Source organism: Zingiber officinale, chromosome 1A (genome assembly GCF_018446385.1).
Source record: "Zingiber officinale cultivar Zhangliang chromosome 1A, Zo_v1.1, whole genome shotgun sequence".
In the NCBI taxonomy this organism is placed as follows: Eukaryota; Viridiplantae; Streptophyta; class Magnoliopsida; order Zingiberales; family Zingiberaceae; genus Zingiber; species Zingiber officinale.
The window spans coordinates 34,466,997-34,539,085 of NC_055987.1; the positions used below are offsets into that span (position 1 = coordinate 34,466,997).

Sequence of the window (72,089 nt, forward strand, 5' to 3'; positions counted from 1 at the left end):
ACTAGTGAATTGCCCAACGAAAGTACTCATGGAGTACGGGCCTTCGAGTAGGAGTCGTCACAGGCTTCGAACGAAGTAAAAAACATTTGTGTCTATTTTACTTTTCCGCTGCGTTTATACTCTAAAATTTCTAATCGATATTCACCCCCCCCCCCTCTATCGAATCTAACGGTCCTACACCTAGAACCCCAATTTTTTATGTGATCAAAGGGGGAGAAGGAAAAGTATAAGTCTAGGGGGAGGTAGACTAAAATTTTCTATCGTTTTTGCACTTTATTGCAAAATTAGTTAGTTTATTTTTATGTCTATTTGCCCTAACATAACTTGGGTTGCTCACATCAAAAAGGGGGAGATTGTTGGAACCGTACCCCAAGGTTGTTTTGGTGTGATCAACAAGTTAAGTTAGGTCCTGTGTATTTTTAACCTTATGTCTAAGTGTGTAGGAGCTTAGGAGCACAGGTAGTCAAGCGGAAGAAGCACCTAGAGAGAAGGACGGCACGTGGTGTGTCCGAGGGATGAGGCGCTACGGAAGAGTACACCAGCGGATGAGAAGGGAACGTGCGGTGGTTTTGAGGGACGAGAAGCCGGAGCAGAAGAATGACCGGGGAGCAAGAGACGCAGCTAGCGAGAAATGTTAGGACCAAAAGTAGCTAGAGGGGGGGTGAATAGCTCGTCGCGTTCGCTCGGTGCTAGGCGTTGCTCGGCGTTGCTTGGCGTTGATTGTTTCTTCAAGAATATGCAGCGGAAAATACAGAAACAAATACACCCACGCTAACACTAGGATTTTACTTGGTATCCACCTCCAAAGGAGGTGACTAATCCAAGGATCCACACCACGCACGCACCCTCCACTATGAAACACTCCTTTTCGGTAACTACCGAGGGCGGAGAAGCCCTACAAGACTCTCGGTACAAGAAGAAGGAAAGGGAAACAAAATACAAGCACAAAGCTTACAATGAATGCAGAAAACCCTAACCCTAGCTTCTCTTCTTGCCTTTGATCCGCCTCTTGACTCGGAGAGCTTCCAAGAACCTTCAAGAACTGGCGATCACGAGCTTTGAGAGTGCTGTGGAGGAGCTGGCGAAGATCTGAGATGAAACCGTGAAGAGATGCCGAAGGAAATGAACGCCTGCGGCCTTTATCGACGCCAACGGTCGGATCCCGATCGATTCGAATGTTCCCAATCGATCGGGGAGGCTTTGGATCGATCCACGGATCGATCCAGCGCTTATCGAAGGCGCTCGGATCGATCCACGGATCGATCCAACGCTTATCGCGCGAGAAGCCCCAATCGATCCATCGATCGATTGAAAATCCGATCGATCCACGGATCGATCCGGAGGCTCTCTCGCTTAGGAAGCTCGGATCGATCCACCGATCGATCCAGCCCTGATCGATCCATCGATCGATCCAACACTTGGTTTTTGCCCAAAACCAAGTTCCAAGCCTCTTAAACCAACATCCGGTCAACCTTGACTGTTGGTACATCATGCCTAGCATCCGGTCACCCTTGACCTGCTAGGACTTCCTACCAAGTGTCCGGTCAATTCCTTTGACCCACTTAGACTTTTCTATTCATGCCAAGTATCCGGTCACCCTCGACCTACTTGGACTTCCCAACACCGATGTCCGATCATCCTCGATCCATCCGGATTTTCTGCCTCGCTTCACTCACTGGACTTTCACCTAGCTTCACTCACTAGGGTTTTCCATCTGCCTAGCTTCACTCACTAGGGCTTTCACCTGGCTTCACTCACCAGGACTTTCACCTAGCTTCACTCACTAGGGTTTTCCTTCTACCTGGCTTCACTCACCAGGACTTTCACCTAGCTTCACTCACTAGGATTTTCACCTAGTTTCACTCACCAGGACTTTCACCTAGTTTCACTCACTAGGATTTTCCTTCTGCCTGGCTTCACTTACCAGGACTTTCACCTAGTTTCACTCACTAGGGTTTTCCTTCTGCCTGGCTTCACTCACCAGGACTTCCCTGTCAAGTATCCGGTCAACCTTGACCTACTTGACTCTTCTTCAATCAATTTCTTATTGTCAAACATCTAAACTCAAACCAAGACTCAGCTTGGTCACCCAGGTCAACCTTGACCTGAGGGATGTTGCACCAACAAGAAAGTCGGCACGGGGTGCGACCGAGGGATAAAGACTGTGGATGAGCTGTAACGACCCAATTTTCCCTATTTCAAGTTCTAAAAGTCCTTATTAATACTTAGAAATGCTATAGAAATATTCTAGAGATTTTTAGAGTATTTTTACGTAATTTTTGGAGGTCGTTTGATATTTTTACAAAACGAAAGAAGTTTTGACAAAAAATATCCAAGCCGAGGTTTGAACCGGAAACCTCGGGTTAAGCAGAGATTCGCTTAACCAACAGACCAGCCGAACTTTTCTTAAATAAACCTATATCGAAATATAGTGAAGTTATAATGAGAACCCAAAGTTAGACCTAGTTATAAAAGGATTAGGTTTTTTTTTCTTTTTCCCGAAAACCTTTCTCTCCTCCCTCCTCACGCGGTGTCGGTGCGATTTCTTCTCTCTCGAGAGAAGACGAAGCGGACCTAGGGCATGCCTCCGGCGCTGGCGAAGGGCTTTTTCCGGCCGGTCTTCACCCATACGTGACCACCTCGACGAGGGGAGCTCGGAAACACAAGGAAGCCGCCGAGATTTGAAGATCCGAGCTAACCGAAACCCTAGAGCTTTCCCTTCGGTTGTAAGTCCAAGAAAACCTTGTAAGTACTACTCACCTGCGGTAGGAGTAGTTCGGATTTCTTGTTAGCTTCTTGTTTCTTTCGGAGCTTGTTGAGAACGCTAGATTGGCTTCGGGACTTGGTTGCTCCTGTTGTTTTCGGATTTTTGTTGTAGGGATTGTTGTGTAAGGTTTTCTGCCGTAAGATTTAAGAAAGAACATGAGAAGGTTAAGTATGTGAGCATATTGTCCCTTTTGGTTTTTCTTGCCGTGCCACTGAACAGAGGAATTTGTCTTCTTTTGGTTTTCGGACTTTTACGTAGAGAATTGTGATTGTTAAGATAGATTTAAGATGTTGTTTTTTTCTTTCTTGCAATTCTGCTGAAGCAAGTTCATTTATCTAGTTTGGTATGAGATCTGTGGAGGTAAGGATAGGAACCTGTGAGAGAATTATGTGTGTGCATATGATGATCGATTGACTGGATGTTTTAGCTAATTTAGTTAGATTTCAGCAAGTTAGCTAATTTAGTTAGATTTCAGCAAGTTAGCAAATTTCAATTATAGTTTTCTTTACTATGAAATGGGCACGAACAGCCCTCCTAGAGCTTACTGTTTGGACCTTCCTGTGCTAACTCAATATGGCCGATCAGTCCTAATTTCCAGCATTTCAGTTCTGAGTTCCTTGTTTTCCTTGGTTAGCATGAACAGCCTTGTTATAACAATTCGGAGTTAGCTTATTTTGCTACCTTATCTAGCATTCCAGTGTTTGGTTTCTTTGCATTTCAGTTGCTTAGTTTCCTTTGCATTTCAACATGCAATTCAGTTTCAGAATTTCACAGCTTTGTTTTAAGCAAGAAAGTTTCTTAAATAAGCATGAGTAGTTCCTTATCCAAGAACAGCCCTTTATTTAGTTAGAATGGATTTAGCATTTTCCTTGCTACTCAAAAAGGCAAGAACAACCTTTATTTAAAGCATGTAGTGTTAGTTTCTTGGTTTTCTTGAACATAAATAGTTGTTAAGCTTATCTTGTAGTTTGATTAGCTTTGCTTTATTTTATAGCATGCTTAGAGAGTTCAGATTTGCTTTCCTTTGATTTATGTTTATTGTAGCATGCTTAGAGAGTGCAGATTTGCTTTCCTTTAATTTATGTTTATTGTAGATGCTTAAAGAAGTCAGATTTACTTTCCTTTGCTTTATTCTGTTGATACATGCTTAAAAAATCCTGTTGCTCTATAAAAACTCTAGGATCTGCTTGTAGGTGGAAAAGATAAGAGTTTTATTAAACTTTTTTTTTTGGATTATGAGAAGTTATGAGTAGAGAAAAGACCAAGGTCTAGTTAGAAAGGATAACAAGTAATTTAAAGTAAGAGGCTAGTACCCGACTTCCAAGGTTGTCGTTAAACAAATCCAGGTGACCAATTCCAAGGTCTTGGCCCTGGTAAGACCAAGGTCTTTACCCTCATAGGACTGGAGGCTCGCTACCTCAGTCTCTATTAGAGAGCACGCATTTGGTACTCAACCTGGGCCCAAGAAAGAGAAGAAGAAAGTTAAATATTAATTTCAAGTATAAGGCTTTAAGTAAATGAAACAAGTATCACCTATGTTTAGAACTAGCAAAATTTAGCTCTTATAATTCTAAGCATACAGTATTGGTTTTCATTTGCTTTCCTTATGAGTTTGTTGAGCATGATTAGCTTTATTTCCAGCATGCAGATTTATTCTTGTATATCATGAGTATGCAGTTTATTTTTAGTGCTTTGCTATTAGATGAGCATGTGTAGCTTTTCTTTTTAGCATTTCAGTTTTAGCATCCTTTGTATCTTATGCACTTTCCAGATTTTGTGAGATAGTTTAGTACTTATTAAGCATTTCGCTTATAGATTTATTTTTCTCCTGCTGCAGATAAAGGAAAAGCTTAAGTATAAAGAGGAAGGCGACAAGGAGGATGCGTGATGGATGTGTGTGATGTTGAACTATGGAAGCCTCGGGACTTGACCAAGAAGTTGTTTAGAATCTTTCTTTAATGTTATTAGAGAAGTTGAGACTGTTAAAGAGTTGTTTCCTTTTTCTTATGTTTCTAATTGAGTCTATTCCGCATTGTTAGTTTGGATGTTTCCACTGTTGGAGCTTTATTCATTTGTTATTGCTAGAATAGTTTTTTTAAAGTTGTTGTGTCTTATTACTGCGTGGTTGTGAAATATATATACCAGCCGCATGTGGCTGATGGTTTATTTAGCATGTATTGATGATTATTGTCACCGGTACAGGGGAGACTCTGCCAAAATTTTTTGGTAGGAACTTCTCTGGGGCCGTGATAAATTAAGTGTTGCTAATAATAGCATACGTAACACTAGTAAGTAGAGTAATAGATAAGTAACAGTCGCCCTTAGAGAGTAGTAGTATAGATAAGAAGGGTGGTCGCTACAATTGGTATCAGAGCAGTTCCCATTCTCCAGCATCACACACACATCAGCATCAACCTTGCCGTCTTCAAGTAAGAAAGTATTTAAGTTTTTCCTTTTATGCTTTTTTTATTATTTGTAGTAGAGAGTAATAGCTTATATATATGCGCTTTAGTAAGATAGAAGTTTGTTTTTCTTTATTCATGCATATGTTTGTTTAGAAAGGATAGAGAAGATATCAAGCCTTTTTCCTTGCATAATTAGATGGCAAAAAGAGGGCACCCCCGTACTGAGGAACCAGCTTAGGAGAACGAAGTGCCCAGAGCAACTGAGCCCAATCTCTTTGAAGTTGTTGCTCAACTCCAGAAATAAGTAGCAGAGCAGCAACAAGTGATTGCCAATTTGATGGCAAATCAGCAACTAGTTCCTCCCACTCCTCCAACAGTAACTGTGGAGACTCCAGTGGTAACTGAGGTTCCAGCAGCTACCCTGGGAGTCGTCACAGCACCTCAGAGACAAGAAGCTTACCTCATACAGTGGCTGAAACTGAAACCAGAGAGTTTCTCAGGCACTACTGAGCCCTGGAATGCCCAGGCTTGGTTCAAAACACTAGAGAGCACAATGGAGCTTCTTGACTGGCCAGAAGTCGAGAAGGTCAAGTGCGCCTCTTTCTGCCTGTCAGGAGATGCTCGTATGTGGTGGGAGAGGATAAAGACCAAGAGAGCAGCCAATCAGATGAGCTGGGCTGATTTCCAGTCAGAGTTTTATAAAGAGTACTTCCACCTACAGATCACCAACAAGCACTATGAGGAATTTATAGAGTTCAAACAAGGTGACCTAACAATAGAAGAAGCAGTCAAGAAGTTCAACAGACTAGCTCGTCTCTGCCCAGAGCTAGTAAGTACAGAGAAGGAGCGAGTCAGACTGATGCTCAGAATGCTGAGACCACAGATAGCACTGAATGTGAGTAGTGGAGCTCACCGGCCCCAGACTGGTGAAGAGTTGATCAGTAGGGCATTAATTGCTGAGCACTACCTGAACAACATCAAAACACAATGAACGCAACACAAGCCAGTGAAGATAGAGAACAAGACAGTGGGGAGCCAGAAATCTCAGTCAAGTAAACAGAACTAGAAAGGCAAGGGTAGTAAAAGAAAGCAGTAGAACTCAAGAAGTAACCAGAAGGGAGGATCAGCAAATAAGCAGACCAAGTTCCCTCCTTGTCCCAAATGTGGGAAAACACATCCAGGAGCCTGTCTTTTGGGTAAGACTAGATGTTATTCCTGTGGTCAGGAAGGACACATGGCTAAAGAATGTCCTAACAAGCTTAAAGCACCTCAGCCACAACCAGTGCAATATGGAGGCAAGCTTGCATAGTTGCACTACATGGAAGCAGCATTAGAGGGACCTCAGCTCAGTCAAGGAAGGTTGGAAGCCCCACCAGTTCTAGCCAGTGCCAGAGTATTCTCCCTCACTAAAGAGGAAGCTGCTAGTGCCTCCACGGTCGTAACAGGTCAAGTGGTTATTTTTCAGCATTTAGCTACTGCACTATTTGATACTGGGGCGACCCATTCTTTCGTATCAGTACCCTTTGCCAGTAAATTACAGGTGCCTACAGAGAGTATAAACTCCAAGTTCTTAACGACCCTACCTTCTGGGGAAGTCATGGCGTCCAATCAGTGGCTTCGAGCTGTACCGGTCAGAATTGCAAACCGAGAACTATATGTTAGCCTGGTAGTCCTTGCCATGCAAGATTTCGATATCATTTTGGGTATGGATTTCCTCAGCAAGTATAGTGCTTCAATAGACTGCCGCAGAAGGAAAGTAATCTTCAGTCCAGAGAGTGAACCACCTTTTGAATTCACGGGAATGCCAAGGAAGAAGACCCAGAAACTTCTCTCTTCTCTAGCAGCTCACCAGATGTTAGCTAAAGGGTGTGCTGGTTTTCTTGCATACATAGTAAATGCAGAAGAACAGAAAGGACTCAAGCAGGAGGATGTTCGGGTAGTATGCGAGTATCCAAAAGTATTTTCAAAAGAGCTACCTGGACTGCCTCCCAACAGAGAAGTGGAGTTTGAGATTGAATTGTTTCTTGGTACCGGTCCAATTTCAAAAGCTTCGTATCGCATGTCTCCAGTAGAGCTGAAAGAGTTGCAAGAGCAACTTCATGAGCTACTTGACAAAGGCTTCATCCGCCCTAGTCACTCACCTTGGGGAGCTCCTGTGTTGTTTGTCAAGAAGAAGGATGGATCTATGCGGATGTGCATAGATTATAGAGCTCTGAATCAAGTGACAATCAAGAACAAGTACTCCCTTCCTAGGATCGACGACTTATTTGATCAGTTGAGAGGGGCAACAGTATTCTCAAAGATAGACCTGCGCTCTGGGTACCATCAGCTGAAAGTGAAAGAAAGGGATATACCCAGAACGGCATTCAGGACCATATACGGACACTACGAGTTTGTAGTCATGCCTTTTGGTGTGACTAATGCACCAGCGGTCTTCATGGACTTAATGAACAGAGTGTTCAGAGAATACCTTGACAAATTTGTCATCGTATTCATCGACGACATTCTAGTCTATTCCAGAACCTCAGAGGAGCATGACACGCACTTGAGAATAGTGTTGCAGACCCTTCAGCAAAAGCAGCTGTATGCTAAATTCTCAAAGTGCGAGTTCTGGTTAGATCAGGTGGCATTTCTAGGTCACATCGTTTCTAAAGAAGGTATCCGAGTGGATCCTGCTAAGATAGAAGCAGTCAACGATTGGCATAGGCCCAAGAACGCCAGGGAGATCAGAAGCTTCCTTGGTTTAGCTGGGTACTACAGGAAATTCGTGGAGGACTTTACCAGAATAGCCTCTCCACTTACAGCCCTGACCAGAAAGAACAAAAAGTTTGAGTGGTCAGACAAATGTGAGCAGAGTTTCCAAGAGCTGAAGAAGATACTGACCAGTGCTCCCATTCTGACTGTTCCAGCTAGTGACAAGAGTTTTGACATCTACAGTGATGCCTCCAAGATGGGTCTAGGAGCTGTTCTTATGCAAGAAGGAAAAGTTATAGTTTATGCTTCCAGACAACTCAAAGATTATGAGAAGAACTACCCCACTCATGATCTTGAGCTGGTAGCTGTGGTCTTTGCACTGAAACTCTGGCGACATTATTTGTATGGCGTTCAGTGCATAATCTTCACAGACCATCATAGTCATAAGTGTTAGTTAGAGCCCTAGAGCCAATCATTTGATGATTGTGTTATGGACTTATTGTATCATATTCTTATATAAATAAAGGTATTTGTTTTTTATTATTATACTTACTTGTATTGGTGCCAAATAAACTAAGTATAATAGTGTCCTTGAGTAGAAGGTTCTCACCTATATCAATCGGTTAGTTGAACCGATAGTGAGATGATATAGGGAACACTACTCTTAATCATTCCTAGTCGAGTATTAACATTCAGGGACAATGTTAATACAATAAGACTAGCATGTAGGTCAACTCGATGACTTGATCTCACAAGTCATGGATATAGAGATATCAAGTTGACACATGGGTATGCATTGGAGAACGTATACTGAATGACCCGCCATGAGAAAGTATCATGGATCGTTATATGAGTGTCATATACTTTCTCATGTGGCTATTAGTATGACTACTAGTCCTTAGACCTGAAGTCACCATGGATCCCTACATAAGGAGTTATGTACTTTAGTTTCGTCAAACGTCACCCGTAACTGGGTGGACTATAAAGGCGATTACTGGGTATGTAACAAATTATGCAGAGGGATGTGAGTGATGTAGATGGGATCTATCTCTCCTATATGACGGGAGCAACATCGATATTCTTGATAGAGTGAGACCACGAAGTGCATGGCCATGTCCAAATGAGTCAATATGAGATATTGAGCTCATTTGATTTAGTGAGTCTACTTGGAGTTCAAGATTTAGATTGATTAGAGGATAACACGGTCTATACCTCACATTGATCAATCTAGATGTCTAGGATAGAAGGACACTTGTCATATATTGTGAGGAGTCACAATTAGTAGTCACAAGGTGATGTTGGATCTCAACATTCTTGTAACTTGGGTAGTAATGATGTGTTGCTAGATACCGCTCATTACTTATGCTCCTAAGTGGGTTTAGGGGCATTGCCAACGTTACAAGAACCTATAGGGTCACACACTAAGGGCAATTAGATGGAGATTAGGTTCATATGATGAACTAAGAGGATTAGATTCATTTGATGAATCAAATTGGATTAAGAGTAATCCTAATTGGGCTAATTGAGTTGGACTCAAGTTAATTCATGTGTTCAATGAGTCTAATTTAGATTATGACTCATTGTATCAATTTAATTAAATGAATTAGATTCATTATATTAAATTGGCTTGAATTAAATGGTTGGATTAGATCAACCATGAGAGAGATTAAGTCAAGTTTGACTTGACTTGAGAGGAAGATGAAGAGTCAAGTTTGACTTGACTTTATGCCACCTCATTGGTGAGTTGGCATTGAGTGGCCAATGATGATGTGTCACATCATCAAGGCTAGCACATGTGTGTGCCACCTCATGGAGGTTACAAATTCCCTTTTATGGCTACATTAAATGAGAAAGGGGGTTACACTTCTCCATGGGTGGCCGGCCACTTTAGTGTGGATGAAAAATTGATTTTTCATTCAAGTCATTTGGTAACTCCATCATCTTCTTCCTCTCCTTCTCCTCTCCCTCTCCTCCTTCTTGGCCGAACATCCTAGGTGCTAACACACCTTTGTTTGGTCTTCTCCATCTAGTGTGTTCGTGTGGATACACATAGAGAGTTGTCTACCTTGACAGCTAGAGATCCGGCATCTCTTTGGACGAGCGGGATATGAAAAGGGCACGCATCGAAGGTATAAAAGGTTTCCCCTTTGTAGATCTACTGTAGATTGAAGTTTAGAAACTCATACTCGTATTTTATTTTATTTTTCCTTTGCATGGATCCGGTGGTTGGGGCTTTCGGGGTTTCCGCGACGCGAAAACGCGGTTTTCGCGGCCCGAAAAACCTAACATTAAGTACTTCTTCACCTATAAGGACTTAAACATGAGACAGCGTAGGTGGCTAAAGTTGGTTAAAGACTATGACTGTGAAATCCTCTACCACCCAGGCAAAGCTAACAGAGTGGCAGATGCACTAAGCAGAAAATCCAGTGCATCCATGATGTCTTTGTCATCATTAGCCCTACCACTACAGAAGGAACTATTAGATTTCGGAGTCAAAATTGTTGAAGGGCAGCTCTCTGCATTGACCTTAGATTCTACCTTGCTTGAGGATATACAGGGAAAGAAAAGTGAGGATCCAGATATCCAGAAGATCAAGCAAGGGATACAGAAAGAAGAAAATTCGGAGTTTCAAGTATCAGACAGTGGAATTTTTTATCAGGGAAGCCACCTTTGTGTCCCCAATGATGAAGAGCTGAGAAAGAAAATTTTATGCCTGACATGTCAGAGAGTCAAAGCAGAGCACTAGAGACCAGGAGGAGTTCTACAGCCTCTTCTTATACCAGAGTGGAAGTGGGAAGACATATCCATGGACTTCATAACAGGTCTCCCAAGACCTACAAATGGATATGATGCAATATGGATAATAGTGGACAGATTGACCAAGTTTGTCCATTTCCTAGCCATCAAGGTGTCCTATTCTATAGAGCAATTGGCACAACTATACGTCAAGGAAGTGATCAGACTTCATGGAGTTCATAAATCTATTGTTTCTGATAGAGATGGGTGTTTCACCTCTCACTTTTGGGAGTGTGTTCAGAATGCACTAGGCACCAAACTCAAGTTCAGCACAGCCTTCCATCCTCAGACTAACGGACAGACAGAGCGAGTAAATCAGATCTTAGAAGATATGCTCAAGGCTTGTGCACTAGATTTCAAGGGAAGTTGGTGCAAGTATCTGTGCTTAGCTGAATTTGCCTACAACAACAGCTATCAGGCTACCATCAAGATGGCACCATACGAGGCGTTGTATGGCAGGAAGTGCAGATCACCTATTTGCTGGCAGGAAGCAGGTGAGAGAAAAGAAATGGAAGTAGAGCTGGACATTCAGACAGAGATGATAGATGAGACCACTCAAGCTATCCAGAAAATTAGACAGAGAATTGAGACTGCCCAGAGTAGACAAAAGAGTTATGTTGACACACGCCGTAGGCCACTTGAATTCCAAGTAGGGGATTCAGTCTTTCTCAAGGTTGCTCCGATGAAGGGAGTGATGAGATTTGGCAAGAAGGGTAAATTAAGTCCTCGTTATGTAAGACCTTACCTGGTCACAGAAAGGATTGGGAAAGTAGCTTACAAGCTGGACTTACCACAAAACATGTCAGTAATACATAATGTATTTCATATCTCCATGCTAAAGAAGTGTCTCCATGACCCTAGCCAAGTGATTGAGCCTCAGTCAGTGCAGATCCAGGAGGATCTTAGCTATGAGAGCAGACCTACACAGATAGTGGACAGAGAAGTTAAGAGACTAAGAAATAAAGAAGTACCATTAGTGAAGGTCATCTGACAGAACCAGAAGCACGAGGAAGTCACTTGGGAGCATGAGGACAGTATGAGACAGAAATATCCAGAATTATTTTAAGTTCGAGGACGAACTTTTTATAAGGTATGGGGGATTGTAAAGACCCAATTTTTCCTATTTCAAGTTCTAAAAGTCCTTATTAATACTTAGAAATGCAATAGAAATATTCTAGAGATTTTTAGAGTATTTTTACGTAATTTTTGGAGGTCGTTTGATATTTTTACAAAACGAAAGAAGTTTTGACAAAAAATGTCCAAGCCAAGGTTTCAACCGGAAACCTCGGGTTAAGCAGAGATTCGCTTAACCAACAGACCAGCCGAACTTTTCTTAATTATACCTATATCGAAATATAGTTAAGTTATAATGAGAACCCAAAGTTACACCTAGTTATAAAAGGATTAGGTTTTTTTTTTTCCCGAAAACCTTTCTCTCCTCCCTCTTCACGCAGCGTCGGTGCGATTTCTTCTCTCTCGGGCGAAGACAAAGCGGACCTAGGGCACACCTCCGATGCCGGCGAAGGGCTTTTTCCGGTCGGTCTTCACCCGTACGTGACCACCTCGACAAGGGGAGCTCGAAAACACAAGGAAGCTGCCGAGATTTGAAGATCTGAGCTAACCGAAACCCTAGAGCTTTCCCTTCGGTTGTAAGTCCAAGAAAGCCTTGTAAGTACTACTCACCTGCGGTAGGAGTAGTTCAGATTTCTTGTTAGCTTCTTGTTTCTTTCGGAGCTTGTTGAGAACCCTAGATTGGTTTCGGGACTTGGTTGCTCCTGTTGATTTCGGATTTTTGCTGTAGGGATTGTTGTGTAAGGTTTTCTGCCGTAAGATTTAAGAAGGAACATAAGAAGGTTAAGTATGTGAGCATATTGTCCCTTTTGGTTTTTCTTGTCCTGCCACTGAACAAAGGAATCTGTCTTCTTTTGGTTTTCAGACTTTTGCGTAGAGAATTGTGATTGTTAAGATAGATTTAAGATGCTGTTTTTTTCTTTATTGCAATTCTGCTGAAGCAAGTTCATTTATCTAGTTTGGTATGAGATCTGTGGAGGTAAGGATAGGAACCTGTGAGAGAATTATGTGTGTGCATATAATGATCGATTGACTGGATGTTTTAGCTAATTTAGTTAGATTTCAGCAAGTTAGCTAATTTAGTTAGATTTCAACAAGTTAGCAAATTTCAATTATAGTTTTCTTTACTATGAAATGGGCACGAACAGCCCTCGTTGAGCTTACTGTTTGGACCTTCCTGTGCTAACTCAATATGGCCGATCAGTCCTAATTTCCAGCATTTCAGTTCTGAGTTCCTTGTTTTCCTTGGTTAGCATGAACAGCCTTGTTATAACAATTCGGAGTTAGCTTATTTTGCTACCTTATCTAGCATTCCAGTGTTTGGTTTCTTTGCATTTCAGTTGCTTAGTTTCCTTTGCATTTCAACATGCAATTCAATTTCAGAATTTCACAGCTTTGTTTTAAGCAGGAAAGTTTCTTAAATAAGCATGAGTAGTTCCTTATCCAAGAACAGCCCTTTATTTAGTTAGAATGGATTTAGCATTTTCCTTGCTACTCAAAAAAGCAAGAACAGCCTTTATTTAAAGCATGTAGTCTTAGTTTCTTGGTTTTCTTGAACATGAACAGCTATTAAGCTTATCTTGAAGTTTGATTGGCTTTGCTTTTTTTTATAGCATGCTTAGAGAGTTCAAATTTGCTTTCCTTTGATTTATGTTTATTGTAGCATGCTTAGAGTGTGCAGATTTGCTTTCCTTTAATTTATGTTTATTGTAGCATGCTTAAAGAAGTCAGATTTGCTTTCCTTTGCTTTATTCTGTTGATACATGTTTAAAGAATCCTGTTGCTCTATAAAAACTCTAGGATCTGCTTGTAGGTGGAAAAGATAAGAGTTCTCTTAAACTTTTTTTTTGGGGATTATGAGAAGTTATGAGTAGAGAAAAGACCAAGGTCTAGTTAGAAAAGATAACAAATAATTTAAAGTAAGAGGCTAGTACCCGACTTCCAAGGTTGTCGTTAAACAAATCCAGGTGATTAATTCCAAGGTCTTGGCCCTGGTAAGACCTAGGTCTTTACCCTCATAGGACTGGAGGCTCGCTACCTCAGTCTCTATTAGAGAGCGCGCATTTGGTACTCAACCTGGGCCCAAGAAAGAGAAGAAGAAATTAAACATTAATTTCAAGTATAAGGCTTTAAGTAAATGAAACAAGTATCACCTATGTTTAGAACTAGCAAAGTTTAGCTCTTATCATTCTAAGCATACAGTATTGGTTTTCATTTGCTTTCCTTATGAGTTTATTGAGGATGATTAGTTTTATTTCCAGCATGCAGATTTATTCTTGTATATCATGAGTATGCAGTTTATTTTTAGTGCTTTGCTATTAGATGAGCATGTGTAGCTTTTCTTTTTAGCATTTCAGTTTTAGCATCCTTTGTATCTTATGCACTTTCCAGTTTTTGTGAGATAGTTTAGTACGTACTAAGCATTTCGCTTATAGATTTATTTTCCTCCTACTGCAGATAAAAGAAAAGCTTAAGTATAAAGAGGAAGGCGACAAGGAGGATACGTGATGGATGTGTGTGATGTTGAACTATGGAAGCCTCGGGACTTGACTAAGAAGTTATTTAGAGTCTTTCTTTAATGTTATTAGAGAAGTTGAGACTGTTAAAGAGTTGTTTCCTTTTTCTTATGTTGCTAATTGAGTTTATTCCGCATTGTTAGTTTGGTTGTTTCCACTGTTGGAGCTTTATTCATTTGCTATTGCTAGAATAGTTTTTTTTAAGTTGTTGTGTCTTATTACTGCGTGGTTGTGAAATATATATACCAGCCGCATGTGGCTGATGGTTTATTTTGCATATATTGATGATTATTGTCACCGGTACAGGGGAGACTCAGCCGAAATTTTTCGGTAGGAACTTCTCTGGGCCATGATAAATTAAGTGTTGCTAATAATAGCATACGTAACACTAGTAAGTAGAGTAATAGATAAGTAATGGTCGCCCTTAGAGTAGTAGTATAGATAAGAAGGATGGTCGTTACATGAGCACGCTGGCGCACAAGAAGGAAGCACACAACGATTTCGAGGGACGAGAAGCCGGAGCGGAAGAATGCTCGGGAAGCAAGAGACGCAGCTAGCGAGAAAGTCGGCATGGGGTGCGGCCGAGGGATGAAGACTGCGGATGAGTACACTGGTGAACGATAAGGAATCACACGATGATTCCGAGGGACTAGAAGCCGGAGCGGAAGCCTGCTCGAGAAGATCGGATGTTAGGTTCGGGTGAGCCTTATTCCAAATGATAGAGATCACCCAAGTGAACGGAACCGCAGTGGAAGACCCAGACCGAGGCGAGTGGACCCGGAGCAGAGGGCCCGGACCAGAACGTCAACATGGTTGACTTAGGGGTCCGAGCGCCCGGACCGTCCGGGCGCCCGGAACCATTCCAGGCCCTCGGAGTTGGACTTTATCCAGATCACGGTCAAACTGTAATTCGTGCGTAGGGAATAAAATTTTATCCCCCCTAGGGCGCCTGGAATCCTTCGGGGCGCCCCGACCAAGGCTATAAATACAGCCATGGTCCAGTAGCTTTCAATTAACTCAAGAATTGTAATTCCAACACTTGCGTGGTTCTTTTAGAGTTTAGCTTCTTTCTTTTTGCGGTTTCATTGTTGTAATAGGCTTCTCCACCTGAAGGAGATACTAGTGTGACATCTTCCTTGGATTAGCAACCTCCCCGGTTGTAACCAAGTAAATCTCTATGTGTCTCTTCTTTTCTGTTTTAATTTAATGTTGTTATATTTTGTAAGTGTTAGTTTAAGAAAAGTCGAGAAGGGTTTCTTGTTATTATTTTTGCAAGCTATTCAACCCCTCCTTCTAGCTGGCCGCCGCAGACCAACAAGTGTTATCAGAGCCAAGGCGCTTCAGGAGGACTAACCATCGAACGAAGCAACAAAATAATGGTTGGACCAAGTATCTATCCGCCGAAATTCGAAGGGGAATTCGCTAGCTGGAAAAAGTGAATGCAGGTATTTTTTTTTAAATCAATTTTGATTTAATGTTAATTATGGAATTCGATTTTACATCACCGGAAGGAAATGAGAAATACCATTGGACGAAAAAGGAGCAGGCCGACTACGTGACAAACGACAAAGCAGAGTACCATCTACTAAGTGTTCTCCCGCCACAAGAAGTCAACCGAATCGGCAACTACGACTCCACAAAGGAACTTTGGGAGAAGTTCCTTGAGCTGCATGAAGGAACACCCAAAGGCAAGCTCGTAAAATGAGATTTACTCCGCAACCAGCTCACTAACCTGTGATTGGTGAAGATAAGATAGTTGTGTCAGAGTGTAAACTAAAAGTCTAGCTTTTTGCATAAACATTTATTTTAAAATAAGAATCACATTGGTCAAATGTCTACATTTATGTTAAGTGTAGTTGTCCATTTAATTTATTTTGTTTATAACATGGTGTGTGGTGTCACACAAAAGATCATGTTATCAGTTCCTTATAAATTATAAATAGTAGCTCACAACCAAGATAGAATGGGATTAATCATTGGAGTGCTTGTAGTGTAATTTGGTATTAGTTTATCTTGACTATAAAATTACACTATTACACTCTGAGTGTATTGAGCAGGACCATTTGAGGTAATTTCTTTTTATACTGACTATATAAAAGAACAAAACCTCTGTTATTATGAAAGTGCGTACTCTTAATCATGATATAATAACTAACACGTATACTTAATATTTATTTCTTTAATTTATCAAAGGGTGAGATTTAGTTCGTTAAATCAATAGGCCCGATAAATTGGGAAATGATATTAATTATATGGTGTGTTGTTGATTATAGAATGAAACTGTGTCCTAGTAATCTAGGTTAGTGATGTCCCCTTGAAGAGCTCATAAGGATTGTCATGTAAACCCTGTAAGTGGACTTAGTCCGACATGATAATAAGGTTGAGTGGTACACTCTTTGAGCTAGATATTAATTAAGTGAGTTGTCAGTAACTCATTTAATTAGTGGGCATTCAATATCTTAAACACAGGGAGACTAACACACTCATGATAAGAAGGAGCCCATATTATAATATAGAATTGGTGCGGTAGTGCAATAATAACTCTTTAGTGGTATGAGTTATTATTGATGAACTTAAGTTGGGTGTTCGGGGCGAACACCGGAAGCTCAAGCTCATCGGGAGACCAAAACCAATTCCTCCTCTCAGTCCCTGTTGTTGCCTCTTATTTATAAAGTCTTATATCCACTTAAAGCCAAGCTTCTTACCCATCTTGTTGTGGTCGGCCAAGGCAAGCTTGGAGCCCAAGCTAGGGCCAACAAAGCCAAAGGATGGAGCCATGTTGTGGTCGGCCAAACTTAGAGCCCAAGCTAAATGGTCGGCCACATAAAATATAAAAGGTTATTTTCTAGTTTAAAATCTTTCCTTTTGTGGAAGTCATGGTTTTAAAGAGAGTTTTAAAATATTAAAATCTTTTCTTTTATAGCTTTCTACAAAGGATTAAGAGAGAGGTTTGATATTTTTCCTTATTTGTAGTTAAAAGAAAATTTTTAATTTTTGATAAAACTTTCCCTTTTTGTAACCATCCACATGTTTTTAAAAGAGAGATTTTAATTTATAAAATTTTCCTTTTGTAACCAACAAGGGATTTAAAAGAGGAATTTTTTATTAAAAATTTCTTACTGGAAATAAATAAGGAAGTTTTAATTTTATGTATAAAACTTTCCTTGTTTGGAGCACATGTGTAGGGTCGGTCATGACAAGCATTAAAAGGAAGTTTTAATTTTTTTTATTTTAAAACTTTCCATTTTAGTCATTGGCAAGGAAAATAAAGAAGTTTTAATTATGTTTAAAACTTTCCTTTTTTCCCAAGACCAAGGATTATAAAAGAGATGGAGGGGGTGTCTCATGAGATAACAGATCTTCTACTTCTCTCTTCCAATCCTTTAGTGACCGACCCTTATCCTTTTCTCTTCTCCTTTTGTTTTCTCTCTTGGAGGTCGACGGCATCAAGCATTGTTTTCTCTTGGTGGTCGGTTGCTTGAAGGAGAAGAAGGAGAGAAGGAAGCTCTCTTGTCTAGCATCCCTTGGAGGTTAGTTGGTGGCCAAATATTGGAAGCAAAGGAAGAAGTTTGGGTGGATTTCAACTTGTAAGATCGTCGCCCACACGACGTCCAAGAGAAGAAGAGAAATACAGCAGAAGATCAAGAGGTCTATAAGCTGCAAAAGGTATAACTAGTTATTAGTTTCCGCATCATAACTAGTTCATCTTTTGTATATATCTTGAAAAACCAAACACAAGAGGTTATCGATTTTAGGTTATCATTTTGTTAGCGATTTTATTTTTCGATTTCATGTTTCAATATTGTGTTTCTATTGAGGTCTCTGTAGTTAAACCTAGTTCATTGTAAGAAGTTAAATATCCGATTTCTTTGAAAGTGTTTATTTAGGATGTGCAAATAGATTAACTCTGTAGTTGCAGGCTCCAACTATTACGTCCTATTGTGATTGTGTGTGATTAGACCCTCGGACACGTCGAGGACATTTTATATGTGTGCATGATTGTATTTATTAAATACAGCGGAGCTGTATTAGTTTTAGAATTTTACATTTTGTTCGATCTAGACTTTATGTACATTCATTTGGGGAATATAGGATCGATATATGTAAAATTTTATTTTGGTCGCGGATCGTATCCTTGCGAGGCGTGGTGCTATTTGAGGACCAGAGACGCAGCAGAAAAGGAAGCTCGATGGACGCAACGACATGAGCCCTAGGGCTAACGGCTAGTTTTGACGACTGCTAGGGCTGGCAGCACACGGAGGACAGTGATGGAAGAGGTCATAATAGTTAGAAAATTATTTTTCCATATTTATTACTTTTATTTGCTATGATGTGTGTGTGCATGTTAAAATCTGCATCTTAAATAACTAAGTGGGAGAGGGATTTATAAATAAATTTCACAGTCTCCATTACTGGTTTGTAAGTGATGCAACAAAACTTGCGCGTTGGCTCTGAGTGTCTTCTTCCACATCTGATAAGTTTGTTTGTGGATCACTAGATCAAACTTCCTTTATGGATGATTATAAGAAATTATTTAGGAGCGTGTGATCTTCCCCATCTGAAGGGGCACAATCCTATTTAATGGACTAAGTATCAAGTAATGGTATACACTTAGATGCATTTAATAATATCCTCCCCATTGGAGTCACTGCTATTATTTGTGTGACCAAAGGAATACCAACTACTAATTTTATTTGTCATAAAGTTAGGTTGACATGAATAAAATTAATGGGTAAAACCTCATCTTACAAATGTTTGAATTTGTATACGTCCACACTATCGTGGCATATAAAATTCTCGGTGTTTTGAAGTGTTGGTGAATTTAAATGATATTGTTTGAGGAATCAATATTATTCTAAATTCTTAAGTTTTGACCAAAACTTATTTTGTGATTCTTAGGATGACTTTCAACCCACTTGCTATTATTCTGAAAGAGAACAAACTTACTGGTCCCAATTATATAGATTGGAAAAGAAACTAAAGGCTATAAGTTTGTACTGTTAGAGGTCTGCCCTAATAAGCCTAATAGTGATTCTAGTGAAGAGGAGATTGAGTATCATAAGAAATGGGTCAAGGCAGATGAGATGGCGTAGTATTACATTTTGGCTTCTATGTCAAATGTGCTGCAACATCAGCATCAGTCCATGCCTACTGCTTATAACATGATGTACAATCTCAAGGAACTCTTCGGACACCAGAATCGGACTGCTAGGCAAGAGGCTATGTGAAACTTAATGACAGCCACTATATCAAAGGGGACACCCGTAAGGGATTATATCCTCAAAATGATGGCTTACTTGAATGAGATACAAATCCTTGGATCTGAAATCGATGGGGAAACCCAGGTCGATATTATTCTCCAAACGCTACCCAAAAGTTTTGAGTAGTTCTGCCTGAACTACAATATGAATAAAAGGATTTATTCATTGACGGAACTACTGACAGAACTTCAAGCAGCACAAGGGTTATTTCTTCATAGTTCTCAAATCCACTTTGTTGAAAATGTTTCTACTTCTAAGTCGAAAGGCAAGAAGAAGAAGAAGAAGAAACAAGCTGGCTCGGCAAAGAAAGTGAATCGATCTCTAGGTACTGGACTAAAAGCAGGAGTGAAGAAGCCGAAGGGCAAGTGCTTCATTTGCAAGCAGTCTGGACATTGGAAGGCAGACTGTCCTCGTAGGAAAGAGAACAATAAAGGTATATCTTATTCTCTAGTATTTGAAAAATGTTTAGCGGTGTTATCTACCAGTACCTAGTATGTAGATACAGGAGCCTCTGATCATGTTTGCAATACATTGCAGGGGTTCCAGGAAACCCGACAACTATATGAAAGAGAGATAACCGTCTACATGGGCAATGCTACGAAAGTGGTGGTTGTTGTAGTGGGAGATGTTTACTTATCATTTGATAGGAATAGAACTTTGATTTTAAGAAATTGTCTTTATGTACCAAGTTTTAGAAAAAATTTAATTTCAATTTCTAAACTATTTTTGGATAGATATACTGTTTCTTTTGATGACAAAGTGGTTATCAAGAAAAATAAGATAGTTATCTATTCTGGTACATTAGTTGGTAATTTATATACTCTAAATCCAATAACTCCCACAAAGCAACAAATGGAAATTAATAACACATCCTCTAATTCTAATAAGAAAAAAGAACCTTCGAAAATGAACCAAACATATCTTTGGCATCTAAGACTTTGTCATATTAAACTTGAGTAGGATTCAAAGGCTAATAGCCAATGGACTCTTAGGTTCATTAGTGTTGGAAAACTTTCCAACTTGCGAATCTTGCTTGGAAGGAAAAATGACCAAGAGCCTTTTAAGGCCAAGGGGTATAGAGTAAAAGATATGTTAGAATTGGTTCATTCTGATTTGTGTGGACCTATGACTATCCAAGCGAGAGGTGGTTTCAAATATTTTGTCTCTTTTATAAATGAATATTCGAGATATAGGGGGGCATTTACTTGATGCATCGTAAGTCTGAGTGCTTTAATAAATTCAAAAAGTACAAGGTTAATGTGGAGAAATGTCATGATAAAAGTATCAAGATATTATGGTCCGATCATGGTGGCGAGTACCTCTCAGGAGAGTTTAGGAATTACTTATCAGAGGTTGGGATTCAATCCCAATTATCTGCACCTGGTACACCCCAACAGAATGGTGTGGCAGAACGAAGGAATAGGACTCTTATGGAAATGGTTAGATCGATGATGAGTTATTCAAAATTACTAAATTTATTCTGGGGATATGCTTTAGAAATAGCAGTGTACATTCTGAAATTGGTACCATCTAAATCAGTACCCTCTACTCCCATGGAATTGTGGAATGGGCGTAAGCCTAGTTTGAGTCATGTTCAAATGTGGGGAGTCCAGCACATGTGCTGAAGGGAGATGTTGATAAGTTGGAATCTCATACAGAAGTTCGCCTGTTTATAGGTTATCCTAAAGGAACGAAAGGTGGTTTGTTTTATAGTCCTAAAAGTCAGAAGATCATTGTTAGCACTAATGCCCGATTTTTAGAAGAGGACTATGTAATGAACCACAAACCCATGAGTGAAGTTGTTCTAGAAGAAATGAGAGAGGACACATCTACTTTAGTACAAACAGTGCAAGATGAAATATCACTAGAAACTACAACGTCTATCACAAATGATACACAACTACAGACAGTATCTCGTCGTAGTGGGAGGGTTATTAGGCAACCTGAAAGATTCATGTTTTTGGGATAGTCTTCGGACTTGATCCCAGGAAAACATGAACCTGATCCCCAAACATATGATGAAGCACTCCAAGATAAAGATGCAGCATCTTGGTAAAGAGCAATGAATTCAAAAATAGAATCTGTGTATTCTAACAAAGTCTAGGAGCAAGTAGAACCATCAAATGGTGTAAAAGCTATTGGATGTAAATGGATCTACAAAAGAAAAAGAGGGGCAAATGGGAAGGTGGAAATCTTCAAAGCAAGGCTTGTTGCGAAGTGGTATACTCAGAAAGAGAGAATCGATTATGAGGAAACTTTTTCTCCAGTAGCTATACTTAAGTCTATCCGGATACTCTTATCTATTACTGCTCATATGGATTATGAGGTTTGGCAAATGAATGTCAAAACAGCTTTCCTTAATGAAAGTCTTGAAAAAAACATCCATATGAAGCAACCAGAGGGGTTTATTGCAAAGGGCAAAGAGCATCTTATATGTAAGTTCAATCGGTCTATTTATGGACTGAAGTAAGCTTCAAGATCTTGGAACATCCGGTTTAATGAAGTAATCCAATCTTATGGATTTATTCAGTGCCCGAATGAGTCTTGTGTATATAAGAAGTGTGATGGAAACGTGATGGTATTTCTTGTACTATACGTAGATGACATTTTGATAGTTTGCAACAATGTCAAAGTGTTGTCAGAAGTAAGGGTATGGTTATCCAAGCAATTCAATATGAAGGACTTGGGAGAATGCGGACATATTCTAGGGATCAAAGTAATAAAGGATCGCAAGAAAAGAATGTTGTGCTTATCTCAAGCTTCATATATTGATACTATCCTAGCTCGTTTTAGCATACAAAACTCCAAGAGATGTCTTCTAAGACATCAAAATAGATAGAGGAAATAAAGACAGTTCCTTATGCTTCAGCTGTAGGAAGCCTAATGTATGCAATGTTATGCACGAGATCGGATATCTGTTTTGTCGTGGGCATAGTTAGCAGATATCAAAGTAATCAAGGATAAGGGCATTGGACTGTCGTAAAGCATATATTAAAATACCTGAGAAGGACTGGAGATTATATGCTGGTTTACCAAGCAGATAATTTACTCCCTGTGGGTTACACGGATTCTAACTTCCAATCAGATAGGGATAATAGTAAGTCTACCTCAGGTTATGTGTTTACTTTAGGAGGTGGAGTCATAGCATGGAGGAGTGTTAAGCAGAAATGCGTTTCAGACTCAACCATGGAAGCTGAGTATATGACAGCCTCTGAGGAAGCCAAAGAAGATATATGGCTCAGGAACTTTTTGATGAACTTAGATGTGATTCCTGGTTTGCCCAAAATCATCATAATTTAGCGGTGCAGTAGCAAACTCGAAGGAACCACGAGCCCATAAGGCGAGTAAACACATTGAGCGCAAGTACCACCTGATACAAGACATTATAAAGCGAGGAGAAGTTGTTGTCGCGAAGATTACATCAGCAGATAACCTGGCAGATCCTTTCACTAAGGTCTTTCCAGCGAAAGCTTTTGATCGGCATGTTGAGGGGATGAGAATCAGATGTATGATAGTGTTTATGGCAGCATAGTCTTTTAGTATAAGTGGAAAATTGTTAAAGTGTATACTAAAAGTCTAGCTTTTTGTATAAACATTTATTTTGAAATAAGAATCACATTGGTCAAATGTCTATATTTATGTTAAGTGTAGTTGTCCATTTAATTTATATTGTAGATAACATGGTGTGTGGTGTCACACAAAAGATCATGTTATCAATTTCTTATAAATTATAAATAGTAGCTCACAACCAAGATGGAATGGGACAAACCATTGGAGTGGTTGTAGTGTAATTTAATATTAGTTTATCTTGACTACAAAATTACACTAGTACACTATAAGTGTATTGAGCAGGATCATTTGAGGTAGTTTCTTTTTATACTGACTATATAAAAGAACAATACCTCGGTTATTATGGAAGTGCGCACTCTTAATCATGATATAAAAACAAGCACGTATACTTAATATTTATTTCTTTAATTTATCAAAAGGTGAGATTTAGTTCGTTAAATCAATACGCCCGAAAAATTGGGAAGTGATATTTTATATGGTGTGTTGTTGATTATAGAATGAAACTGTGTCCTAGTAATTTAGGTTAATGATGTCCCCTTGAGGAGCTCATAAGGATTGTCATGTAAACCCTGCAAGTGGACTTAGTCCGACATGACAATAAGGTTGAGTGGTACACTCTTTGAGCTAGATATTAATTAAGTAAGTTGTCGATAACTCATTTAATTAGTGGACATTCAATATCTTAAACACAAGGAGACTAACACACTCATGATAAGAAGGAGCCCATATTATAATATAGGATTGATGCGGTAGTGCAATAATAACTCTTTAGTGGTATGAGTTATTATTGATGAACTTAAGTTGGGTGTTCGAGGTGAACATGGGAAGCTCAAGCTCATCGGGAGACCAAAACCAATTCCTCCTCTCAGTCCCTGTTGTAGCCTCTTATTTATAAAGTCTTATGTCCACTTAAAGCCAAGCTTCTTACCCATCTTGTTGTGGTCGGCCAAGGCAAGCTTGGAGACCAAGCTAGGGCCGATAAAGCCAAAGGATAGAGCCATGTTGTGGTTGGCCAAGCTTAGAGCCCAAGCTAAATGGCCGGCCACATAAAATATAAAAGGTTATTTTATATTTTAAAATCTTTCCTTTTGTAGAAGTCATGGTTTTAAAGAGAGTTTTTAAATTTTAAAATCTTTCTTTTTATAGTTTTCTACAAAGGATTAAGAGAGAAGTTTGCTATCTTTCCTTATTTGTAGTTAAAAGAAAGATTTTTATAGCCCAAGATTTTAATTTATAAAATTTTCCTTTTGTAACCAACAAGGAATTTAAAAGAGGAATTTTTTATTAAAAATTTTTTACTGGAAACAAATAAGGAAGTTTTAATTTTATGTATAAAACTTTCCTTATTTGGAGCACATGTGTAGGGACAGCCATGACAAGCATTAAAAGGAAGTTTTAATTTTTTTTTATTTTAAAACTTTCTTTTTTAGTCATTGACAAGGAAAATAAGGAAGTTTTAATTATGTTTAAAACTTTCCTTTTTTGCCAAGACCAAGGATTATAAAAGAGATAGAGGGGGTGCCTCATGAGATAACAGATCTTATATTCCTCTCTTCCAATACTTTGGTGGCCGACCCTTATCCTTTTCTCTTCTCCTTTTGTTTTCTCTCTTGGAGGTCGGAGCATCAAGCATTGTTTTCTCTTGGTGGCCGATTGCTTGAAGGAGAAGAAGGAGAGAAGGAAGCTCTATTGTCTAGCATCCCTTGGAGGTTAGTTGGTGGTCGAATATTGGAAACAAAGGAAGAAGCTTGGGTGGATTTCATCTTGGAAGATTGTCGCCCACACAACGTCCAAGAGAAGAAGAGAAATACAGCAGAAGATCAAGATGTCTATAAACTACAAAAGGTATAACTAGTTATTAGTTTCCGCATCATAACTAGTTCATCTTTTGTATAGATTTTGAAAAACCAAATACAAGAGGTTATCATTTTTAGGTTATCGTTTTGTTATTGATTTTATTTTTCAATTTCATGTTTCGATATTGTGTTTCTATTGAGGTCTCTGTAGTTAAACCTAGTTTACTGTAAGAAGTTCAATATCTGATTTCTTTGAAAGGCTTTGTCTAGGAAGTGGTGGATGATCCCATATCCAAGAAGGCCTAGTGCTTCACCATGTTTAACTTGGAAGCCAATATTTGAAATAGATATTTAATTGACTTCTGTAATATGGTTTAACTTTGGAAGATCACATCGGTTAAACTTGGAGTAAAACTGTTAAGTATCGTTTCTAATCAAAGTTTAACTTCTAAAGGACAATTTGGATTAATAATGTTAAGCATCGTTTGCAATCCAAATTTAACTTCAGTAGAGCACATGGGTAGCTAGGATAGTTCTATGCTTGTACAAAATTTTTGTACAGGGGAACTAGAATGGTATTCCGAGTAGCAACCAACAAGTTGCGCATCTGCACTCAAGAATAAAGGAAATCATCACCGGACTCTCGAATCTCGTCTCGAAGAAACGGTAAGTAACTGAGATTCGCTAAGGTACGCCCTCAATTCATTTCCTAGAAATACAAAATGGGCATCACTAGTAGATGTCAGTGCATGAATCAAGATGTTCAGGTACGAAGGAGCCCAAGCACAACATCGCTCTCAAAGTATCGAGAGACGAACCTGAGTCGGAGTCTTCTCTCGACGACGAGGAAATGGTAATGATGGTAAGACGATTCAAGAATCTTTGTAAGTCTAGAAAAACTAACCATCCGCAGGGTAGAAAGAAAAAGACCATCCACTGCTACCACTGCGACGAAGAAGGGCACGTCAAGGACAACTGCCCTAAGCTAAAGAACAAGGACAAAGATAAAAGTAAGAAGCCTGTCCAAAAGCGCAAGGTCCTAAAGGCGACGTGGGATGATACGTCGTCCGAATCGGAAGTCGAAGCCTTCTCCGGACTTGCACTAATGGCAAGTCATCAAGACGACGACTACGAGTCAAGCTCTTCCGAAATGAGCATCGAGAGCATCGATGAAAGGGGAGCCACGTCGAAAGATAGCAACAATTTAGGGGGAGAAACGGACAATGAGATCGACAAGGTAAGTCAGGTACGATCTCTTCCTCCAAACAAACTATTTAAGTTTATTAAACTGTTAACTAAGAATTGCTGTAAATTAGAAAAAGAAATTAAGAATTTAAAACTAATATTAGCTAAATCTTGCCCAATAGAAGAATTCGACAGAATTAATTTAGAAAATGAAAAATTAAAAATAGAAAATGATAATTTAAAAATATAAGTAAATAACTTTAAAAATCATGCATGCTCATCTAATGCCAATGTTAGAAAATTTAACAATTTAAATTGATATTTTAGGTATCATAAGGGACAAATTAGGAACATTTCAAAAAAATATGTCCCTAAGAAATTCTTAATTAATTCAGTTGGCTGGAACCTATATTGGGTTCCTAAGTCTGGCTTAATCTAAATTTTAATCGGATTTAGCACTTTCAGTAAGAAAATTAAACAGTGTGTTTCTTTATGAGGCTTGGTCTAAGGAAGTGATTGTTGCTCCAATAACCAAAAAGGTCTAGTGCCTCGCCACGACCTGGAAACCAAAATATTGAAATAAAATGTTTAATTAACTTTCTGATAAAGTATTAATGTTGAAATTTAATAATGCTTTAAAAAGTCTTTTAAACATTTTTTTTACTTATAATTTTTTTCGTAAAACTTTTACTTAGAAAAAATAAGTTAAAAAGTTCTTCTGAAATTAGAAATTTCGACTGATCGATCGAGGGCTCCTCAATCGATCAGCTGATCGATTCCATAGTGTTCTGTACGCGGGGATTTCATCCAATCGATCGGCTGACCGATTGAGGACTGCTCAATCGATCGGCTGATCGATTGGGTTTCTGATTTCTGCAGAAATCAGACCCGACTTCATACAGAACTTCCAGAAATCACTAAAACATAATATCACTCACATTTTACTATCTATTAACAAGACAATTAGCAGTCTAAGCATGGCAAAACCTTTAGGTTCACAAATCATGAGACTTAGCATCCTAAAAGTGCAGAAAAAGTAACTAAGAGCTGAAATTCTTTGTCTTTAGGTGGGCTACTCCCCAAGAGTCTTTATTCCAAGTTCCTTGCACACACATCTTTATCGCATCGCCCTCTAGCCTCCGCTAATCCATCTTCCCTTTACATTTATCTGCAGCATAAGGAAAAAGGGAAACTATAAGCTTGGGAGCTTAGTAAGAAACCATCTACCTCACAAAAACATGCATACGAAGAAATCATGCTCTTTAAAAGATGTTATGTTGATATACATAATGAGAATCATACTAAAAGTGCTAGGAGCATGGTATGTGGACATGTAAATCATAGCAATCACATACTGAACATAAACTAATTACTGTACCATCAAGGAAGCTAAACCGATACATGAGCTAAGCAAAGACTTGTATCAGCTTACTGCTGTCACTGAACTGTATTCATATATCTGATTTGTAAAGGTTTGAAAACTATTTCCATAATAGATAAAAATACTAAACATGCTGCTGATAGGCCCGGCAACTGTACTTGCTGTGTGCGCATCCCTAACTAGGCCCGAGGTAGCAAGTCCCGAATCTAGTAGGGTTACTAGGTTATCTAAACCTAGGGACGAGTATGGGAGCCCAACCCATGGACAACTGAAGTCCAGTACAGTGTCACTGATAAAGTAAAATACTGATTCATAGCTAATATATTTTATCTTGCTTTTACTATGTTATCTAAACATAGAGCTAGGTTATCTGAACCTAGAGGCGACTATAGGAGCCCAACCATTGGACCCTAGTCCCATATAACTGAAGCAAGACCATGTATGTTAATAAAATACATCTTTGGCATTTAACTGTACTATTAAAAATGCCTACTGTGGTATACGACTATACTAGTCATTTTATCGAGCACCTGGTGTGCTCTAATTCTGCATACGACTATTCTAAGATCATAAAAGCGATCTAGAATCATAAAAGCATGCGAATAGCTACTTATGCTGCAGGTGAGGGGTTACTTACATCCTGCGCTAAATATTCTTACAACCCGATCGCTAGATTTCTGGAGAAGATGATCGTGTCGACGATCTTCTTACGTCTATGCTTTCTTCTCGCGGAGGGGGACGTCCTCGTGTCGGAGTTATCGTCAGAAGGTGTTCCTACGCTCCTAGGAATGAAACCCTAGGTCTCCTTGGCCTTGGGCATGAAGAGAGGGTGCGGGAGAAGAGATGGCGTCGGGTGAGGGTGAGGGGAAAAGAGTGTTGTCGTTTGGAAAAATAATAACTCCTCTCTAAATTCCCTATTTATATTAAGTGCTTAACACCATCCAACTAAATCTTAAATAACATTGTTCTCCTCTTCTTTCAGCACACCCCTGCCGGGGCCCCTTGGTTACTAGAGTCATCTATAAGGCGTAGAGTCTAATAGGTCTCGAGTTCGATTCCTGCTTAGGCTATTTTACATTTTTATTTAATTTTGCTACTTCCGCTATCCTAAAAATTCCAGAAAAATATTCTAAAATTTCATAAAATAATATAATATTTCTAAAATTAATTAGAGAATTTTCGGGCGTTACAATCCCCCATACATTTTAAAAAGTTCGTCCTCGAACTTAGAATAACTCTGGGTACTTCTGTCTCATACTAGCTTCTGTCTCCCAAGTTGCCTCTTCTGTTGTGTGATTTTGTCAAATGAATTTTACTAATGGTATCTCCTTGTTCTGTAATTTCTTAACTGCTCGGTCTATTATCTGAATAGGTCGACTGTCATAGCTGAGGTCTTCGTGGACTTGTACCAACTGGGGCTCAATCACCTGGGTGGCATCTGGGATATGCTTCTTCAGCATAGAGACATGAAATACGTTATGGATAGCTGACATCTCCTGGGGTAGCTCTAGCTCATATGCTACCTTGCCAACTCTTCTAATGATAAGGTATGGTCCCACATATCTGGGACTTAATTTGTCCTTCTTCCCAAAACGCATTACTCCCTTCATGGGAGCCACTCGGAGGAATACTGTGTCTCCAACTGAAAACTCTAAGGGTCGACGCCGTGTATCAGCATAGCTTTTATGTCGGCTTTGAGCTGTCTCTATCCTCTAGTGGATCTGCTGTATAGTTGCTGTGGTATCTACCACTAGATCTGTCTGAAGTTCTAGTTCTTTCTGTTCACCACTTTCATACCAGCAGATTGGAGATCTACACCTCCGCTCATAGAGAGCCTCGTAGGGTGTCATGTCGATAGTGGCCTGATAGCTATTGTTGTATGCAAATTCTGCTAAACACAGATATTTGCACCAACTTCCCTTGAAGTCTAGGGCACATGCTCGGAGCATATCTTCGAGTACCTGATTCACTCGCTCCATCTGACCATCTGTCTGAGGATGGAAAGTTGTGCTAAACTTTAACTTGGTGCCCAACGCTGACTGTACACACTCCCAGAAGTGTGACGTGAATCTACTGTCTCTGTCTGAAATGATGGTCTGTGGGACTCTATGCAGTCTGACAATCTCCTTGAGATACAACTGAGCTAGCTGCTCCATGGAGTAAGATATCCTGATAGCTAAGAAGTGGGTTGATTTAGTCAATCTGTCGACTATTACCCATATGACATCAAAATCATTCGTGGTTCTGGGTAGTCCCACTATGAAATCCATGGAAATATCCTCCCACCTCCATTCTGGGATCTGAATAGGCTGCAGAACTCCTCCTGGTCTCTGGTGTTCTGCCTTGACCCTTTGACAGGTCAGACAGATACTGACATATCTAGCGATGTCTCTTTTCATCCCAGGCCAACAAAAACGTTTCTTTAGGTCTTGGTACATTTTGGTGGAACCAGGATGCATCGCATAAGGAGTCCTATGAGTCTCGTCTAGGATCTTCCTTCGTAGTTCCTCCTGATCCGGAACACATAGTCTGTCACCAAAATACAATACCCCACTATCAGATACTCTGAACTCTCCACTTTCTGATTCTGTTAACCCTTGCTTGATTTTCTGAATTTCAGGGTCCTGACCCTGAGCTATCTGAATGTCACCAAGTAGGGTAGATGCTAAGGTCATAGTAGAGAGATGTCCTACTATAAGTTTGAGACTAAACTCTGTAATTTCCTTTTGTAGGGGTGGTGGCATGGCTGATAGGGATAGTAAGGTAGCACTGGACTTTCTGCTAAGTGCGTCTGCCACCTTATTGGCTTTTCCTGGGTGGTAGAGGATGTCTATATCATAGTTTTTGACCAGCTCGAGCCATCTGCACTGTCGCATATTCAGATCTTTCTGAGTGAAGAAGTACTTCAGACTCTGATGATCTGTATACACTCTGCACTGAGCTCCATACAAGTAATGTCTCCAAATTTTAAGGGCGAAAACAACTGCTGCAAACTCAAGGTCATGAGTAGGGTAGTTCCTCTCATAGTCCTTGAGTTGTCTGGAGGCATAGGCGATCACCTTACCATTTTGCATCAGTACTGCTCCTAGTCCCAATTTAGAGGCATCGCTGTAAATATCAAAGTTGTCTGTGTTTTCTGGCAGAGTTAGAATGGGTGCACTGGTCAATCTTCTTTTGAGCTCCATGAAGCTGTTCTCGCAATCCTCTGTCCACTAAAATTTTCTGTTCTTCCTGGTGAGAGTTGTCAGTGGGGCGGCTATCCTGGAGAAATCCTCTACAAATTTTTTGTAGTAACCTGCTAGTCCCAAAAAGCTTCTGATTTCACTGGCGTTCTTAGGTCTTTTCCAGTTACTCACAGCTTCTATCTTACTGGGGTCTACCATGACACCATCCTTAGAGATGATGTGATCCAAAAAGGATACCTGATCGAGCCAGAATTCATATTTCGTGAATTTGGCGTACAGCTGGTTCTGCTGAAGGGTCTGCAGTACTATCTTCAAGTGTTCTGCATGTTCTTCCTGAGTTTTGGAATAAATAAGAATGTCGTCGATGAACACGATGACAAACTTATCTAAATATTCTCTGAATACTCTGTTCATGAGGTCCATGAAGGTAGCTGGAGCATTCGTCACACCAAAGGGCATGACTACGAACTCATAATGTCCGTATCTGGTCCTGAAAGTCGTTTTGGGTATATCACCTTCTTTAACTTTCACCTGGTGGTATCCCGATCTGAGATCTATTTTAGAGAACACTGCTGCTCCCTTTAGCTGATCGAACAGGTCATCTATCCTGGAAAGAGGATACTTGTTCTTAATCGTGACTTGATTTAGTGTCCGGTAGTCTATACACAGGTGCATACTCCCGTCCTTCTTCATCACGAACAATACGGGTGCTCCCCATGGTGAGTGACTAGAGCGTATGAAGCCCTTGTCAAGCAGCTCCTGTAGTTGCTCCTGAAGTTCCTTTAGTTCTGCTGGAGTCATGCGGTAGGGTGCTTTGGAGATGGAATTTGTACTGGGGACGAGTTCTATCTCAATTCAATCTCTCTGTCTGGTGCTAAACCTGGTAACTCCTCAGGGAAGACTGCTAGGTAGTCACATACAACTCGGACCTCCTCTAGCTTTTGGTCCTTGCCCTGACTGGTACTGACTACATGTGCTAGGAATCTCATACAACCTGAATCCAATAATTTCTGTGTTTTCAAAGCTGAGAGAAACTTCCTAGCCTTTCTCTTTGGTTCTCCGATGTACCCAAATTGTACTCCTGCTTCAGGTTGGAATACAACTCTCTGTTTATGGCATTCTATGGAGGCACCGTACTTGATCAGAAAGTCCATTCCCAAGATGACGTCGTAGTCAGTCATATCTAGCACTATCAGATCACCAAAAAGCTCTTTGTCTGCTATAATGACTGGCATCGCCGTGGATGCCATGATTTCTCTTAAAGGTAGTGTTAAATTGGCCACCGAGTACATCCGGAGGTATTGCTAACTTTTCGGAAATGCCCTGGATATATAAGAATGGGTTGCCTCAAGATTTAATAAGACAGGTTGCACTTTGTCAGAAATACTAATCGACCTGAATAAAAACATTCGCCACGCCTTCTCCGTGAGTGAGTAGATCCTCACGCTCGTGGTCGAGGGGCTTCGACGATGTGTGGTCCATCTATAGCACCGCATCTAATGTAATCAGGCCGGGTTACCTCCGCATCGAATCTACCGTGGTGTAGGAGCATTGTTCTTGTTCGGACATTGTTTAGCCATATAACCCTCCTGGCCACATTCAAAGCATCCTCGTGTGCTCTTGCGACAAACTCCAGGGTGGATTTTTCCACAAGTGGAACACTTGAGATAGCTAGTCAGCATTAGCCGGTCCTCCTTTGGGTAACTCACGACGTCTGGATCGGAGTTCCCTTCCGCTAGAGTCAGGCCTCGGTGTTTCGAGTACCGAGCCTCCTGGCCCTTAGACTCAAACGGCTTTGCTTGATGTCGCTCGATAATGCCGGGTCGAGCACTACTTACTAGTTCTTCTGAGTTTGCGGAACGCCACCGCCACATTCATTGCTATTTCCGCCTTAGCATTTTAAGCATCAACCGACTCGCTCTCTTCGGTCGACTACGGGGCATGAATTTCTTCACCTCCTCAATCGAAGGTTGCCCGACGAAATTCGGAACTCGCCATAGTGGCGGTTCATGACCCGCATGTGAAAGAACTCTTCAAAGAATTCTCTCAAGTCGGCCCATGTCATCTAGTTCACTGGCGCTTCACTTTAATCCTCTCCCACCACATACGCGCCTCCTATCGTGCGTAAGGAGGCGATTTCACCTTTTTAAACTCCTAAGTCCAAGCTCCATCGCATTTCCAAAGAGCCAACTGTGCTTGGGCATCCCATGGTTCACCGTGCCCAGAAATTCTCCGCTTGATTTTCTCGCCACCGATCGTAAGCTTTCTCCTCGCCGCTAGGGCTACTAGTGTTGCAGGTTGGACTGGTGGAACCTCTATCACTACTGGGGTTGCTAGTTAGGTTCTGGAGTGACAATGGGAGTATTCTGCTGATTAGCCCTTAGGGTGGCTATCTCCTGTTGCTGTTCAACTAGTTGCTTTTGTAACTGATCCACTACTGCTGCAAGGTCTGGGGGAGGCACTGAGCTGCCTGCCTCATGCTGGGGCTCAGTAGCTGGTGTCTTTCTGGCTGGGCGTCATCGTATCATTTTTTAGAGAAATAGAGGGCATACATAACTAATACAATCATATTTACATAACTACTATTATCTGGTTAGATGCTATCATATATAAACTAAACATGCTTTAGTTATCTATAAACATGAAAGCAAGAAACATAATTAAAGTGAGGGATGTTCTTACTTGAAAGCTGCAGGTTCAATGCTGATGTGTGTGTGGAGGAAGTATGGAACTTTCCTCTGATACTACTCTGTACGCCCCGCCTCCGACTGACTAGGTTGTGAGGCCGGGGGTTACAATCACTGTGCTAAACTGAACTATTTTGGACGGAAAACTGAACTTATTTAAAACTCTATGCTATTTGCTATAAAATCTAAAATTTATATTCAGAATACATTTCTAAGGTTGTACACCTACTAAGAGGGGAAGCCAAACTTGCTATCTGATCAAAAACTTGAAAACAGACGCTTCTGGCTGAAATCAGGCATTCCAATCGATCGGCTGATCGATTGGAGTCATTTGATCGATCCACTGATCGATTCGACGTGCTACTGTGCACGAAAGTCCCGTCTGGATCGATCGACTGATCGATCCAGTCTGGCCAATCGATCCGGAGATCGATTCAGAAGCTCTCTATTCACGGGTTTAAATTCCCGAACGACTCATCAGCAGATCGACTCATCAGCTCTCTATATGCGGCAGATCGCTTCCCAATCGATCGGCTGATCGATCGAGGGCTCCTCAATCGATCAGCTGACCGATTCCATAGTGTTCTGTACGCGGGGACTTCATCCAATCGATCAGCTGATCGATTGAGGACTGCTCAATCGATCGGCTGATCGATTGGGTTTCTGATTTCTGTAGAAATCAGACCCGACTTCATACAAAACTTCCAGAAATCACTAAAACATAATATCACTCACATTTTACTATCTATGCAGAAATCAGACCCGACTTCATACAGAACTTCCATAAATCACTAAAACATAATATCACTCATATTTTACTATCTATTAACAAGACAATTAGCAGTCTAAGCATGGCAAAACCCTTAGGTTCACAAATCATGAGACTTAGCATCCTAAAAGTGCAGAAAAGTAACTAAAAGCTGAAATTCTAAGTCTTTAGGTGGGCTACTCTCCAAGAGTCTTTATTCCAAGTTCCTTGCACACACATCTTTATCGCATCGCCCTACAGCCTCTGCTAATCCATCTTCCATTTACCTTTATCTGCAGCATAAGGAAAAAGGGAAACTATAAGCTTGGGAGCTTAGTAAGAAACCATCTACCTCACAAAAACATGCATACGAAGAAATCATGCTCTTTAAAAGATGCTATGCTGATATACATAATGAGAATCATACTAAAAGTGCTAGGAGCATGGTATGTGGACATGTAAATCATAGCAATCACATACTGAACATAAACTAATTACTGTACCATCAAGGAAGCTAAACCGATACATGAGCTAAGCAAAGACTTGTATCAGCTTACAGCTATCACTGAACTGTATTCATATATCTGATTTGTAAAGGTTTGAAAACTATTTCCATAATAGATAAAAATACTAAACATGCTGCTGATAGGCCCGGCAACTGTACTTGCTGTGTGTGCATCCCTAACTAGGCTTGAGGTAGCAAGTCTCGAATCTAGTAGGGTTACTAGGTTATCTAAACCTAGAGACTACTATGGGAGCCCAACCCATGGACAACTGAAGTCCAGTACAATGCCACTGATAAAGTAAAATACTGATTCATAGCTAATATATCTTATCTTGCTTTTACTAGGTTATCTAAACCTAGAGCTAGGTTATCTGAACCTAGAGGCGACTATAGGAGTCCACCCATTGGACCGTAGTCTCATATAACTGAAGCAAGACCATGTATGTTAATAAAATACATCTTTGGCATTTAATTGTACTATTAAAAATGCCTACTGTGGTATACGACTATACTAGTCATTTTATCGAGCACCTGGTGTGCTCTAATTCTGCATACGACTATTCTAAGATCATAAAAGCGATCTAGAATCATAAAAGCATGTGAATAGCTACTTATGCTGCAGGTGAGGGGTTACTTACATCCTGCGCTAAATATTCTTACAACCCGATCGCTAGATTTCTGGATAAGATGATCGTGTCGACGATCTTCTTACGTCTACACTTTCTTTTCGCGAAGGGGGGCGTCCTCGTGCCGGAGTTGTCGTCAGAAGGTGTTCCTACGCTCCTAGGGATGAAACCCTAGGTCTCCTTGGCCTTGGGCGTGAAGAGAGGGTGCGGGAGAAGAGATGGCGCCGGATGAGGGTGAGGGGAAAAGAGAGTTGTCGTTTGGAAAAATAATAACTCCTCTCTTAATTCCCTATTTATATTAAGTGTTTAACACCATCCAACTAAATCTTAAATAGAATTGTTCTCTTCTTTCATCACACCCCTGCTGGGGCCCCTTGGTTACTAGAGTCATCTATAAGGCGTAGAGTCTAATAGGTCTCGGGTTCGATTCCCGCTTAGGCTATTTTACGTTTTTATTTAATTTTGCTACTTCGACTATTCTAAAAATTCCAGAAAAATATTCTAAAATTCCAGAAAATAATAGAATATTTCTAAAATTAATTTGAGAATTTTCGGGCGTTACAGAATGGCAGAGATCACCCAAGTGAACGAAAACGGAGTGGAAGACCCGGACCAAGGTGAGCGAACCCGAAGCAGAGGGCCCGGACCAAAAAGTCAACATGGTTGACTTAGGGGTCCGGGCGCTCGAAACCATTCCGAGCGTCCGGAGTCGGATTTTATCCAAATCATGGTCAAACCACGATCCGTGCGTAAGGGATAAAATTTTATCCCCCCAGGACACCTCGAACCCTTCGAGGCACCCCGACCAAGGCTATAAATACAGCCTTGGTCCAGAAGCTTTCAATTAACTCAAGAATTGTAATTCTTACACTTGTGTGCTTCTTTTAGATTTTAGCTTCTTTCTTTTTGCGCTTTCATTATTGTAAGAGGCTTCTCTGCCTGAAGGAGATACTAGTGCGACATCTTCCTTGGATTAATAACTTCCCCAATTGTAACCAAGTAAATCCCTGTGTGTCTCTTCTTTTCTATTTTAATTTACTACTGTTATATTTTTCAAGTGTTAGTTTAAGAAAAGTCGAGAAGGGTTTCTTGTTATTATTTTTGTAGGCTATTCAACCCCCTTCTAGCCGGCCACCGCAGACCAACACCAATTACATTATACAAGTTCTAAAAAATTCTCAAAAAATTTCTAAAAATTTTGTTAACGTTATTTTCCTATTAAACTTTATTATTTAATTATTATTTATTGTCATATTTTACACATTATTTGGATAAACTTCTAGATTATGGTGAGTCACCTGAACATCATTAGAGTAACCATATCTTCGAGATTTTCCAAATAGTCCTATCCACTGAACTTAATATAAAACTTTAGTCTAACTGGTTAGGATTCATAAGGGGTAGCTTCAGTTAGTTCCACTAAGCTAAATGCACTAGGTCGAAGTCATATCTTCCTAGATATACATAGACAGAGTTTCCCTAACTTACTATCATTCAAAACTTCACCAGTATCATAGGTCAAGTTAAACTTTTGTCCCTTTTAGACTAGTTCTAATTACCCATCTGGGTAAGTTGTTACTTTTGTAGGTGCCAACTATTTTGGAACCTCCCCCTGAATTATTGGGTTTAGATTTTATGTTTTGGGTGGTGTCATTTTGTTTTATAGTCATAATAGATTTGATTATAGTTTGAGTTTGGCTTAATTTTACTTTTACTTGATCTAGGCTTAGTTTGATTTGTTTTATGTGACTTTATTGGATTTATTTTAGAGGGAGTAGTTGAATTTGAGTTATTTGATTTAGTCAGTTTTAGATAATGTATTTTATCTTTAGGTATGTAGTATTGGTTGAGTCCTACTTATGTGGTTAGATACGCTTTCGTAATCCAAGCTTTAATTTGATTTTTTTACTTTGGTTAACTAAGGATATAAAGGTTTTGTTAGCCGAGCAGGACTTGTATCCGAGTCCAGACTTGTTGTACACAGCTCTTTGTGATTCAACTATCATGTTGAGGTACTTGGATCGAGTTGTGAATTTCTCTAGTAATTCTTTTAGTTTGACTATTTCGCTTTTCAATATGAAATTGTCCTCCTCAAGTTACAAAACTTGAGTTGGATTTCGGGTTGAATCAGCTCAGCCGTTGAATTTGATTTTAATAGTTCATTAAGCATTTTTTTTTTGTTAGTTCATTTATTTTATTTTCAGTGTTAGTTAATTTCCTATTTAAACATGCAATGATCTTAAAAAACTTTCTGCTTAAACTAAAATATACCTTATCGGAACCTTCGGAAATGAGTGTAGACTCGTGGCTCGACTCGGGTTCAGACCCGTCTTCCGATTCACTCTCCAATTCTGGTCCATCTAATTCCTTCGCGGGTGATTCGTCCCAAGGTGCCTTAAGGGATTTCTTCTTCTTTAGACTCAGGCAGTCGTTCTTGCAGTGCCCCTTCTTGTTGCATCCAAAGCATGTCACATTCTTGTTGTTAGGATTGAAGGTGGAGTGGATTTTCTGCAAATCCTTGTTGGTAAAGTATTTCTTTCTCCTGATGAACATTTTTCTTACCAAGTTCACCAAGTATTCTTTATCATCTGAGTCTAGGGCAGACTCGCCATCTGGTTCTAATTTAGTTCTGGATTTTCCTTTTGATGTTCCTCCAACAAGCACAATACCTTTCTCGATTTTGGTGTTAGTTTGCTCATGTAGTTCTAATTCACAGAAAAGTTCATCCAATTTTAATTTAGATAAATTCCTCGAAATTTTATAGGCATATACAAAGGATGCCCACAATGCATTTCAAGGAAAGACATTTAAGACATACCTGATCAAGTCTCAATTTTCTATCTGATGGTCGATTGTGTGAAGCCCGTTGAGGATATCCTTTATCTTTGCGTGCAGCTGACTGATAGTCTCACTTTCCTGCATTTTAACATTAAATAACTTATTTAAAAATCAATCTGAAACATCCCGCGACTACCTCTCAAGTTTTTTTTTTACTACTCTCTTATCAATATCATTCGGACGATCATAATGTAGTACCAACAAGGGAACTATCATAACCAATAGAAATGACTGTATCAACCAAAGGCTTACCGATTAAGAACAGTAATTCCCAAAACATTCCCCTTCTATAAAATAAAGAAACAAGGTCCCTTGCGATGAATCCAATATGCTCTACATTCCTAGACAGCAGACAGTATCATGCGTCCATCCCGCCTCCTCGTCTACTCCGTCCGAGGGTCTTCCATATCCCGAGAGTCTTCCTCACCTGTAATGTAGACATCATGAGACTACGGCCCAGCAAGTATAATCTATCATGTATAACTAGACATCCATGAAGTAGTAAAGATAGCAACTAGAAGTCAAATAGAGAAACAGAACATATCCTAATTACTATATATAAAGAAAATATTGATAAACGAGTACAAGTAATACCACATAGCTAATTGAGTGAATATGTCATATATCTGGTAACCACAATTAGAGTCAGTCAACAGTCCCATGAACCTAGAGATATCTCCTAGAGAACATGAAATTAGTCATATAGCCGAAGCTAACATAAATAAATTATCAGTCAAGTTTGGAAAGGCCCTCCCCGGAGCTCATCCCGAGGCATCCAACCCGTACTATCACCACATATGCTCATACTCATCCAATTAGCTACAGTAAATAAACTTAAACTATCCTTATCAGTCGTTACAGTCATATATGAACAGTATCATTATTTACAGTCATACATGAATAATATCATTCCTTGCCGTCATTCATGAACGGTATCATTATAATTAAGGAAAAAGCTTTCTACTTGCCACATGGTAACACACTTTCTACACATTCATACTGCGCCATACCATAAATGAATACCGAGCTATGAACTTAAGAAAAAGGTAATTTAGTTCTACCACACAAACTAGTGAAGAAATTTAGATTAGCTTCCCAAAACATTAAATAGAATATTTACATTAACCAATGAGCGATTAACTAAACCTGGCATTTCATCATTATCCAACTATTCCATCCTACACAGTTTCACAACTACGCCAAAATAAGGACACATAAAGCTTAAATCCCATTACTTCACAAAACTTATTTCCCCCACACAATCCAATTTCCCATAACAGAACAGAAATACTCAAACTCACACCAAACAGAACCCAAGAGAGAAAACAAATCGACCTCTAAATCATTCACGGAACCAGTCCAAAACTGAACTCCACAAAAACGCAAAACACAATTCATTCCTTCAATTAATTTCTCAGCCAGGCATTCGAGCAAACAAGTATCATGCAAGAAATCTCACTGCATCAACAATTCGACAAAGCTTCATTACGGAACCATTTTCCAGCACACGGACCTCAGGAAAACAAACCATGTCAACACTAAAATCCAAAAACTGCAGCGTCTCATGAAACCAGTAGCGACAAACTCAATAAAGAAAATCCCGGATCTCGACAAATTTCGTCAATCCAGCAACTCAGCCAAGTATTTCAACAAACAGGTATCTCGCAGTACACTCCCACAGCAACAGCACGGCGGAAATGAAACAACCTCGTTCACAGTCACACAACATTACAAGAATTCACATTGAAAACGTTCCAGTGGAAAGCGAGCTCCATCTACACCGGAATGCACTGACCAAACATCGAAACCAAGAAATCAGACGATCCAACGGTACTTCAATGAACCTTAGATTCGATTCAAAACATCACAGAGGAAATCGAGTACCACTCAAACCGATTCACAACTCCACAATGGAGAAACCCATCCAAGAACACCAGAAATCTCACGCATAAACTTGACAAAAGCATTCTCCGAATCAAAAGAGAAACACGAGATCCTCAGTTAAAACCAAAACATCACCGTATAATTTGTGTCGTGATCCTTGAAATCTACCGGAGCTCATCTCCTATACCTTAGGGATCCCGTGCCAACACAATTAGATATGCTTGCCTTCTTTCTTCTTGTGCCTCCGCCCGCAGCCCTCACTCCGTGCTACCCCGCTGACAGTGAGCTTCGCCGGATCAGGTGTCCTCCACGGTAGTCGGCTACGGGTTGCCAAGCTCAGCCCGTGCTTGTGCGGCGGTGAGGTGCTCCGTCGGTGTGGTGCTTGATCGAGAACCTGAGCGTGGTAGAGAGCCGATCGACACCAGCAAAGATGAAAAGAAGAGGTGGAACGGCGATTCGGGCGAAACCAGGAATCGGCGCAAAGTATAGGTATAAATACTTAGGTCTTTTACTCCTAACCCTAAGTTAATTAAATTAATCAACTCCCAACCTAACTGAGTATCATATGCTTCCCTCGAATTTATTAGTTCTATCGCTTTGAAATATGTCATATTAGTTCAATTAAAATTTTGAAAAATTTCTAAAATTCATAGAATATTTTATAAGTTAATCCTTTAATTAACACTTGTGTGATTTTAAACATTTTCATAAATAAATACCTTAATTTCACTCGTGGGTCCTTACAATTCTCCCCCCCCCCCTTAAAATAAATTTCGTCCTTGAAATTTGACTTATCAAATAATTTGGATAGCGGTTACACACTTCTAGTTTGGTCTCCCAAGTAACTTCCTGCATTAGCTAATCTCTCATAAGACCTCTATCATTTTTGATCTCCTTGATCCTCAATTTTCGGACTTGGCGGTCAAGGATTTGTTTTGGCGTCTCCTTATAAGATAGATTCGGCGTCCCCTGCACCGACTCATGTCCAATCACATGAGTTAGGTTAGGAATATATTCCCTTGGTCCAAGTAACACCTTAGTCCAAACCTCTAGCACTCGAGTTAGTGAGGTAACTCAATACAAATCAAACTCTAGAGTCCAGGATTCCATGACTAAGTTCAACACTCAATCTAAGCCTCCAACTATCAAGTCTATCAAGCTCATCTCACACCCCAATGTAGCAACCTAGCCAAGCTCTTGAGCACCTAATCTCCATAATCGTCATATCCATAACTCAATCTCGTTGAATTTATCAACTATTTGCAACAACAAATCTAGACCTCCAGCATCCAAGCAGGCACTCTTCATTATTTCCAAGTCAATAACCAATCTCATTGAGTCCAAAAATACCCATGAGCTCTAGTTGAATCGTCATGACTACCCCCTTACTATATAAGCAATATAAATCTAAAAAAAACACCCAACTTGAATCAAAATAGTGTGATTAAGCTCAACCAAAAGGATTGTTTCCCCAACAATCATTTTTTTTTTAGAAATCAATTTAAGTTAAAGATACAATAATCATGAATGAAACTTAACAAGGAAATTAGAAACTCAAAACTCTCCCTCAACGTAGGCTCTCCTCAACCCATTCTAACCACCCTTGAATTAAACTACATTTAACCTTTCAAATAGGCATAATTTATGGAAGTTTATTATTTGTCACACATCAAAACATATTAAACGATAATTAGGGATATACAAGCATGATTACAATAAGTAACAATCAAACATGGTGATCAATACATGTAAGCATTAAAGCAATTTATACATATACATATCTTTTATATCAAACTCGTATTTCGCATTTGAAGAAATTTAATAATGTTAAGCATATTAATGCTTGATCCGAAATGAGAAAACTTATCTATGAGAATGATGAAAATCCTAAGATCAAAAATTATATATATATATATATACACTGTGGTCATATGGTTACAATGTAATACATAGTGATCAGCACTTAAGTGTTAAGACACATATCTAGGGTTCATCTATGCGTCATATATCATATTTTACATGCAACCAATGGTCAAATAGGTCTAATCATGATACCATAACATTATAAAAACATTCAATAGTCAAAAGCATGAAATAAGACATTCCATCTGCTACTAGCATGGCAATTCCAATTAATTGAATAAGAGCATTCAATTGACTATTAGAAGTTTAGTCAAGTGCTAAGTCCACTAGTCAACTGCTAAGTTGATTGGATTCCCATTCGTGGTAGGTTCTTAATTTCAAAAATGCTTTAAAAAACTAAAAATTATCACATGCAAGTATTCTGTAGTGCTTTATGCATATGAAAAATATGTCCCTGTGCAAATTCATTATATTCTATGTATTTGGAACAAAATTAGAGTGCTTCAAAAATGTTAATTATGTGTCATTTTACATGTCATATGACCAATTTATAATGAATTACTAATTCTTGAACATTTGATAGCATGTAAATGACCAAATTATGTGCATCAAAATTATGAATGGCAATTATGATACATCTAGAATGATACTAAGTGACAAACCTAGTGATACATATATCAATTGTGCGCCAATAAACAAGTTAGCATTTATGTTTATACCTGGGCACTCAAACCAATCAATCATGCAAATATGCCACCTCAAACATAATTAAGGCATGTAAATATGACTACAACGTGAATCAACCAATATACTATGAATATTAAACAAATGTCCTAATTATCCTTCTCAAGCAATTACAAATAAATCTTCAAGAACATACTCACGTAGTAGAATCTAACCATTCTTCTCCCATTCCTTAATGCACTCTATCCCAATCTAGAAAAATAAACCAATTGTTTTGAAATCCATTTTCTTACCACCTTTTTACTTTCTTAATGGCATTCCTAGAAATGTACATTTGATCTGTTGTTTGATTGACTTCTAACAATTAATGATGCATTAGTCTTTTCCTTAAATTTTGTTTTATATTCTAAACCAGCTTTGTTACAATTTATCCTTTAGGTTCCTATGATCATGTCAAGGTATTTATTTATTTATTTATTACAAATTATTTCCTAACAACTCAATACTCTAAACCATGGAGCATAGAGATATAAAAGTGACTTATAGATTTTTCCTTGATAGTTCTTAGCCTATGGGGCATATTTTAGAAGTGCTACTGCATTTTTTTTTTTTTGCATGGGAACTACAAGAAGGCAGGATTCACCTATACTACATACAGTAGTTAACCTAAGCTATATGGAAAAGACTTACTCCTGACCTGCCACTAAGAAAAGTAAAGGCATTTGTTGAGCCATTAGAAATTGGTACCTTCTCCAATAACACCCTATGACCAAACATATTGTTAGGCTTAGAATCTTAGAAAGATGCAGCTCGTTAAGGTGGGATGAATATTATAAAAAAAATGGAAGAGCACAATATGATTTAGGAATAAAAAGGGGTTAAATGATCTGAATTCTCACCTGGAAAATACGAATTTGAATATATTGAATTATAAGGACCTATCCAATATAATTAGTTCTTCCTATATCTCCAATGAAGACATGTTCTAGCATTAAGTAATACTCTGTAGCACGAAGTAGTTGACCTTCTACTAGCTTTGAAAATTTCAAACTAACCAATTTACAGGAACAAACAAGACAGTCATCAAAAGATAATTATGAAGTGGTGGTTTCATTTCAAACATGTAGACAATTAAATACCATCTTCTCTAAAAATAACAGCACTTTTTTTTAAAGTAAGATTATCTTACGAACTTGAAGCCCGAAGTAACCTAGTTCTTGGCGAGATGGCTTGCGCATACTGTCCCTTAGGAGTGTGCTCTGATACCAACTGAAACATCCCGCGACTACCTCTCAAGTTTTTTTTTTTTTACTACTCTCTCATCAATATCATTCGGACAATCATAATGTAGTACCAACAAGGGAACTATCATAACCAATAGAAATGACTGTATCAACCAAAGGCTTACCGATTAAGAACAGTAATTCCCCAAACATTCCCCTTTTATAAAATAAAGAAACAAGGTCCCTTGCGATGAATCCAATATGCTCTACACTCCTAGACAGCGGACAGTATCATGCGTCCATCCCGCCTCCTCGTCTACTCCGTCCGAGGGCCTTCCATATCCCGAGAGTCTTCCTCACCTGTAATGTAGACATCATGAGACTACGGCCCAGCAAGTATAATCTATCATGTATAACCAGACATCCATGAAGTAGTAGAGATAGCAACTAGAAGTCACATAGAGAAACAGAACGTATCCTAATTACTATATATAAAGAAAATATTGATAAACGAGTACAAGTGATACCACATAGCTAATTGAGTGAATATGTCATATATCCGGTAACCACAATTAGAGTCAGTCAACAGTCCCATGAACCTAGAGGTACCTCCTAGAGAACATGAAATCAGTCATATAGCCGAAGCTAACATAAATAAATTATCAGTCAAGTTTTGAAAGGCCCTCCCCGGAGCTCATCCCGAGGTACCCAACCCGTACTGTCACCACATATGCTCATACTCATCCAATTAGCTACAGTAAATAAACTTAAACTATCCTTATCAGTCTTTGCAGTCATATATGAACAGTATCATTATTTGCAGTCACACATGAACAATATCATTCCTTGCAGTCATTCATGAATAGTATCATTCTTTGTAGTCAATCATGAACAGTAAAGGCAAAATGAACTCTAGTCATGCTTATCTAACGAATAATTAAGGAAAAGCTTTCTACTTGCCACATGGTAACACACTTTCTACTCATTCATACTGCGCCATACCATAAATGAATACCGAGCTATGAACTTAAGAAAAAGGTTATTTAGTTCTACCACACAAACCAGTGAAGAAATTTAGATTAGCTTCCCAAAACATTAAATAGAATATTTACATTAACCAATGAGCGATTAACTAAACCTGGCGTTTCATCATTATCCAACTATTCCATCCTACACAATTTCACAACTACGCCAAAATAAGGACACATAAAGCTTAAATCCCATTACTTCACAAAACTTATTTCCCCCACACAATCCAATTTCCCATAACAGAACAGAAATACTCAAACTCACACCAAACAGAACCCAAGAGAGAAAACAAATCGACCTCTAAATCATTCACGGAACCAGTCCAAATCTGAACTCCACAAAAACGCAAAACACAATTCATTCCTTCAATTAATTTCTCAGCCAGGCATTCGAGCAAACAAGTATCATGCAAGAAATATCACCGCATCAACAGTTCGACAAAGCTTCATTACGGAACCATTTTCCAGCACACGGACCTCAGGAAAACAAACCATGTCAACACTAAAATCCAAAACCGCGGCGTCTCATGAAACCAGTAGCGACAAACTCAATAAAGAAAAACCCGGATCTCGACAAATTTAGTCAATCCGGCAACTCAGCCAAGTATTTCAACAAACAGGTATCTCGCAGTACACTCCCACAGCAATAGCCCGGCGGAAACGAAACAACCTCGTTAACAGTCACACAACATTACAAGAATTCACATTGAAAACGTTCCAGTGGAAAGCGAGCTCCATCTACACCGGAATGCACTGACCAAACATCGAAACCAAGAAATCAGACGATCCAACGGTACTTCAATGAACCTTAGATTCGATTCAAAACATCACAGAGGAAATCGAGTACCACTCAAACCGATTCACTACTCCAGTGGAGAAACCCATCCAAGAACACCAGAAATCTCACGCATAAACTCGACAAAAGCATTCTCCGAATCAAAAGAGAAACACGAGATCCTCAGTTAAAACCAAAACATCACCGTATAATTTGCGTCGCGATCCTTGAAATCTACCGGAGCTCATCTCCTATACCTTAGGGATCCCGTGCCAACACAATTAGATATACTTGCCTTCTTTCTTCTTGTGCCTCCGCCCGTAGCCCTCGCTCCGTGCTACCCCGTTGACGGTGAACTTCGCCCGATCAGGTGTCCTCCACGGTAGTCGGCTACGGGTTGCCAAGCTCAGCCCGTGCTTGTGCGGCGGTGAGGTGCTCCGTCGGTGTGGTGCTTGATCGAGAACCTGAGCTTGGTAGAGAGCCGATTGACACCAGCGAAGACGAAAAGAAGACGTGGAACGGCGATTCGGGCGAAACCAGGAATCGGCGCAAAGTATAGGTATAAATACCTAAGTCTTTTACTTCCTAATCCTAATTTAATTAAATTAATCAACTCCCAACCTAACTAAAAATCATATGCTTCCCTCGAATTTATTAATTCTATCATTTTGAAGTATGTCATATTAGTTCAATTAAAATTTCAAAAAATTTCTAAAATTCGTAGAATATTTTATAAGTTAATCCTTTAATTAACACTTGTGTGATTTTAAACATTTTCATAAATAAATACCTTAATTTCGCTCGTGGGTCCTTACAAAATCCCTCTTCATTACCTTTGCGTTGTTAGTTCCCTCATGCAGTTCTATGAGCTTGTCTCATAGTTCTTTTGCGTTTTCGTGTGGGCCAACATGCTTCAAGTCCTCCTTTGTTAGTCCGTACTAGATTGTGTTGAGGGCTTTGAAGTCAATCTGGGCCTTATTCTTCATTTCCAGATTTCAATTTTCTGGGTCTATTGGAATTTCGGAGTTGTCGACTGGTGCCTTGTATCCTTTGGTGACGCTGAACCATTGGTTGAAATCGATCTTTAGGTATTCTTCCATATGCTTCTTCCAATATGGGAAGTCATCTCCGTTGAAGAGTGGGGGACGAACAGTGTTCCATCCTTCGTTTTGTGACATTTTAGAGTTGTAAAACAAAACTAAAGAGAGATATCAAGACTTGGTTTTGAATTAGCAGAGTTTGAGAAGAGAAAAAAAATATTCCGAAGAACTTGAGTGGTGTTGCACCAGTTTCAAGTTAAAATCGAACGAGAAAATATTATATGAGTAGAAAAAAATAAATTAAAAAAAAAAAACAAATCCCCTTGGATTGAATGGCGGTTGCACCAATTCAGAGCAGAACCTTCTCTGATACCACTTGTTAGATTGTGTCGCACGTGAGAGGGGGGTGAATCGCGTGGATTTAAAAAACTTATCTTTTTCGTTTTTAAGAACTCTGTACGCAGCAAAAAAATTATAAGAAAAGACCAAAATAGAACAGCAAGTAAAAGAACACGTGTTCGGTTTTACTTGGTTCGCAGCCTTTGGTGACTCCTATTCCAAGACCTAGGTCCTCCGGACTTATCGATGGATAATCCACTAAAATATCTTTTCCAGTACCTCCAGAAAAGGGAATCGAGTATACAGAAAGAAGGAACAAGTGCAACACCCTGCACTTGTCCTATTGCAAGTAATTAAGTATGCAAATTATAGTTCATTACCCAACACCTCTGAGGATTTTCAGCTTAGGCTCGGTGTAGGTTGGTTCCTCGACAGTAGTCGGGTGCAACAACGTCGTAGTAGAGTCACAACAGTAGGTCGGAGCAGTCAGAACTTCAATCGGACGCAAAGAAGCTTGTATATTATTTATTGTTGAAGCTTTAGGCGAGCAAGCTTATAAAGAGCATGGAAGGTGTCTTCCAAAGGCATTGAAGGGGCCTCCAATGGGATAACGTTTATCTTGCAAATGTTATGCCTTATCTGCTTCGATCGCCAAACTTCATCCTTTGGAAGGCACCTTCCATGAACAGTACGAAGGCACCTTCATCTGCTTGAAGGCGCCTTCGGACACTGTTCATCCAAAGGAAAATTTGCTTCCTTTGTCTTGCAAAACAACGTTAGTCCAAAAAAACAAATAATGGCAGGAAAGATAAGTGTTAGCACAATAATAAGCAATAGTAATTAGTTCATGTCCACATAGGACCCGGAACTAGTCAAGATATCAGATTAAGGATCTAAAATAGACCTAAACTGGACTAACACCTACTGTCCCCTACACCGAGATGCATCCCCACTTAGTCACTCTCCTCTAGTGACTTATCTTTACTTACCAGTTTGCTAGTTGTCCAGTCTGCAAACCTAACTGGACTTCGTGCCAGATATTCGGTCGGCCCGTCGACCTATCTGGACTTTTGCACCAGCTATCTAGTCAGCCCGTTGACCTAGCTAGTCTTCACACCAGCTATCCGGTCGACCCATTGACCGAGCTAGACTTCTTGTCAGATATTCGGTCGACCGGTTGACCTATCTGGTTAACTCCTGTACACTTGGTGAAGTGGTTAGATCACAATTATACCTAACTTAACTTATTTATCATTCATCAAAATCTGAGTTAGACCGTTAGTGCAAACTACACCAACAGACCATACTTCAGGTGTTACTTGTGACTGACCAGCCTCCACCTCTACCTGCCGATGATGATTAAACATTATTGTTTTCAGAGCACTTGTATATATTGTTTGCTTAACTTGACCTATCTACTTGACCTATTCAATATATATGATTGAGAGTTACTTATTAAATACATTCTTTTGATAATTTTTTAATTGTTCTTGAATATCTAATTAAAGGATAGGATGTGTTGTTCTTTAAATAATTTTTAAACTTCTAGGTCACTTCTACTTTTATTTTTTTTTAAATCTCATTTTTCTAGTATTTAAAAATCTAATATGGACTTAGCTTATGTTTTCCCTTAGACAACATGTTCCTATAGCTTTAGCAGCCAACATTTCACAAACACCTTAGGGTTATCTTGCTTGTGTATTCAAAAATATAGAATGGTATGAGATGCTTAGGACTTTGTGTATGCTTCAGATGCTTATATCAGTGCATAAACATAAGTTTGGATAAAAAAGTATAAAAATACATTAATCAAATTAAGTGGTCCATTTTAGTAAATAACCAGTCAGATTGACATACTTAACTTGACTAACCAAGTGAATGTGATGTTATCTTCTAGTAGTTAGTTAATAACTCTACGTTAGATATGTAAGGATAATTTTTAGATGAATATTATTTTAAAAGTAATATTAGGTTAAGGGTGAGGATATTTGAAAATTACTTTAAAAAAATTTACTTTGAAATTTTTTTTACCTGTAGAGTATTTTAAAAAATGTTGACAAGCTCCTTGAAAAATCATTACTTCAAAATAACTCATTTTAAAAAAAAAAGACTTTGAAAGTACTTTGACATTTTTTTTTCAAAAATCATGCAAAATTTTATGTTTACAATTTTTTTTCATGTAATTTTTTTTCCAAAATGTTGATTTGAAAATTCTCTTGTAATTGTTTTGAAACTTACTCAAAGTTTTAAAAATTACATGAAATTTCTTATATTTGAAAAATACTTTGAAAAATGCTTGCAACACATTTTGAAAAATATTTTGAAAAGTAATAAATTACCTTTCAATAGTTGCTTTGAAAATTAACTTTAAAATTACTGTACAATACTACTTTGAAGAATAATTTTGAAAAAAAAAATTGAAAAGTGGTTTGAAAATTTCTTTAAAGCACTTCCCTAATAATTCTTTAAACTTATGCTTTGAAAATTGTCTTACAAAATACTTGAAATTTTTATACTTGACAAATCCTCCCTAAAATAGACCTGTAATTTTTCTTAATGAAAAATCTTATCTTTAAAGAGTTTAATGCTTGATGTGCTTACTTCATCTATTTACCTATTTCATATTTTCTCTTGTTAAGTTAAATATTTTTTGATGAATGCCAAAGGGGAGAGTAAGGGTTTAAGTAAGAAAAACTAATTGTAAATCTAGAAAATCTGAAAAATTTAATCCTAAAATGATCAAAAGAATAAAATAGAAATTAAAATCAATTAATTTTTCTTAAATCATTTTGTTTACTATTTCTTTTTATATATTTTTCTAAATTTAACTCAGGTTGTCATTGCATCAAAAAGGGAGAGATTGTTAGTGTAGTTATCACTAATGATTAAATCTAAGTTTTGATAAATGATAAATGAATTAAAATTAAATGTTGTGTGATCTAACCTTTCTACCAATTGTGCAGGACTTGATGGGTATGACACCAGGCTAAAATCCAGCTAGGTCTAGAGGACATGATAGCTAGTGTAGAAGTCTAGATAGGTCAAGGAGTGACTTGATATTTGATAAGAAGTTTGGTTGGGTCTGCGGGACCTGACAGCTGACCGAAGTCTAGTTGGGTTTGTGGACCTAACAACTAGTAGGAAGACTTGGTGGGACAAAAAGGAGTCAAGTGATTCTTTGTGGTAAGTGAGGTATGTCACTGGAGGAGAGTGTTCAGTGAGGACAAGTCCCATTTAGGGACTTTAGGCGCAAGTCCACTTTGGGTCCATTTTGGAAACCTAGACTGAGACTGTAACTAGATCCTGGTCTAGAAAAGATAGGATCTAATTAATAATACTTATATAAATTGTACTTACTTTGTTTTGCAGGTTAAATATTTTTCTGTTAGCCTAACATGTTTTGCAGGAGAAAAACTAAGTTAAGCCTCAGATGAATAATATCTGAGGTGCCTCAAAGGATCATGGAGCCACCCTGGAGTGGCACAGAGGCACCTTGGATTCAATGGAGTCACTCTCGCTCGGATGAAGTTTAAGGATAATTAAACTTCTCACAGTGGGGAGCTGCCCTAGTGAGAGCTGGAGGTGCCTCAAAGTGCTTCGGAGGCACCTCAAAGAGCATAGAAGGCTCCCTCGAATGGATAAAAGTCTATGCTTGTGGTGTTTATCGGTATCGAAGTGGAAGGGATAAAACTCCAACTTGGAGGCGCCCTTAACACTCTTTAAAAGGACAGTTTGAGTAGCACAAAGAAATAACTGAATTACAATCTTCAATTGATTCTTCTACTGCTACGACTTCACTCTGTTGGTGCCCTACTTCTTCGAGACATCCAACCGCTGTAGGTAGCCCAACACTGATGTTGGGTTTTTCGGACCGCGAAAACCGTTTTTTCGCGTCGCGGAAACCCCGAAACTCCCTAGCCAACGGATCCATGCGAAGAGTATAGAACAAAATTTTACATGTACGAGTTTACTAACTTAGATCTACTCTTAGATCTATATGTTTAGAAAAATTACCCTTGATGCGTGCCCTTTTCGAATCCCGCTCATCCAAGAAAGTGCCGGATCTCAAGATTGTCAACGTAGACAATCCTCTAGAAGTATCCACACGAACAAGATGTGTTCTCTAACACACAAGGATGGAGAAGAGAACACCACAAGTGTGCTAGCACTTCTTGATGCTCTCGGATGGGATTGGAAGAAGAAGAAAGGAAAAGAAGAGAACACACTCCTCTAAAAAGCTCTATGTGACTTTCACTAACCTTTCTTCTTGGATTAGACTCACTCTCCTTTCTTCTCCCTTGCTTGAAACCCACGACCAAGAGAAGAGAAGGAGCAAAAAGAGAGCTTGAGGAAGAAGATGATGTGAATGTGAGTGAATGAAAAACTCATTCTCATTCAAAACCAAAAAGGTAACCCCCATTCTCATTAAATGTGGCCATTAAAGAGAATAGATTTGTAACCCCCATGAGGTGGCACACTTTGATGATGTGGCACATCATCATTAGTCCTCCTAATGCCAAATCACTAATGATGTGGCAAATAGTCAAGTCAAACTTGACTCTTCCTCTTCCTCTCAAGTCAATTCAAACTTGACTTAATCTCTCTCATGGTTGATCTAATCCAACCATTTAATTCAAGCCAATTTAATATAATGAATCTAATTCATTTAATTAAATTGATTCAATGAGTCATAATCTAAATTAGACTCATTGAACACATGAATCAACTTGAGTCCAACTCAATTAGCCCAATTAGGATTACTCTTAATCCAATTTGATTCATCAAATGAATCTAATCCTCTTGGTTCATCATATGAACCTAATCTCCATCCACTTGTTCTTTGTGTGTGACCCAATAGGTTCTTTTAACGTTGGCAATGCCCCTAAACTCATTTAGAAGCATAAGTAATGAGCGGTATCTAGCAATACATCATTACTACCCAAGTTACAAGAATGTTGAGATCCAACATCACCTTGTGACTACTAATTGTGACTCCTCACAATATATGACAAGTGTCCTTCTATCCTAGACATTTAGATTGATCAATGTGAGGCATAGACTGTGTCATCCTCTGACCAATCTAAATCTTGATCTCCAAGTAGACTCACTAAATCAAATGAGCTCAATATCTCATATTGACTCATTTGGACATGGTCATGCACTTCGTGGTCTCACTCTATCAAGAATATCGATGTCGCTCCCGTCATATAGGAGGGATAATCCCATCTACAACACTCACATCCCTCTGCATAATTCATTACATACCCAGTAATCGCCTTTATAGTCCACCCAATTACGGGTGATGTTTGACGAAACCAAAGTACATAACTCCTTATGTAGGGAACCATGGTGACTTCAGGTCTAAGGACTAGTAGTCATACTAATAGCCACATGAGAAAGTATATGACACTCATATAACGATCTATGATATTTTCTCATGGCGGGTCATTCAGTATACATTCTCTAATGCATACTCATGTGTCAACTTGATATCTCTATATCCATGACTTGTGAGATCAAGTCATCGAGTTGACCTACATGCTAGTCTTATTGCATTAACATTGTCCCTGAATGTTAATACTCGACTAGGAATCATTAAGAGTAGTGTTCCCTATATCATCTCACTATCGGTTCAGCTAACCGATTGATATAGGTAAGAACCTTTTACTCAAGGGCGTTATTATACTTAGTTTATTTGACACTAATACAAGTAAGTATAATAACCAAAAACCAAATGTCTTTATTTATATAGAATATGATTACAACAAGTCCATAATACAATCATCAAATGATTGGTTCTAGGGCTCTAGCTAACAACTGACACACAAGCATGCTCAGATTCTATAGTGTTGGTAATAATTTACTATTATTGTAAATCTTTTTAGTACTTGTAAAATGAGAGTGTAGGTTGTTACACTTCCCGTCCTATATTTTGTATTTGATTCCATCTTTCGGCAGTTCTGGAAGTAGTTTCTAGTAGATTATCCATCGATATAGTTTGAGGGATCGTGGGTCCTATAGTAGGTGTCACGCCCTAGAAGAGACCCTGCCGGTGAAATTTCTAATAGTATCTCCCCTGTACAGGTGACAATCTAAAACTTATCTACAAGCCCTCAGGGCCCTCAATCCTTGGCCAACATGGTCGGAACATATACAATAAAATAAATAAACATCCATGCAGTTTATATAGTACAGCCTCCGGCTGACAATCACAATCAATAGTTTAATAAAAATCTACACCACTACAACGAAAACCTTCACAACGGAAAACATGGCAGCATACCAAAACCACGATATAAAATCCAAGAGTGCAAACAAACACATCACAAGTATGTAGTTCACTAACAAGGAAACACAAGTCCGAAAAGAGATAACCATCTTGACTCCTAGTGGGGACTAGCGGCTGGAACCTCCTGACGGCTTCAACTTGAAATAGAAATAAGTCAACGGAGTGAGTTTAACAACTCAGCGGGTATCAAGCTAACATGCATAGTAAGATATATCTAACAGTAATAATCATGGAGTACAGTCTCCTGATCAAAAATAGGAAATGCAAAGACTGAACAAGCAAAGAAGTTGTACTCACCTGGGCCTCCTATCCTAACATAAAGGTCGTTAGACCAAACCCATTATGTCTCTTGTATGCATGCCAATCATATACAACCACAGAAATGCAGCACCCAATATGAAGCAATCACAAGCAATAAATGCAATCCATGCATATGATGTAAATGACATGGTCATCCATGAAGACAGTCAGCCATCTCACACACGATGGCGAGACTGAGTGGATAGGGTTATGACAACTGTGCACTCTGCCATCACTACTCCTAAGTGACTGAGTGGGCAGGCTGCTGTCAGAGTACACCTATCCTCCTACCTCAAACATAGTGGGGGAGCCTAAGCTCTCATCTCCTTGTATCATAGTCAAGGGGAGGGATCCCTGCCCGCTACACGCTGCAGTCATCACTACCCATGAGCAGACCAACGGAGCTCTGACAGAGCAAACTGCACACATACTACCTGATGTACCACTAACCCATGAGTGGTTGTGTATGCAAATCATGTAACTGACGATGTGCTCAATAATAATGGAGCCGACAATCGCTCAGCATACAATCATGCAAGATAGTGCATGACACTAAGTATGTAGATCCTGACAGTATACACCTTCATATAATATGTACCAAAAAGAAAATAAATCCATACAATGATCTAGGTATCATAAATCTAGGTACACAAATCAGATATGTCAAATAACTAGTCTATTACACAATAGGACAATATATGTCACTATTTCTATGAACAAAAGTACAACATGGCAACAATCAAGAGTATATAAGCATGAATGCATAACAGATAACAATAAAGGTAGACTACAAGCACTAAATAGTGACATACCAAAGCAGATGCAAACATAACCATTACTACTAGCTATAACTTACTATGCATATCAAAATGACAATATCATAAGAGATAAGTCAAAGGTACCTGTCTCAAAAGAAGATCGTATACAGAAATCCTATGTCGTGATGTCGTCTCAATCAGAGTCCTGTATCAAATTATTTTATTTAGCTAAGTCCCTATGAATTAAATAGCTAAATAAAATACCTAAACCTAACTAAGGAAAACCCTAATCAATCACAAATAGGATAATGAAAACCTAAATATCAATCCGATTAAAAGGACCCCAATATAGTAGCAACCTTTAATCGATCTATTAACAAGACCAAAATTTCTTCCTAAATTCTCAATCCCACGATCAACTAGGGTTAGCTCCATTAACCCTAATCCTTCCCATAAACCATCAAAGAAAAAATTCTAAACGCTTGTATCCCACTAATTCCCTTACCTCTTCTTCTTCTTCAGCCATCTGTGATGGCAACAGATCCGATCAGTAATGGGGGGGGCGGAACCGAAGGAAACCACAATCTGTAACCTGATCAGATCCAAAAGAAGGGCAAATAGGTGGCTCGGCAGAACCTGTAAATCAACCAGCTCAATAGATCTTTCGACCATAGTGATCACAGACCCAATAAAACACCTCCGACGATGGTCAATTGAAGGCAGGTACTTGGTGATCAGCAACCGGAGCTAGCTCGATCGGTGGTAGTGTGGAAAAGAGATCCGACGGTGGAAATCTAGGGCACGAAAGGAAAAACTAAGGCTTGGATCCCTACTCCTGGCCGAAGACCAACTTGTGCAGAGGTGGCGCCTCGGATCAGAAAGATATGCACTCGGTCGGTGGTGGATCAGAAGCTAGGGCAGAGGTGAGGCGGTCGGCACTAGGGCGGAGGAAGAGGGCTCGGGTGCGAGGAGTTTTATCCACGTGGGAGGAGAGGAGTCACGTCGGGTTGAGGAAGATGAAGAGATCGTCACCGTCGGGAGAGGGGAAGATGAAGAGATCGTCGGCGTCAAGAGAGGGGAAGAGGAAATCGGCGCAACGAGAGGGAGAGGGAGGGGATCGGCGATAATAAGAAGAGAGAGTTAGGGTTAAATATTTATAACCTAGTGTTTAATTAACCAACTATATGTTAATCTAGTTAATCAACTCCTAACTAAATGGGTATTCTAAATAGGCTTCCATCAAGCCCGAATAGTTTCATTCCCTTAAACTCATCATATGAGCTCCGAAAAATTTCCAGAAAATTCCTAAAAAACTCTAAAAATTCTAATAAGATTATTTTTCAAATAACCTTATTATGTAATTATTATTTTATTGTCTTGTTTTACATTCTCCTCTACTAATAAAAATTTGATCCCTAAATTTTCGTTATTTACCATCAGCAAGTACTAGCTATAGACAACAGATAAATGCTGAACAGAACTCTAAACCCACATACCTTAAGTATAAAAATGGGTGTATCGAGCTCGGATCATATCCTCGAGCTCGCAGGTAGCCTCCTTTCAGAATGATACTGTCATCAGACTTTAACTAGCCAGATAGTCTTGTTCCGTAATTGACGCTCTTTGTGGTCCAGAATTCGTATCGGAACCTCCTCATAGGTAACGTCAGGCTGAATGAGAACTGATATATCTAACAGAATATGTGTTGGGTAGTGTGCATATCTCCTCAGCATGGACACATGAAATACATCGTGAATGTCTGCCAGAGCCGGAGGTAGTGCCAGAAGGTAAGCCACCCCTCCAATCCTCTCCAAGATCCGGAATGGCCCAATGTATCATGGAACTAACTTACCTCGGAGGCCAAATCTCTTCACTTCTTTCGTGGGTAAGACTCTCAAAAATACGTGGTCGCCAGTAGAGAACTCCAGGGGTCTCCGTCTCTGATTAGCATAACTCTTCTGGTGGCCCTACGCCTCTGACATCCTCCGTCTGATAGTGTGGACCAACTCGGCCTCCTACTGAGCTCTCTGAGGTCCTAGTAGCTGGGCTTCCCCAACCTCCTCTCAAAGGGTGGGTGTCTGACAAGGTATACCATACAATGCTTCAAACGGTGCCAACTGGATAGCCGAATGATAGTTATTGTTGTAGGCGAACTCTACTAATGGGAAGTGGTCCTCCCAGCTACCTCCGAAATCCATAACGCAAGACCTCAATAAGTCCTCTAATGTCTAAATGGTTCACTCTGACTGCCCATCTATCTGTGGATGGAATGTTGTACTGAAACGGAGTTGTGTGCCCAAGGCCTACTGCAGACTCTGCAGAACTAGGACATGAATCGTAGGTCTCTATCCGATATAATGCTTAAAGAAACACCATGCAATCTAATGATCTCCTGATAATATAGCTCTACCAATTGATCCAGAGAATCGGTCTTCTGAATCGCTAAGAAGTGTGCGGATTTAGTTAATTGATCAACGATTACCCAAATCGCATCATGGTCTCATTGTGTCCTAAGCAATCCCACCATAAAATCCATGGTGATGTGCTCCTATTTCCACTCTGGAATAGGAATCCTTTGAAGTAAATCGGTAAGTCTCTAGTGCTCAGCCTTCACCTGCTGACAGACTAGACATCTAACTACAAACTCCGCGATGTCTTTCTTCATGTCGTTCCACTAATAGGAACGCCTCAAGTCTCGATACATGCAAGTCCCTCTTGGGTGGATAGCAAATCAGGAGCGATGAGCCTTCTGAAATAGCTCCTCCAAGACTGGGTGAGACGGAGGTACGCATAACCTACCTCGAAAATAAATGACACCCTCGTCATCTCGGGTGAACTCCGTCTGCTATTCGGAAGCTATCTGGCTGTCAATGGACTGTAACCGGTGATCATCGGCCTGAGTCTCTTGGATCCTCTTCCTGATCGACGACTGAGTAACCATGGTAACCAGAATACCCTTCTCTATCTGTCCTTGCTCCTCAAGGCCCAACTCAGAGAAACTCTGAATCAAGTCTGTGACTAAAACTCAGTGGTAAGCTAAAGTCCCTCTAGACTTCCGGTTAAGTGCATCGACAACCACAATATCTTTCCCCGGGTGGTAGCTAATAATATAATCATAATCCTTCAGGAATTCCATCCATCTCCTCTGTCGGAGATTGAGTTCCTTATGAGTGAAAAGATATTTGAGACTCTTATGATCAGTGAAAATCTCAAATGTAATACTATAAAGATGATGTACACCAAATCTTTAAAGCAAAGATAATAGCGGCTAGCTCCAAATCATATACTAGGTAGTTCTTCTCATGCTCCTTCGACTAACGATAAGCATAGGAGACTACCCTACCATGTTGCATCAAAATAGCACCCAAACCCTGTAGAGAAGCATCAGTGTAGAGCATGAATCCGTCCTCTCCGGAGGGCAAAACTAGCACTGGTGCCGACACTAGTCTCCGCTTCAACTCCTGGAAGTTGGTCTCGCGGCTTCTGACCACGTGAACTTCACACCTTTTCTGGTCAGGCGTGACATCGACATAGCAATACGAGAGAAACCCTCAACGAATCGTCTGTAATATCTGACCAATCCCAAGAAACTGCGGATCTCCTAAACTGATTTCGGCTGCTCCCAATTGGTGACCGCCTCGATCTTCTGAGGGTCCACGGAAATACCTTGGCAAGAAACCACATGTCCCAGAAAACCGATTAAGGATAGCCAGAAAGCACACTTGCTGAACTTCGCATATAGACGATGTTGTCGATGAGTCTCTAAGACTATGCGAAGATGTCATGCATGTTCCTCCTCGGAACGTGAGTAGATCAAAATATCGTCGATAAAAATGATAACGAACTGATCTAGATACTCCAGGAAGACGCGGTTCATCAAATCCATAAATACCTCTAGAGCATTGATAAGCCTAAATGACATTACCAAAAATTCATAATGTCCGTATCTGGTGCGGAATGTTGTCTTCTGAATATCAAAATCTTTGACTCTCAACTGATGATATACGGACCGCGGATCAATCTTAGAATATACTAATGTACCTCTAAGCTGATCAAACAAATCCTCGATCTGTGGTAAGGGGTACTTATTTCTGATGGTCAGCATTCAGCTGTCTATAATTGATGCACAACTTTAGAGTACCATCCTTTTTCTTGACGAACAATACCGAAGAACCCCACGGAGATACGCTAGGGCGAATAAATCCCCTGTCCAATAACTCCTGGAGTTGGACTTTTAGCTCGTCCAGCTCTTTCGATGCTATACGATAAGGAGTTTTCGATGCCGGCACAGTCCCCGGAATTAGCTCAATGGCAAACTCCACTTGCTTTCGGGGAGGCAAGCCTGGTAGCTCATCTAGAAATACATTCGGATACTCTCGGGCCATTGGAATGTCTGAGAGCTGAGATCTACTATTGTCTTTAGTATTAATTAACGATAATAGAAATCCCTGATAGCCATGTGATAGCAGTGTCTGAGCCTGAATCACAAAAATCGTCAATATACCGTCACCCTTGATGCCAGTGAAATCCCACGAGGGTTGGTTCGAAGGTCGGAATGTGACCACCCTCGTCTGACAATCAACCGTGGCATGGTATGCTGACAGCCAATCTATGCCAAGGATAATGTCGAACTTGACCATTTCCAGTACCAATAAATCTACAACGAGTATATGGTTGCCAAAGTCCAATGGGCATCATCTGACCTCCTAAGTGACGTCCAATGAATCACCGGACGGTAGGGAGATGGTCAGTCATTGCGGTCTAAGAATAGGTAGTCTACCAATCTTCCTCATAAATACCCGAGAAATAAAGGAATGTAAACTACCAGTATCAATTAGCATATTAGTAGAAAATGCATAAAGTAAAATCGTAACGTGAAAAATGGATTCGTCGACACGCTGTGCATCCTCTCTGGTAACTGCGTGAATTTGTCCAATTTCTGGCAGGGGTGGAGGTGGTAGCACTGCCAGAGGTTGGTACGCCTGAGCCGGAGTCTGAGCTTGCCACTGAGGCAGTGTTGGATACTGAGCTAGAGATGGATATGAGGGTTGCGACTGATACTGAACCGGTGGCTGGAGTTGCGACTGGTACTGAACTAGTGATTGTGGCTGGAGCTGATACTGGACTAGTGGGTGAGGCTGCAACTGGTATTGGACCAGTGGCTGAGGCTGCAGCTAATACTACACCAGTGGCTGAGGCTGCGACTAATACTGAGGTCCCGAAACAGAACCCTGCGATATCGTGTGAGCACTGGAGTGCTCCTATCCGTGCATGCCATATGCAGCTACTGCCAGAGGGGTTGTCCTCTGTAGACGATGTGAAGATTGAGCTTTTTGTCCCCCTCACTAAGTCCCTGTCTGATTGAACTATCCTCTCTAAATAGAAACCCTGGAAGCCACATGCTGGGCCTTCAGCGAACAATCTCGGCTCATGTGCCCAGGCAATTTGCAATTATAGCAAATTGACTGTACCAGGGAGAAAGCTGATGTGACGTGATCTCTGGATCCACATCCAGTGAAGTGCATGTCACTGGAGGACTATTTTTGGTTCTGCTGAGAAGACTAGAAACGTCCTGAGGAAGTCTGCCTCGATTTCTAAGGCCAGTTAGATGCCCCAAAAGTACCTTAACCCGACTGACTGCAACCACTCTACTGCTGTCCAGTAGACTGTGGCTGCTGGGTCTCTCCTGAAGTCCGATCTATCTATTTCCTTTTCTTGTTTGCATTCACTCTTTGCTGAGTCGCCTCAATCATAAAGGCTCTATCCAATGCCTCTATATAAGATGAATTACCAAAATCCGTAATCTTTACTTAAAGATGTCCATCCAGTCCCCGGACAAATTGAAGCATACGTGACCTGTCCTCAGCAACTAACTCTGGACAAAATCTGGCTAACCAATTAAATTTAGCATTGTATTCCGTCACTGTACGGTTGTTCTGCTGAAGACTCAGAAAATCCTATCGGCATGTCATCTGATATGACCGTAGAAAGTACTGGCTCTCAAAAGCCTCTCTAAATCTCGCCCAGTTGATGTGCTACTCGCCTATGATCAAGCGCTGCGTATTCCACCAGATATCGGTCTCGTCCCTTAAATGAAAAGCAGTCAGCTCTGCTTTCTCCCACTCGGAGCAAGCCATATAAAAGAAAGCCCGCTCCATAGTCTCTATCCAAGACTGAGCCACGCTCGGATCGGTCTCCCCACAGAATAGCGTGAATCGACTTTTCACCGACTCTACCAAAGCTGGGATCTAAGCTCGTGCCGCAATCAAATCAATAAGATGAGTAGGAATCGTTGCGGGAATTGGTGGAACCACTAGAGATGGTATTACAAGTGGTATCGCTGGATAGGTCGGGGAAGGTACCCCTGGTGCTGCTGTATAAGTCGGGGCAGGTACTGTTAGTGGCACTGCAAGGTCAATATAGGTAGGAGCGGCTGGAGGTACGGTACGTAGTGGTACCGGATAAGGATCAACTAGTACTGCTGGTGCGGGTGCCGGGTATGCAGTAGCAGGCATAGGTGGCGATGGTGTCGGGTACGTAGTAGCAGGCACAAGTGGCGGTGGTCCTGGGTACGCCGTAGGCGTGGCTGGAGGAGGTGTCGGGTACGCTGCAGCAGGCACTACTGGTGGAGGGGTCTGTCCCTGACCGACAGGATGGATCCCAGCAGATCTCTCTGGCGACTCCGTCGCCAGAGATTCCAACACCCTCTTGCATGGCAGTCCTGCACCACGTCTCGGCATAGGAACATGTGTACTTCACCTCATATTTGTTATATTATTACACAAGTATTACTACGGGTGCCAAAATTATAAAATCAATCATCATACCTATTTGGCGTCTGGAGATATTTCGTCGCTGTCAAGTCCCCAATTATGACCTCGTTTAAGAATACCTCTAAATTCAGAAACATAAAAAAATTTGGCGAAATCTATATAAATCTGAAAATACCCTGATTGGCTCGTAAAATCGGGGTCTGATATCAAATAAATTGTCATGCCCCAGAAGAGTCCCTACCGGTGAAATTTCCGGCAGCATCTCCTCTGTACGAGTGACAATCTGAAACTTATCTACAAGCCCTCAGGGTCCCTCAATCCTTAGCCAACACGGCTGGAACATATACAATAAAATAAACAAATATCCACGCAGTTTATATAGTACAGCCTCCGGCTGACAATCACAACCACGCAGTTTAATAAAAACCTACACCACTACAACGAAAACCTTCGCAACAAAAAACATGGGCAGCATACCCGAATCATGATATAAAATCCTAGATTGCAAACACACACATCACAAGTATGTAGTTCACTAACAAGGAAACACAAGTCCGAAAAGAGATAACCATCTCGACTCCTAGTGGGGACTAGCGACTGCAACGTCCTGACGGCTTCAACCTGAAATAGAAATAAGTCAACGGAGTGAGTTCAACAACTTAGCAGGTATCAAAATGACATGCATTGTAAGATATATCTAACAGTAATAATCATGGAGTACAGTCTCCTGATCAAAAACAGGAAATGCAAAGACTGAACAAGCAAAGAAGTTGTACTCACCTGGGTCTCCTATCCTAACATAAAGGTCGTTAGACCAAACCCATCATGTCTCCTGTATGCATGTCAATCATATACAACCACAGAAATGCAGCACCCAATATGCAGCAATTACAAGCAATAAATGTAATCCATGCATATGATGCAAATGACATGGTCACCCTTGATGCTAGTCAGCCATCTCACACACGATGGTGAGACTGAGTGGGTAGAGCTATGACAACTGTGCACTCTGCCATCACTATCCTGAGTGATTGAGTAGATAGGATGCTGTCGGAGTATACCTATCCTCCTACCCCAAACATAGTGGGGGAGCCTAAGATCTCATCTCCTTGTATCATAACCAAGGGGAGGGATCCCTGCCTGCTACACACTGCAGTCATCGCTACCCATGAGCGGACCAGCAGAGCCATGACAGAGCAAACTGCACACACCCTACCTGATGTACCACTAACCCATGAGTGGTTGTGTGTGCAAATCATGTAACTGACGATGTGCTCAACAATAATGGAGCTGACAATCGCTCAGCATACAATCATGCAAGATAGTACATGACACTAAGTATGTAGATCTTGACAGTATACACCTCCATATAATATGTACTAAAAATAAAATAAATACATACAATGATCTAGGTATCATAAATCTAGGTACACAAATCAGATATGTCAAATAACTAGTCTATTCCACAATAGGGCAATATATGTCACTATTTCTATGAACAAGAGTACACATGGTAACAATCAAGAGTATATAAGCATAAATGCATAACAGATAACAATAAAGGCAGACTATAAGTACTAAATAGTGACATACCAAAGCAGATGCAAATATAACCATTACTACTAGCTATAACTTACTATGCATATCAAAATGACAATATCATAAGAGATAAGTCAAAGGTACCCGCTTCAAAAGAAGATTGTATACAGAAATCCTATGTCGTGATGTCGTCTCAATCAGAGTCCTGTATCAAAGTATTTATTTAGCTAAGTCCCTATGAATTAAATAGCTAAATAAAATACCTAAACCTAACTAAGCAAAACCCTAATCAATCACAAATAGGATAATGAAAACCTAAATATCAATCCGATTAAAAGGACCCTAATATAGCAGCAACCTTTAATCGATCTATTAACAAGACCAAAATTTCTTCCTAAATTATCAATCCCACGATCAACTAGGGTTAGCTCCATTAACCCTAATCCTTCCCATAAACCATCAAAGCAAAAATTCTAAACGCTTGTATCCCACTAATTCCCTTACCTCTTCTTCTTCTTCAGCCATCTGTGATGGCAACAGATCCGATCAGTAATGGGGTGGTCGGAACCGAAGGAAACCACAACCTGTAACCTGATCAGATCCAAAAGAAGGGCAAATAGGTGGCTCGGCAGAACCTGTAAATCAACCAGCTTAATAGATCTTCCGACCATAGTGATCACAGACCCAATAAAACACCTCCGACGATGGTCGGTTGAAGGCAGGTACCTGGTGATCAGCAACCGGAGCTAGCTCGATCGGTGGTAGTGTGGAAAAGAGATCCGACGGTGGAAATCTAGGGCACAAAAGGAGAAACTAAGCCTTGGATCCCTGCTCTTGGTCAAAGACCAACTTGTGCAGAGGTGGCGCTTCGAATCAGAAAGACGTGCACTTGGTCGGCGGTGGATCGGAAGCTAGGCCAGAGGAGAGGTGGTCGGTGCTAGGGCAGAGGAAGAGGGCTTGGGTGCGAGGAGTTTTGTCCACATGGGAGGAGAGGAGTTGCGTCGGGTTGAGGAAGATGAAGAGATCATTGGCGTCAGGAGAGTGGAAGATGAAGAGATCGTCGGCATCGGGAGAGGGGAAAATAAAGAGATCATTGGTGTCAAGAGAGGGGAAGAAGAAATCGGCGCAACGAGAGGGAGAGGGAGGGGGTCGACGATAATAAGAAGAGAGAGTTAGGGTTAAATATTTATAACCTAGGTTTTAATTAACCAACTATATGTTAATCTAGTTAATCAACTCCTAACTAAATAGGTATAATGGGTATTCTAAATAGACTTCCACCGAGCCCGAATAGTTTCATCCCCTTAAACTTGTCATACGAGCTCCGAAAAATTTTCATAAAATTCCTAAAAATCTCTAAAAATTCCAATAATATTATTTCTCAAATAACCATATTATTTAATTATTATTTTGTTGCCGTATTTTACAGTAGGAGTCGTCGAAGGCTCCGAACCAAGTAACTCCTCAAGTTCATGTTCTTGCTTTTTGCTTCTGTGTTGATTTATTCCACTGCGTTCTCGTTTCTCCAAATCAAAAAAGATAAGTATTTTTTAAACAAGTGATTCACCCCCCTCTCACGTGTGCATCAATCCTACATCAGTGATCTAGAGTTTGAGACACAGTTGTGGTGTATTATTGAAAATTTTTCTCTTTAATCAATCAAAGATCTAGAGTTCAAAACTCAAATGTGACATATTATTGAGAATTTTTCTCATTAATCAATTAGAAATTTAGAGTTCTCTTTAGTCTGATATCTTAGAATTGACAATACTATGAGTAAAAAAAATTCTATAAATACTTTGGGACGATGATGTTACAAAGCATACTTTTATTGACTTTCTGGCTAAGATCAAGTATGATATTAAATTAATTTTTTATAAGGGGGAGTCTGTTACAGTAGTTTGTTGCTGGGATTCTTTAATGACACTCTAGCATTACACTATTGCATGAGTCTAGTGGCACACCCTTACACAATTTATAAGCAACCTTTTAGCTAAGATTAAGTGTAATATTTATTCTTATCAGTTTGATATCTGATATAAAGAATTAAATTAAGTTTTTATGAAGGAGAGTCTGTTACCCGCACGCGTTCATGTATTATATTATACACACAACCAGGGGTGAAGCCACGCATAGCTTTGGTGAGTCAGTTGCCCCACCTCAATTTTTGTAAGTACCCCTAGAGGTGTATAAAATTATAAAAATATTAGAGTCTTACTCCATAAAAAAAATAAAAGTAGGGTCAATACTCAAAAATAAAACTATTTTCTATAGGTTAATTCTTCATCCCTCAGATCTCTCCCTGTATTGCCCCACCTGGTAAAAGGGCCCTCGCTCACGCAACGCGTGTGCATGATCTCTAGTATTTAGAAAATACAGATGGAGTGTGGTGGATGACTCAGCATCATGCTTGTGGTTCAAATATCTTGATTGCATGAGTCGACATCATGGGTAGTTCAAATATCGTGGTTCTATGATACTCTGTGAGAGTTTCAAACTCTCGTTGCATGAGTCTGTCTCATCTTTACCATTCCATTGTATCCGAAGGGAAGAGAAGAGGGTTTATGGAGCCTCACGCTCTGGTAAGGAAGGAGGATGCGAAGAGAGGGAAGGTTTGGTGTTTGAGGGATGATTAATTTTGTTAGCATTTAGTCCCACATTGCTCATTCTTGGTGAGCTTCCTACAGAGGACATTATAAATTGGTTCAGAGTTACGTCATAATAAAACATGTGTGTGATAGACACTAAGCGATTTATTCTTTTGCCTTTTTACTAAAGAATATTGTGTTCTTGTCACTAAAAACAATATACATTAGTTTTTGAAAGGGCTCCTTTTTACAAAGGAACCCTAACAAATTGTAAGCTAAAATTTTCCTAACAATTTATAAATTAATTATTTTAGTTGTAAGAGCTACAATGTTTCATATATTGAATTTTCTCTTATTATTATTTTTAAATAATTTAGATATTCATCTCTTTTGGTTCTATAGAAGTTTACATAGATTATTATGATATATTTGGAAAGTTAGAAAGTGCATATGAATGTGGACTACTCAGCATCATGGGTGGTATGATATACTTCGTGAGAGTTTTAAACCTCGTTGCATGAGTCTGTCTCATCTTTTACTATCACACTATATCCAAATGGCTTAAATATATTTTTTTTATAATTTACGTATCAAGGTTTATGATCCAATTAATCTTTGAAGTGATCGGTCTCATATAAATTTTTCATCGGCCATCAGAGTAAATCGAGAAGTTCAAATAGATCCTAAAAGATGGCTCAGTGTCTCGTAATTTTTTTAAACTCCCTAGGTGTAATGCGTCTTGAGTAAGATTTGAATTTTTATTGCCTAGGGAGTCTGTTCCACCTCTTTATCATCACACCATAGCGCTGAGCGCAAATATTTTTATTATTAGAGTAAAAGATAATATTGCTCATTCCAAACAGTCCAATATCGCTGACTCCATATTAAGATACAAATAAATAAATCATGAGAATATTTTACTCTAGAGCAACAACACTTTGCATAGGAGACATCAAACCTCCAATGAGATTTTGTATCAACTAAGAATTGATGTCGACTTATTCAAGCTATCAATTGTGCTAATGAAGGCAAATATTTTCATTATTGTAGTAAAAAGGTTGAATTTGTCACTTCAACAACCTCACACGATCGGTCTCATGACCAAGAGCAGAGCCATCCTTGGGCTAGGGTGAGCTCCAGCCTAACCCATTTTTAAAAAAATTATAATTAAAATTTTATTTCAACTCTATTGTCATTTTATTTCAGTTGATATCACTTCATAGTAATTTTATTTCCGTTATTGTTTCTCCCTATTGAATTGCTAAAAATTTTAATTAAACCTTGATTTCCCCTTATTTGTCGCTTCACCTCCCTACGCGTACTGCTCTATTTGTTGCACGAGTAATCATGTCGCCACCTTCCTTATCCCTCCTCGCAAGTGTAGTTGCGACTTGACTAGTACAATCACGGCAAACCTTCTCCTTATTAGCATACTATATCTGTGGGGCATTGCAGCAGCCACAACCCTATCGTCGCTGCCTTCCTCCCTAACTACCATGATATCATATTCATTGCTATCCCTGTTTGATAATTTTGTCATTGTTGCTCTCCTGCCACAAACGATGTTGACTCTGCTCTGCCATCACAACTCAGTCGTGATCATCGTCACCGGAACACCAACGATGACCCTAGGTAATTTTAAATTTCACAACCATCTATAAGGAGGTAAATCAGAAAATTATAGTTAACTACTACGGGAAGAATTATTTGTTCGGTAAATATTTTCATTATTGGACAATGTGTGGGAGTTCTAGTAAATCTTAATTTTAAATTTTATCCTTATAATCTCGTTATTCTGTGTGTTTGTAATGGCCAGTTGACCATTGCCTAAATGTCTAACAATGCAGTTAAGCCTTCATACATTGTTAATGAGCGAGTCGAAGTTGTGTTTAACTATCTATTTTATGCAAATTTAGTGAGCCAGAGCTAAGCTAAAGTTTTTATTGAGTGAAATTGTCAGTATAATTATTGAGTAAATAATTTAGATTATAAAGCACTACAAGTGTTTGAATTAAATAGTATGTCTATAGGATTCATGTCTAAATATAAAACACCATGTAAAATAAAGCACCTAATAAGCTTGTTTTCTCTGTTTCTCACTTGAAGTGAAACTAGCATATAAGCTGCCCAAGAACCAAAAGCTAAATACATTAGTAATATGCAGTCAAAGAGACAGAGATAACTGTCATTGGGGGGAGAGCACATTATAGTTACAAGTTCCATGCCTCAAATTCACACAAGAATTACTGAATTATTTCATTAAAAAAAATCATACAAAAATGATTCTTAATTTAGCTTTGTAAGAGGGAAGAAAAGTGGCTACACTATTTATCTTCACCATTCCAAAAGGATTGATTCATGTTGAGCTTGGAGGGAAAAATCTTTGCAACAGCTTCACATCATCCACAGGAGCATTGTGTCAAACACTTGAAGCAATGTCTTACAAAGCTACGCATTCCTCCACCCCTGTCGTGGGCTCTGCTAAGCTCCAGCCCGGATCCTTGCGCAACCCACTCTCCTTCACAAACCTCCGCACCTCTTCTGCCTCCAGCCATCGCCCCATCTCAACGTACAGATTCGACAACACCACGTAATGCGCGATGTTTGTAGGCTCGAGCTCCACCAGCTTTCTCGCCGCTAGCTCGCTGAAACTTAACTCCCCATGAGCTCTAGAGCCATGGAGGAGGGATCCCCAGATGACCACATTTGGCGCAAACGGCATCGCTTCTATGAACCTGACAGCCTCGCCTAGTAAGCCGGCGCGCCCCAGGAGGTCGACCATACAGCCGTAGTGCCTGATCCCTGGGCGGAATCCGTACTTGCCAGCCACCATCGCGTCGAACAATTGCCACGCAGCTTCGACGAGGCCCGAGTGGCTGCAGGCGCACAGGACGGCGATGAGCGTGACGCCATCCGGCCTGACGCCCTCGCTCTCCATCCTCGAGAGCCATTGGAGCGCTTCTCTGCCGCATTTGGCGAGGGCGAGCCCCATGATGACGGAATTCCAGGTGTATGCATTCCTCTCGGCCATGCTCCAGAACACTTCGAGGCCGGCGTCAATCCGACCGCATTTACTATACATGTCCACGAGTGAGGTCCCGAGGACGACGTCGAGCTTCCAGCCGCGGTTGCGGATGTAGTCGTGGATCCAGACGCCGACGTCAAGGGCTCCGTGGGCGGCGCAAGCGACCAGGGCGCTGACCATGGTGACGCGGTTAGGAACCACGCCGGCGAAATGCATTCGCTCGAAGGCGAGAAGGGCGTCGCCAGGACGGTGGCGTCCGGCGTAACCGGTGATGAGGGTGGTCCAGGCGACGACATCGGGGGCGGGCATTTCGTCGAACAGTTGCTCGGAGGAGGGGATGTCGGCAGCCGTGGCGTAGAGATGAAGAAGGGAGTTGCGGACGTGGAGGTCAGAGGTGAGGCCGAATCGGAGAGACAGGGCGTGGAGCATGCGGCCGCGAGGCAGGTCGCCGCGGGGAAGGGACTTGAGGACGACTGGGAAAGTGTATCGGTTGGGGGGAACGGAGGAGCGGAGCATGTGGGAGAGGAGGAAGAGGGGCGGGAGAGAAGGGGAAGAGGAAGGAAGGAGGAGGAGAGCGCGGAGGAGGGTATTGCAGAGGAAGACGTGGGGTCGGTGGAGGAGGGAGAAGAGGGAAAGGGCGGGGGAGAGGCGGCGGAGGGTGAGGCAGACGTTGATGAAGGCGGAAGCGACGGTGGTGTTGGGGTGGAGGCGGTGGACGAGGATTTGGGACTGGATGAGAGGAAGCTGGGCGGGGGAGGTGCACGTGCTGATGGCATGCAGAATCCGATGGGCGGCAGGGGGCAGCGACTCCCCCAACGCCGCCGACGGAGGAAGCTTTAGCGGCGGAAGCAGCGACGACATCACATCCGCAAGACCGCAACAGCGCAATCCAAACAAAACATAATAATAATAATAATAATAATAATAATAATAATAATAATAATAATTATTATTATTATTATTATAATTATTATTATTATTATTATTATTATTATTGATGCGGTGATGAGGGGCCCACCCAGTAGACCCGACCCCGTGCCCGGTCTGTCCCGGACCCGGCCCGGGCCCGTAACCGGGTCAACGAGCCGGTTGCCCGTTGACCAGGTTCGCCGGGTCGAATCGGAACCGGCCCAGCAAGTTGTCGGGCCGGTTCCGGTTCCGGTTCATGGGCTGTAAACCCGACGAACCGCCAGTTAACCGGCGGTTCAGCCGCAAACAAATTTTTTTTTTTTTTTTAAACGGCTTGAACCGCCGGTTAACCGGCAGTTCGTAGCCGTTGGGAGGGTTTTTTGGGTTTTTTTTTTCAACGGTTAGGATCATTTGACCGTTTTTTGATCAATGTCTATGATTTAGTGTCCGTTACTATCAAAACTCTATAAATAGAGAGCTCATTTCATCATTTTTCACACACATCTTCTCTACTCTTAATCTCATTTTCGTATTCTCTAATCTCTACATGCTTTCGTTTTCAATTTTCAATTACAATGGAAGGAGGCCGCGGAGGTGCATCATCTCGAGCTCAGAAGGGAAAGCAAATAATGAATCCATGGGAGGAGGACCCCAACATTCAATCCACCGATGATGAGATCGAGCATCTTCCGAATCCGACACCCGAAACACAAGGAAGTACCGATGCAATTACTTCTAAGGTTCGGGAACTTCCTCCTCTAAAGTCTTCTATTTTTACTAAACATTTTGAGAAGGTCACTCTTCCATCGGGAGAAATGCGTGCAAAATGTAAGCACTGCAATGCTTCCTACAAATTCCAAGCCGGCGATGGCTATGGGTCGTTGAAACGATATGTAGAAACGAAGCACCCGACGGAATATGGACTCGACCGTTCTCAAACACAATTATCAAGATTTTTTTCAACTAGCGGTAGTACCGATTCCGGTTTATTTTTATATTCGGATAACAAATTAAGAGAATCATTAGCTAAATTTGTTTCCGTAGAACATCTTTCTTTTAGTTTTGGATCTAAATGCACATTTGAAGATTTTTGTAAAGAATCTCTTAATCCATGTGCTAAACGTGTTCCTAGGACTACACTTACTCGTACAATTAAAAAATTAGTAAAACAAGGAAAAAAGAATTTAATTGATGAATTTAGTAAATTAGATAATAAAGTTTCTTTATGTTCCGATATTTGTAGTGATCATTGGCAAACACATTCGTATATGAGTGTGACTTGCTGTAAAATACAACAACAAAATAATAATAAAAAATAGGGTTATTTGACAAATAATTGTATTAGATTTTCAGGAATTTTTAGAAATTTTCTGGGATTTAATCGGAACTCGTATGATATATTTTGAGGGGATAAAATTATAGGTTTTGGAAAAGGTCCGTTTGGAATATCTAAATATGGCGGTTGATTGAGGAATAAACTTAGGTTTTAATTTATCTAAACCTAAGTTTATATTATAAAAACCTAAAAAATTGCCGTGCCTAGCATCCTCACCCGCGCGCCTCTCCTCTTCCCCTGCAGATTCCTCTCTTGCGTCACCGCCGATCGCCTCTCCCGCACCGATCGCCAGTCACCGAATGGCCGACACCGACCCTTGAGCTCCGATCCGACCATTGTCTTTCTCTCCTAGCCAAGACACTCGGAGATTGCGGAAATCAAGCAAGGAGCCCTGAATCTCTTCACCGCCGCCCCCTTCCTTCTCTGCTCCCTTGACCGCGCCGAGCTTCATCTCCCCGATCCTCATCCAGGCGAGCACCGGCCCAGTCAGTTGCTTCCACCTCCCTCTCCTCCCTCTCTCCGGATTAGCAAAATAAAGCCTGCTGCCAACACAGCCGTGCCCTAACCGATCTAGCAGGTACAATCTCTCTTGTAGGTATGAGTTTTGGGAATAAGGGATAGGAGTAGGTGTATAAACGATCTCCATTGATGTCCTTGCTTCTTCCTATGGTTTCTTTCGGTTCCTTCCTATTTCCCCCGAATGGTTTGAACAAGTTGATAGTGAATTAAGTCTTGATTAAAGATGCTCTTGCTTCTCCTTGTCGTTTCTGGATTTTTCGAACAGATTCTAATAGTTTAAGCTTCGATTGATGACACTGCTACTTTGTCCGTTCCGTCTAAATTGGTGAAGTGTTAAGCTGTGTTCGGTGGCGTTTTGGTTTTATTAATCGGTTTTGCTTCGCTGAACAAGCTTGAGATAATAGGATGTGACCAATTTCGTTGTTACTTCTACTCATGCTTTGTTTTGGAATTAGTTGTTGCTGCTTTTGCCTTCTGAATTGATGAGGAAATTTGTGTGGATTTAACTTGATGTTGTAGCTGAGGTTGCTGTGGATTCTAATTGTGGTTCTTGTCTCCTCGCTGTTGTAGGATTTTGGGACAGATTTGGTAGTCATTGTGCAATTTCAAGAATTATTCTTGCTACCTTAAGATGTTTTCGGATCTTGGTTAGGTAGGTGAAGTTTGGTTTTGTCTTGAATAGCCGTGATCTTGAGAAGTGAATTGGTGTGATTTCATTTGAGTTAGCTGTGGATTTGTGGAGGGGTCTGATGTTTCTATGTCTTCCTGATGCATACGAATTTTTGAATGGAAATGAGGGTGGTTTGGAAGAGATTTCGATGTGTTACATAGTGATTTTCTGGATCGTTGTGTGTTGTTGAAGTTCTAGAATGGTGTGGATTTTAAGTAAGGATTTATTCGTTGGATTTGGGTGAATCGAGGTTTATAGTTGGGTTAGGGGTTTTCCCTAATTAAGTTGGGTTTCGGTTTAACTAGTGTTGTTTATGAAATTAAGCTAAATTGTACATCACGTGATTTGCAGGACATTGATTGAAGACGGTGGACACGATCTACATCTATAGGCGGGTACTTCTTGCTCGTTTTCTTTTAGTACTTTGACCTTAGTGCATGTATTATTTTGGATAAGGATTGTTTACCTTGACTCCACTCTTACTTTCCTGCGCTTGATACTTCCATGCAATCTTTG

The 72,089-nt window shown here is 40.1% G+C and overlaps 1 protein-coding gene, 2 long non-coding RNA genes, 1 other non-coding gene and 1 pseudogene across 7 annotated transcripts; 2 read left to right on the forward strand and 3 right to left on the reverse strand.

Annotated features, from left to right (window-relative positions):
* Nucleotides 1–27,000: 27,000 nt before the first annotated feature.
* On the reverse strand, nt 27,001–44,043 carry LOC122023237. 4 transcript variants are annotated; one of them, XR_006123091.1, is made up of 5 exons: nt 43,871–44,043; nt 38,284–38,458; nt 38,012–38,109; nt 37,465–37,898; nt 27,001–27,229 (listed from the first exon to the last, which is right to left on the reverse strand). It is a non-coding gene; the product is annotated as an uncharacterized LOC122023237 (long non-coding RNA). The 4 variants fall into 4 exon arrangements; XR_006123090.1 differs by lacking the exon at nt 27,001–27,229 and adding an exon at nt 34,026–34,355; XR_006123089.1 differs by lacking the exon at nt 37,465–37,898.
* A 17,265-nt stretch (nt 44,044–61,308) lies between these two features.
* LOC122023253 lies at nt 61,309–63,699 on the reverse strand. The gene is made up of 4 exons (XR_006123092.1): nt 63,253–63,699; nt 63,031–63,161; nt 62,671–62,731; nt 61,309–61,608 (listed from the first exon to the last, which is right to left on the reverse strand). It is a non-coding gene; the product is annotated as an uncharacterized LOC122023253 (long non-coding RNA).
* Nucleotides 63,700–64,496: 797 nt separating this feature from the next.
* Nucleotides 64,497–64,657, forward strand: LOC122039405 (annotated as a pseudogene).
* Nucleotides 64,658–65,254: 597 nt separating this feature from the next.
* LOC122039116 lies at nt 65,255–65,373 on the forward strand. Its single transcript, XR_006128011.1, has one exon. It is a non-coding gene; the product is annotated as a U5 spliceosomal RNA (small nuclear RNA).
* A 1,872-nt stretch (nt 65,374–67,245) lies between these two features.
* LOC122023261 (pentatricopeptide repeat-containing protein At5g56310-like) lies at nt 67,246–69,024 on the reverse strand. Its single transcript, XM_042581329.1, has one exon. It carries the CDS (start codon nt 68,998–69,000, stop codon nt 67,555–67,557), a length of 1,446 nt encoding a protein of 481 aa, XP_042437263.1. The 5' UTR covers nt 69,001–69,024; the 3' UTR covers nt 67,246–67,554.
* Nucleotides 69,025–72,089: the final 3,065 nt, after the last annotated feature.

What these genes read in the sequence shown, in the direction of transcription:
- LOC122023261 (XM_042581329.1), bottom strand. Translation starts at nt 69,000, where the DNA reads ATGTCGTCGCTGCTTCCGCCGCTAAAGCTTCCTCCGTCGGCGGCGTTG.